The 72,089-nt window shown below is 42.6% G+C and overlaps 1 protein-coding gene across 2 annotated transcripts; it reads right to left on the bottom strand.

Annotated features, from left to right (window-relative positions):
- Window positions 1-36,967: 36,967 nt before the first annotated feature.
- LOC127341807 (MADS-box transcription factor 3) lies at window positions 36,968-44,923 on the bottom strand. Of its 2 annotated transcripts, none has more exons than XM_051367739.2 (10): window positions 44,786-44,923; window positions 44,167-44,450; window positions 39,478-39,559; window positions 38,534-38,595; window positions 38,217-38,319; window positions 37,979-38,020; window positions 37,823-37,864; window positions 37,519-37,697; window positions 37,336-37,394; window positions 36,968-37,243 (listed from the first exon to the last, which is right to left on the bottom strand). In XM_051367739.2, exons 1-9 carry the CDS (start codon window positions 44,804-44,806, stop codon window positions 37,376-37,378), a joined length of 834 nt encoding a protein of 277 aa, XP_051223699.1. In that variant the 5' UTR covers window positions 44,807-44,923; the 3' UTR covers window positions 36,968-37,243; window positions 37,336-37,375. The 2 variants fall into 2 exon arrangements, with proteins under 2 accessions (XP_051223699.1, XP_051223700.1); XM_051367740.2 differs by having other exon boundaries at window positions 38,217-38,316.
- Between the last annotated feature and the right edge of the window lie 27,166 nt (window positions 44,924-72,089).

Below are 72,089 nucleotides of genomic sequence, written 5' to 3'. Positions count from 1 at the left end.
CCTATGGATCTCCTTATTCTTCTTTATCTGAAACATAATGATAAGGGATGTCAGTAATAGATAACAAATTTTACACCGTGATCTAAATACACAACTGGTTGGCGTAGTACCTGAACCAAGCTGCTTCTGCGCATTGTGGATGCATGCAGCCTAAACCTACACCTTGGGTATGGGCATTTAATTGTGAACCTACCTGGCTCACTTTTAATAACCTCAAAATTATTCTTAGTGAGAATGTGATATGTAGTAATTGCATTACGGCAGTCCATCATCATTTGAAACACGGTGCCTTCTACAAGCTGGGGATTCTCCCTGTTCCACTCAATTGTTGGCAAGTCTTCACCTTCGCAATCGGCTAAAACGAGGCTGTCATCATTCTCATTCTTCTCTTCATCATCAGTGTCATCAAATCTGGCACCAAAAGCCATATCTTCCATGTATTGATCCTCCATTACCTGCTTACTGCATCGATCTACCAATTCAGGAAACATCAACTCATCCTCATCATCTTGAGGAGGCTGATCCTCAATGTCTGCATCGTCCTCCACATCGACCGTACGAACGATCTGGCTACCACTAGCACTGGGGACAGATGGTGCTGCTGTGGACCTACAAGGAGCGCCACGGCGCACACTATTAGCAGAGGCAGCAGCAGTAGAGAGACATGATGCCCGACCACCTGATGATGCCCCAGCACCAGATGATGCCTGGCCCCTGTCCACATGGATACGAATTTTACCGAACCGGCAAGAAGCATTCAAAGCAAAAAAGAAATCCCAGATCGTCTTCGGAAATTAGTGGAACAAATCTTCCCTCCGAGCTGTTGAAATATTCGAAATGAACTGCATCGAGAGAGATCCAGGTGTAGTTATCGTAGATGTTAGCTTTGAAATCCCTTAACGAGATGGTGGTTGCAACCACCGCAGGGAAGTAAAACCCAGTCTTACAGCGTTTAGAATCACGCGTAAAGCTAGAATCCAGCCTAACCACCAGCCGAAAAGCCAGCGCTGGATCCATCCTATTCGAAAAGCAACGCAGTTAGTTGAGCAACAACGATTGGCGCTCAAAAACTGCCTACTGTTAATTCACATGGGATAGGCAGACGATGCTTACCCAGATGGAATCCATGCGTTAGATCCCTCCGATTCCCAATCTTCTCCACGGCTGGCGGGAATAGTCTGCACACCAGACGGAATTACAAAGAGGACAGGGGTAGATCCAGATCTGGTGGAGGCGGAGCCCGGGGGTGGTGGTGGGGGCGGGGCCGGCTCGTCGGCGGGCGACGCCATAAGGTAGGTGGGCAGGATGGCGTGGTGGCGGAGGGGCGGTGTGTGAGCTCCTCCAGTCTCGGACGGAGGGGAAAGCTTTGGGTCAGCTCTTCCAGTCAATAGTCAACACATTTCGAAAGCAACGGCCAAGTCAAAACCACCGCGGCTCCCTAGCCGTCACCGGTAACGGAAGGCCTCTGAACAGACAGCAACCCTCCCGTCCGAGCCTCTGAAAGGGGTTTCAAACTAGAGGGAGGGGAAAACTGAGGAAAAGTTAAGAGGCTGGGGAAAACTGAGTACAACTAACGAACCAGGGGCACGAAACTAGAAATCCCTTTGTTTTATATTTGAGTCTTGGAAGTTGTTACTACTGTAGCAACCTCTCCTTATCTTAATTTTGTTGCATTGTTGTGCCAATTAAAGTCTTTGATAGTAAGGTTCATACTAGATTTGGATTACTGCGCAGAAACAGATTTCTTGCCGTCACGAATCTGGGTTGAATTCTCTGTAGGTAACTCAGAAAATTCTGCCAATTTACGTGAGTGATCCTCAGATATGTACGCAACTTTCATTCAATTTGAGCATTTTCATTTGAGAAAGTCTGGTGCCTCTTAGAAATTCGTCTTTACGGACTGTTCTGTTTTGACAGATTCTGCCTTTTATTTCACATTGCATGTTTTGCTATGCTTGATAGATTTCTTTGTTCCATTAACTTTCGGTAGCTTTGTGCAATGTCCAGAAGTGTTAAGAATGATTATGTCACCTCTGAACATGTGAATTTTGATTATGCACTAACCCTCTAATGAGTTGTTTTGAGTTTGGTGTGGAGGAAGTTTTCAAGGATCAAGAGAGGAGGATGATACAATATGATCAAGGAGAGTGAAAGCTCTAAGCTTGGGGATGCCCCGGTGGTTCATCCCTGCATATTTCAAGAAGACTCAAGCATCTAAGCTTGGGGATGCCCAAGGCATCCCCTTCTTCATCGACAACATTATCAGATTCCTCTAGTGAAACTATATTTTTATTTCGTCACATCTTATGTACTTTGCTTGGAGCGTCTGTTTGTTTTTGTTTTTTTTTTGTTTGAATAAAATGGATCCTAGCATTCATTGTGTGGGAGAGAGACACGCTCCGCTGTTGCATATGGACAAATATGTCCTTAGGCTTTACTCATAATGTTCATGGCAAAGGTCGAACTGCTTCGTTAATTGTTATATGGTTGGAAACGGTAAATGCTACATGTGGTAATTGGTAGAATGTCTTAAATAATTTGATACTTGGCAATTGTTATAGATCATGTTTAAGCTCTTGCATCATATACTTTGCACCTATTAGTGAAGAAATACATAGAGCTTGCTAAATTTGGTTTGCATGATTGGTCTCTCGAAAGTCTAGATATTTTCTAGTAAGGGTTTGAACAACAAGGATGACAGTGTAGAGTTTTATAATGCTTGCAGTATGTTTTTATGTGAGTCCTGCTGTACCGGTTCATGCTTGTGTTTGCTTTAAATAACCTTGCTAGCCTAAGCCTTGTATTGAGATGGATTACTTCTCGTGCATCCAAAATCCTTGAGCCAAAAACTATGCCATTTGTGTCCACCATACCTACCTACTACATGGTATTTCTCCGCCATTCCAAAATAAACTGCTTGAGTGCTACCTTTAAATTTCTATTCTTTGTCTTTGCAATATATAGCTCATGGAACAAATAGCCTAAAAACTATTGTGGTATTGAATATGTACTTATGCATCTTATCTCTTATTAAGTTGCTTGTTGTGCGATAACCATGTTCCTGGGAACGCCATCAACTACCTTTGTTGAATATTATGTGAGTTGCTATGCATGTTCGTCTTGTCTGAAGTAAGGGCGATTTACCATGAGTTGAATGGTTTGAGCATGCATATTGTTAGAGAAGAACATTGGGCCGCTAACTAATGCCATGATCCATGGTGGAAGTTTCAGTTTTGGACAACAATCCTCAATCTCTTATGAGAATATTAATTATTGTTGAATGCTTAAGCATTAAAGAGGAGTCCATTATCTGTTGTCTATGTTGTCCCGGTATGGATGTCTAAGTTGAGAATAATCAAAAGCGAGAAATCCAATGCGAGCTTTCTCCTTAGACCTTTGTACAGGCGGCATAGAGGTACCCCTTTGTGATTCTTGGTTAAAACATATGTATTGCGGTGATAATCCAGGTAATCCGAGCTAATTAGGACAAGGTGCGGGCACTATTGGTATACTATGCATGAGGCTTGCAACTTGTAGGATATAATTTACATAACACATATGCTTTATTACTACCGTTGACAAAATTGTTTCTTGTTTTCAAAATTAAAGCTCTAGCACAAATATAGCAATCGATGCTTCCCTCTGCGAAGGGCCTTTCTTCTACTTTTATATTGAGTCAGTTTACCTATTTCCTCCCACCTCAAGAAGCAAACACTTGTGTTAACTGTGCATTGATTCTTACATACTTGCATATTTGCATTCATCATATTACTTTATGTTGACAACTATCCATGAGATATACATGTTACAAGTTGAAAGCAACCGCTGAAACTTAATCTTCCTGTGTGTTGCTTCAACACCTTTACTATGAATTTATTGCTTTATGAGTTAACTCTTATGCAAGACTTATTGATGCTTGTCTTGAAAGTACTATTCATGAAAAGTCTTTGCTATATGATTCAGTTGTTTACTCATTGTGTTTACCATTGCTTTGGATCGCTGCATTCATTACATATGCTTACAATAGTATTGATCAAGATTATGATGGCATGTCACTTCAGAAATTATCTTTGTTATCGTTTACCTACTCGGGACGAGTAGGAACTAAGCTTGGGGATGCTGATACGTCTCCAATGTATCGATAATTTCTTATGTTCCATGCTACTTTATTGATGATACCTACATGTTTTATACATACTTTATGTCATATTTATGCATTTTCCGGCACTAACCTATTAACGAGATGCCGAAGAGCCTGTTGCTGTTTTCTGCTGTTTTTGGTTTCAGAAATCCTAGTAAGGAAATATTCTCGGAATTGGACGAAATTAACGCCCAGGATCTTATTTTTCCACGAAGCTTCCAGAAGTCCGGAGAGGAAACGAAGTGGGGCGACGAGGCGCCCACTTAACAGGGCGGCGCGGCCCAGGCCTTAGCCGCGCGGCCCTGGCGTGTGGGGCCCTCGTGGCGCCCCCTGACCTACCCTTCCGCCTACTTAAGCCTTCGTCGATAATAGTTCCAGTACCGAGAGCCACGATACGGAAAACCTTCCAGAGACGCCGCCGCCGCCAATCCCATCTCGGGGGATTCAGGAGATCACCTCCGGCACCCTGCCGGAGAGGGGAATCATCTCCCGGAGGACTCTACACCGCCATGGTCGCCTCCGGAGTGATGTGTGAGTAGTTCACCCCTGGACTATGGGTCCATAGCAGTAGCTAGATGGTCGTCTTCTCCTAATTGTGCTATCATTGTTGGATCTTGTGAGCTGCCTAACATGATCAAGATCATCTATCTGTAATACTATATGTTGCGTTTGTTGGGATCCGATGAATAGTGAATGCTATGTTATGTTGATTATCAATCTATCATCTATGTGTTGTTTATGATCTTGCATGCTCTCTGTTGCTAGTAGAGGCTCTGGCCAAGTTTTTGCTTGTAACTCCAAGAGGGAGTATTTATGCTCGATAGTGGGTTCATGCCTCCATTAAATGCAGGACGATGTGAGAAAGTTCTAAGGTTGTGGATGTGCTGTTGCCACTAGGGATAAAACATCAATGCTATGTCTAAGGATATATTTATTGATTACATTACGCACCATACTTAATGCAATTGTTTGTTGTTTGCAACTTAATACTGGAGGGGGTTCGGATGATAACCTGAAGGTGGACTTTTTAGGCATAGATGCATGCTGGATAGAGGTCTATGTACTTTGTCGTAATGCCCAATTAAATCTCACACTACTCATCATAACATGTATGTGCATGGTCATGCCCTCTCTATTTGTCAATTGCCCAACTGTAATTTGTTCACCCAACATGCTTATTCTTATGGGAGAGAGACCTCTAGTGAACTGTGGACCCCGGTCCATTCTTTTACATCGAATACAATCTACTGCAATACTCGTTCTACTGTTCTCTGCAAACATCATCATCCACACTATACATCTAATCCTTTGTTACAGCAAGCCGGTGAGATTGACAACCTCACTGTTACGTTGGAACAAAGTATTTTGGTTGTGTTGTGCAGGTTCCACGTTGGCGCCGGAATCTCTGGTGTTGCACCGCACTACACTCCTCCGCCATCAACCTTCAACGTGCTTCTTGGCTCCTACTGGTTCGATAAACCTTGGTTTCTTACTGAGGGAAAACTTGCCGCTGTACGCATCACACCTTCCTCTTGGGGTTTCCCAACGGGCACGTCGACTGCGTCCTAGCATCAATATGTAGCGGTGTTAACGGATCGGATTGGATTTTCTCATACCATATCTTTTACCATACATTTTTCTCGGATTCGAATTCCGATCAGAGCGGATGACCGGTTCCGGATTCAAATGTGGATATACCGGATTGCAGATTTAAATCACAAATGGGTTGGATTCAGACCGGTAACAAAAATAGTCGGATATTTTCTCTCATTAGTAGATATTTATAGTTCTTGCAATTCTTGGGAGGGATTCAAACTTTCATAAAAATCAAGCATTGGTAGAAAACTTAGAGCTAAACATCCTCATCAAAATGAATTTTGTAACTCAATAGCTACTAAACTTGTGAGATTGGCCTTAGATTTTGACCCAAAAAATAAGATTACCAGGTTAAAAACCTTCAGATTATCTTAGTTAAATCTCAGATAATCCATACCCGCATGCTATTTGCTATATCATATCCTGTACTGTTTCCGGTTCACACTTCCGAATCGAATATCCTTATCCGCCGGATTCTTTAAAATCGGATATGGATACCTTAAAACAGTTTCGGGGCTGATTTCGGCCCTAAAATTATCCTATCTCACATAGCAGTGGCGCACCAAACAGTGGTGCGCCACTGGTAAAGCCTGAAAAAGGTGGTGGACCAAGCAGAAATTTACAGTGGCGCATGTGTATCTTGGTGCACAAACCTAACAGGGTTAGTGGTGGTGTACCTCTTCCTGGTGCGTCACTTCTATATAGTAGTGGCGCACCATGGTGCGCCACTGGTAGTGATCTTATGGCTAGGTCTTTTTCTAGTAGTGATATGTCAAGTTTTCGTTTCCCTTTTTTCCTCTATTTTTATTTTTTTATTTTTTTATTATTTGGTTTTATGTAGTACATACAACAACACATGTAGTACATAAATGGTATGATGTACTCGTTTGTTTCAAATTAAGTGTCGCAACTTTTTTCCAATAATGGGCGAACCTAGACGCTAAAAACTGTCATATCTAGATCAACTCTGACCAAAACTACGACAATAAATTTAGAATGGAGGGAGTACAATGCACGAAATATGCAGAGCACACGAAATACAATTCACAAAGTACACTCCATGGAGTACGTGGAGTACATTTCAAGGAGTACAAGAAGCACACTCCACAAAGTGCATGGAGTACACCCCATAATGCATGGAGTACACACCAGGAATGACCCAACCGTCAGTATGCAAGGTGGGCGATGGACCTTGAGAAAGCACACGGCTTATTTAACCTTGTGCAAAGGGGTAAATTTTGATGATGATTTACGACACTTAATCATCTGCAACATTTGGTCCTTCGCAACCAAGTTTCCTTTCTCGAGGGTGTGCGTTTTGGATGACCGCAAATGGCCTTAGCTTTCTGGTCGTATGTGTTCAACTCGTTTTGCAAACGACGATTCTTGTTTCCTCGTATGTTGATTATAAACAATGCAAATGTTTTTACTCCGCCATTCTTCCGCTGCTTTCTCTTGTTTTGGGAACAACATCTGTTGAGCCATTTCTCCAAGCCATCATAATGGCACTTTATCTAAGAGTTTTCGATTCCGAGGAAGTTGGAGTTCACAATGAGCATCTAAGTTGTCAATCTTCGACAGAGTTGTTTGTGTTTGCGATAACTTCTTTCCGCTCAACCTCCCCCCTCGCAGCCACGATCCTCCTGCCAACTTCCCCTCCCTCCTCGTAGCAGCCCTTCCCTCCTCCCGGGCCACCCGCCCTCCCTCCTCGGGTCACCCGCGTGGCCGCGGCTTCAGAGGGCAACATCCCTAGCACACGACCTCCCTCCCGTGGCTCCATTGGCCACTGCCACCGCTGGCACCGACGGTGGTGGTGGCATCCGGTCGCCAAAGGAGGAGGGCTAGGAGGCGCATCGGGTGGATCCTCTCCGTGTGGAGGTGAAGCTCCTATGGGTTCATGGCGGTGGCACTCTCGGCGACAGACACATGCGATGGGTTGGAAATGGGATGCGGCGGCCTAGACCGTGGATGTGTGGCAACGTGGCGATCGCCGCCGACTGGCCGAGTAAACCCGATCTGGATAGTGCGTTGGCTCAATCTGGGCCACAGCTGATACACGTACCTCGTCGACCCTAGGGGTGATGGTTGGGTGTGTGGTGACGGTGGGCACCACGTTGCTCATAAGTCGCTGGTGTGCCTGTTGTTTCTTACTGCGGTGGAGGTTCTGAACCTCATTTGTTGTCGATGGGTGGCGGATGCCTATGTGGGGGCATGTTCGTCCGCATCTAAGAATAAAGGTTGCGGTCCTAGGATTCATCTAGCTTTAAGAAAAAGATCTAACAGATACTTGTACTCCTTGATCTGGTCGGAGTGTCGAGTTCTGGAAGGCTCCATCAACAAACTCCCTTGGGTGACTCATGCTTGGAGATTGCTGGATTGGATTGGATTGGATTGGATTGGATTCGACCGTGCATTCCCATGTTTTTTTCAGGCGGTTTGGTTTCAGGAGGCAGCGACGAGAACCTTTGCTATTTGTTGCCATGATGTGAAAAATATTTTTGGTTCCATGGTGAAGTCAGAGGAGCATAATGGCATGTAAGCCGATTTTTGAGGACTAGTGTTGGTGGTTCGAGGCTTTGCATCGATGGTGAACTTTCTTGGTGTTCAGGCTTCATAGCAGTGGCGTGCGTTCCTGCTGTTGTAATAAGGACTAGATCACTATAGCAAGATTTTTCTTTTTTGGCTTCTTCTTTTTCGGCTGTGTGCATCCATACTACCATTAGGTATGGTGTTGTTGCAGAGCTCGGGTGTAATTTATATCTTTGCGATATTAATATATCCCCTCTATCAAAAAAGTGTCGATCTTCCCCAAGAGTTTGTGAAGGTCGAAGATTGCCTCGATAAAGAGGCGATTGGGTTACCCCTCCTTAAAAAGGGTAGGTATAGGTAAAGGGGGACCATATATCAATCCATTGTATTCTTAGCATGACAAATTCAGCGATTTACACAAAAATAACCCTTTTCTGAAACTATAGCACAGACAGACCATCCGGGCAAACTATTTCACTCATCTAACCCTTTTTTGCAGGGGCGCCACACCTCACTGTGTGGCGCCCGAGTGGCCGGCGCCACTCACCCATCTGATGTGCCACCCTCGACGCTGAGGTGTGCTCGACGCTGACATGGCATGATGTGTGGCGCCGCGCACACCGGTGCCACACTTTGAATGTGTGGCACCCGTGGCAAGGGCGCCACACACCCTATTATGTGTGGCCGCGTGAGCCCGCCCCAGCCCGACCCAGCCATTCTCTTCTTTGTTTCTTCCTCCCTCAGCTCCAAGGCCGCCGGCTCTCTCTCTCCCCTCCTCAAATCCCTACTCAAATCTATTGAATTTCGTTAGATCTGCCCGTGGAGATTGTTCCCACTCCGTTCCTTGAGGTAATCTCCTCCGTTCCCCTTCTTTTCATCCATTGATTTTGTGTATTTGGTTGAATCTACATGTGAAACCCTAGATGTGGATTTGGTTGATTTGAGGGTGGATGTGGATTTGGCTACATGTTAGGGTTGTTGAAGTTGGAGAAATGATAGTGTGCTAGTTTGTATGGGTAGATTATGTTGATTATGGTAACTAATGAACACATGTATATATGTGTTGTTCACATTATGCTAGGGGGATGTATAGAATTGTCCATGTTCATCATGTGGACAAGGATGCTTTCTTGAAGGGAAACATAGAGCCGGACCCGGAAGAGGTTGACTTGGTGTTTGACCTTAGCCCTAGCTTTGCGGAGGTGGTAGCACAAGTGAGGGTTGAGTTTAATTGGAATGAGCCAAATGATGGTGTTGAGCTAGAGGGAAGACATAATGTGGGGTTTGGAATGCACACCCGTTGGAAGACAATGTGTATCAACTCGAGCAACGTTGGTCCGTTTAAAAGGAGATGGTGGCCGGGTCACAAGACAAGGCTTTGGATTCGTTTGCAACCAATACGGTTGATGCTCGTATTGAGCTTGACCTTAACCGGCGCTCCTCCCCCATTCAAGCTAGGACTCCACCACCCGTGAGCCAAGAAGAAGCCACTCAATCTCCCATTGTCCAATCTCCCACTGCCCAACAACCTCCGTTGGAGGAGGAGTATGACAAGCATGATTATGGTGATTATGGTTTCGAGATGAATGACAACAATGTCGGTGATTTGGATAAATATTGGACGCAAGAGGAGATGGACCACTCCATTCCTTATTCCCGATGCTATGCGTTGGACTCGGATGATGATGGACCCGATGAGGAACTCAATGAGGATGGCTGATGGCTAAGGAAGCCGAAAGAGCCGAGATGTTCAAGAAGGTAACCAGACGGGATATTCGGATACCATTGTTCTGTGATGTTTGTCTTGCGGATGGAGCCGTGGTTGATGGTGGAAAATTTTTACTTCTTGGAGCTAGGCCAATTTCCAAGAGAGATATGGATGGTAGGACGTATATGATCTCTAAAGGGCTCATGTTTGATATCTTATTGGAATTGAAGATATGGTTGAAGGAGTTCTCGATTAAGCATCATTGCCCTTACATCGTTGTGCACTCGGACTTGAAGACCCGGTACACGCTAAAATGTGCAGATAAAAGGTGTCCATGGGTTGTCCGTGCAAGACCTTTCAAAAAAGGGCCCGCTTGGCACATAACAAGTTGTGTAGCCACTCACATGTGCCGGGGGCCGAAGCTTGATGGCAAGGATGCGCAGCCGGACCACCGTCAACTCACATCCGTGTTCATTGCATACAAGCTCTCGGCGGACATATCATCACTTACAACCATGAGCATTAGGTCCGTGCAAGATACGGTGAAATTCCGGTTTGGCTACGACGTCAAGTATGGGAAGGCATGGAAGGCCAAACAAGCCGCATTCAAGATGTTGTACGGTGATTGGGAGGAAGCATAAAACCGAATCCCTAGGTTGTTGTTAGCGATGGCCGCTACTAACCCGGGCATGGTGCATGTGGTGGAGCCTTCTAGTACCAAAATGACATTGCGTGATGGTAAAAGAGTGAGGGTATTTCACCGTGCATTTTGGTGATTCGAGCAATGCACGAGGGCATTCGAACATTGTAGGCCGGTCATCACCGTCGATGGTACCTTCTTGACCGGGCAGTACAAGGGCACACTATTGGTGGCAATAGCTAATGATGCGAGCAACCGCTTAGTAACCATTGGCTTTTGCATTGGTAGAGGTTGACAACAATGATAATTGGCAATGGTTTTTCCAAATATTGAGGACGAGGGTCATACCACCCTCAAAGGAAGTGTGTGTCATCTCGGATCATCATCAAGGAATTCTCAATGCGGTGGAGCTTGACATTCCCGAGCATGCTCGCTTGCACCACCGATGGTGCATGAGGCATTTTTGTGCAAACTTCTACCGGGCATGCAAAAACAAAGAGGTGTCTGACCTTCTTCAAGATTGTTGCCTCGCTTACTCCGAGCGCCGCTTCGCAAACCTATACAACGGCTTGCTCAAGCACAAAGACCACACCCCGGGTGGTTTAGAGTTTCTTCAGAGGCACCTTATATTTAACTCAAAGTGGGCACGAGCTTATGATGAGGATGGGAGGAGATATGGCCAAATGACAAGCAACATGGTTGAGTGCTTCAACAATGTGCTGAAGGGTGTTCGTGCATTGCCCGTGACGGCAATCATTCAATACACATTCGAGAAGTTGAATGTCTATTTCCAGAACTACACCGAAGAAACGAAGAAGGAAATTGCTAGGGACTGTGAGTTCCCAACGAAGGTTGAAGAGTTCATGGAATTTCAGGCGAGGAAGGCGGACTCCCAAACGGCTACATGTTATGACAATGTTGACTAGGTTTACCAAGTGAATGAGCCGGGAGGCACCACACAAGGTGGTTTCCAACATGGAGGCCGGGCTTTCCGTGTGTCCCTAAAGACATGTGAATGCACATGTAGGAGGCCCTCTTTGCTTCATTTGGCTTGCTCCCACTTGCTAACAGCGGCACGCACTAGACGTGTCGACTACAATAACCCGCTCACCGTTCGGGAGGCTGAGTTCTCCATCGAAGCCACAAAGAGGACATGGGCTCCAAGGTTTTCTCCCTACTTGGACCAATCACAATGGCCGGAGTATCATGGAGTGCAAGTTTGGCCAGATCCGGAATGGAAGGTTGTGAAACGTGGAAGAAGAATGACAAAGAGGTATCACAGAGATATGGATAGATGGGGTCATTCGGGAAACAAGTTATTCCAAGAGGATCGTCCGCCAACTAATTGTGGATCATGCAATAGTAAGGGGCACAATAAAAGGAAATGTACACCCGGCAAAAAATCAAAGGGCAATGATGCTAGCACAAGCCAAGCATCAAGTAGCCAACAAGCTTCAAACCAGCCTCCAAGCCAACAAACCCCAAGCTAACAAACCCCAAGCCAACAAACTCCAAGCCAACAAGCTCCACGCCAACAAACCCCATGGCAACAAGGTCCAAGGAAACAAGCTCCTTCGCAACAAGGTCCAAGCCAAAATGCTCCAAGGAAACAAACTCCTTCGCAACAAGCTCCAAGGCAACAAGCTCTTTCGCAACAAGCTCCAAGGCAAAAAGCCCCACGACAACAAGCCCCAAGCCATCAATCACAATGGCGACAAACTCCAAGGCAACCAAGGATTCATGTAGGCCTTAGTATAGGTCGCCATGGTGGACGTCGGGGTACTAGTATGCTAGGATATCTAGCGGGGCCTTATCCGTATGTGTCTCCAATATATCAATTGTATTGTACTTTCTATTTTCCTATTCCGTGACTAATTTTAGTTTTTCAATTTGGTTTTTAGGTATGGCAACTCAACCCACCAAGGGGAAGGGGGCGTGGGAGGGCAATGAGAAGGACGAGCCCGTTTGGGAGGAGGCTGTGAGGACGGTGCGGAAGAGGGACAAGGACGAACTTGCGAGGAAGGAGAAGGAGGAGCACGAGAACAAGATGGCCAAGCGTGCCCGTATGCAAAGGGAGTATCAGGAATACATATGGCGCGAGAAGAAGAGGAATGAGAAGATCAAGGCCGAACGGGACCGTCAATGGAGAGAAAAATTCCAGAAGAACTGGCAACTTGCTCAAATAGCGAGGGAGAGGGCCAATAGGATGCACCTAGAGGAGGTGGCTAGGGAGGCTTAGCGCATCAAGGAGGAAAGAGCTCAAGCGGAATCGTCAAAGACGGAGGAGCGCCACCATTTGTTTGACTCGGTGGTTCAGTTGGCTCGTGACATAAGGGAGAAGGAAGAACTGGCTGAAGAATCTAAGAAGAAGAAGGCGAGGGGGGAGGGAGCCTTTGCCACGCAGTGATGTCCCATTGGCTATGTTCTTGTTGTCGAACATTTATGTTGTTGAACCATGATGTTGTGTGAACCTTGATCTTCTCGAACCTTCATGTCATTGAACCTTATTGTAATTGGAACCTTGATGTCGTCGAATCGTATGTGTTATTTGAACCACTATGTTGTGTCCTACATGTTCTGTGCAATGTTGTGTTCAAAACTGTTGGAATATGGTAGAATTTTTCATGGTTTAGCACAAGTCAATGTGTGGCGCCCATGGCATAGGCGCCACACTGCACTGTGTAGCGCCCATGACTTCGGCGCCACAGATGTCAACTTATATCAACTTACATGTCGAAAACATCCAGGGATTCCGGACGCTTAGTCCTTAGCCGTTTTGGCGAGCCACTTTGTGTGGCACGTACCCGTGACGTGGGCGCCACATAGTGAAGTGTGGCGCCCTTGGCGTCGGCGCCTGCTTGTGACGGTAAAGCACACGTCCGTTGGGAACCCCAAGATGAAGGTATGATGAGTACAGTAGCGAGTTTTCCCTCAGTAAGAAACCAAGGTTATCGAACCAGTAGGATATGAAGATCACGTGAAGGTTTTTGGTGAAGGAGTGTAGTGCGGCGCAACACCAGAGATTCCGGTGCCAACGTGGAACCTGGACAACACAATCAAACTACTTTGCGCCAACTTAACAGTGAGGTTGTCAATCTCACCGGTTTGCTGAAAACAAAAGAGAACAATGATTGCAGTAGGTTGTATTTCAGATGTAAAAGAATGGACCGGGGTCCACAGTTCACTAGTGGTGTCTCTCCAATAAGATAAATAACATGTTGGGTAAACAAATTACAGTTGGGCAATTGACAAATAGAGAGGGCATAACAATGCACATACATATCATGATGACTACTATGAGATTTACTTAGGGCAATACGACAAAGAACATAGACCGCCATCCAGCATGCATCTATGCCTAAAAAGTCCACCTTCGGGTTAGCATCCGCACCCCTTCCAGTATTAAGTTGCAAGCAACAGACAATTGCATTAAGTAATGTGCGTAATATAAACAATACAAATATCCTTAGACAAAGAATTGATGTTTTATCCCTAGTGGCAATAGCACATCCACAACCTTAGGGGTTGTTGTCACTCCCCCAGATTCATTGGAGACATGAACCCACTATCTAGCATAAATACCCCCTCTTGGAGTTATAAGTATCAACTTGGCTAGAGCCTCTACTAGCAACGGAGAGCATGCAAGATCATAAACAACACATATATGATAGATCAATAATCAACTTGACATAGTATTCCATATTCATCGGATCCCAACAAACACAACATGTAGCATTACAAATAGATGATCTTGATCATGATAGGCAACTCACAAGATCTAAACATGATGGCACAATAGGAGAAGACAACCATCTAGCTACTGCTATGGACCCGTAGTCCAAGGATGAACTACTCACGCATTAGTCCGGAGGCGGGCATGGTGATGTAGAGCCCTCCGGTGATGATTCCCCTCTCCGGCAGGGTGCCGGAGGAGATCTTCTGAACCCCCGAGTTAGGGTTAACGGCGGCGGTGTCTCTGTTCTGGTATTTTGGCTCTCGGTACTAGGGTTTTCGGGGACGAAGGAACAAATAGGCGAAGGGGCAGCGTCGGGGGAGCCAGGGGGCTCCCTCCCCACATCACGACGCGGCAGTGGGGCCCCCCGCGCCGCCCTATGGGGTGGGCCCCTTGCTGGCCTTCCTCGACTTCTCTTCGGTCTTCTGGAACACTCTGTGGAAAATAGGGCCGTGGGCTTTTGTTTCGTCCAATTCCGAGAATATTTGTAAAACAACTTTTCCGAAATCAAAAAAGCAGAAAACAGGAACTGGCACTGTGGCATCTTGTTAATAGTTAGTCCCAGAAAATGCATAAAAACATTATAAAGTGTGAATAAAACATGTAGGTATTGTCATAAAACTAGCATGGAACATAAGAAATTACAGATACGTTGGAGACGTATCAAGCATCCCCAAGCTTAGTTCCTACTCGCCCTCGAGTAGGTAAACGATAAAAAGAATAATTTCTGAAGTGACATGCTACCAACATAATCTTGATCAATACTATTGTAAAGCATATGAGATGAATGAACTGACTCAAAGCAATGGTCTATAGTTTGCTAACAAAAATATAATGACTAAACAACTGAATCATATAGCAAAAACTTTTCATGAATAGTACTTTCAAGACAAGCATAAAAAAGTCTTGCATAAGAGTTAACTCGTAAAGCAATAGATTCTTAATAAAAGGTTTTGAAGCAACACAAAGGAAGATTTAAGTCTTAGCAATTTCCTTCAACTTTCAACATGCATATCTCATGGATAATTGTCAACACAAAGTAATATAATAAGTGCAATAAGCAAGCATGTAAGAATCAATGTAGACAGTTGACATAAGTGTTTGCTTCTAAGATAGAAAGAAGTAGGTAAACTGACTCAACATAAAGTAAAAGAAAAGCCCTACGCAGAGGGAAGCATGGATTAAATCATGTGCTAGAGCTTTTTAGATTTTGAAATCATAAAGAGAGCATAAAAATAAAGTTTTGAGAGGTGTTTGTTGTTGTCAACGAATGGTAGTGGGCACTCTAACCCCCTTGTCAAATAGACTTTCAAAGAGCGGCTCCCATGAAGGACGTTATCTCTACCAGCAAGGTAGATCATCCCTCTTCTCTTTTGTTTACACATGTATTTTAGTTTTATTTATAGATGGCACTCCTCCCAACCTTTTTCTTTCACAAACCATGGTTAACCGAATCCTCGGGTGCCTTCCAACATTTCACATACCATGGAGGAGTGTCTATTGCAAAATTAAGTTGCTTACTGATAAATCAGGGCAAAACATGTGAAGAGAATTATTAATGAAAGTTAATTAATTGGGGCTGGGCACCCCGTTGCCAGCTCTTTTTGCAAAATTATTGGATAAGCGGATGTATATGCCACTAGTCCATTGGTGAAAGCCTACCCAACAAGATTGAAAGATAAAACACCACATACTTCCTCATGAGCTATAAAACATTGACACAAATAAGGAGTAATAAAGTTTTGAATTGTTTAAAGATAGCACATGAAGTATTTACTTGAAATGGCAGAAAAATACCACATAGTAGGTAGTTATGGTGGACACAAATGGCATAGGTTTTGGCTCAAGGTTTTGGATGCACGAGAAGCATTCCCTCTCAATACAAGGTTTTGGCTAGCAAGGTTGTTTGAAGCAAACACAAGTATAAACCGGTACAGCAAAACTTACATAAGAACATATTGCAAGCATTATAAGACTCTACACTGTCTTCCTTGTTTCTCAAACACTTTTACCAGAAAATATCTAGACCTTAGAGAGACCAATCATGCAAACCAAATTTTAACAAGCTCTACGGTAGTTCTCCACTAATAGGTTTAAACTACATGATGCAAGAGCTTAAACATGATCTACTTGAGAGCTCAAAACAATTGCCAAGTATCAAATTATTCAAGACAATATACCAACTACCACATCAAACATTTTCTGTTTCCAACCAAACAACAATAAGTGATGCGGCTTTCAGCTTTCTTCATGAACATTAAAGTAAAACGAAGAACACAAGTGTTCAAATGAAAAAGCGGAGCGTGTCTCTCTCCTACACAAGCATGTTAGGATCCGATTTATTCAGAAAACTAAAATAACAAACAAGAATAAAAGCAAATGGACGCTCCAAATAAAGCACATAAGATGTGATGGAATTAAAATATAGTTTACCTAGAGGTGACCTGATAAGTTGTTGATGAAGAAGGGGATGCCTTGGGCATCCCCAAGCTTAGACGCTTGAGTCTTTTTGAAATATGCAGGGATGAACCACGGGGGCATCCCCAAGCTTAGACTTTTCACTCTTCTTGATCATATTATATCATCCTCCTCTCTTGATCCTTGAAAACTTCCTTCATACCAAACTCAAAGCAATCTCATTAGAGGGTTAGTGCATAATCAAAAATTCACATGTTCAGCAAGGACACAATCATTTCCAACACTTCTGGACATTACCCAAGGTTACTGAAATTTATTGGAGCAAACAAATCCACTCAAACACAGTAAAAGAGGCAATGCAAAATAGAAGGCAGAATCTGTCAAAAACAGAACAGTCCGTAAAGACAAATTTTTTCGAGGCACTTAACATTCTCAGATGGAAAAGATCCAGTTGAATGAAAGTTGCGTACATATCTGAGGATTACTCATGATTTTTTTCAGGATTTTTAGATTTTTCTACAGAGAGAAAAAATCAAAACCGTGACAGCTAAAAATCTGTTTCTGCGCAGAAATCCAAATCTAGTATCAACTTTCTATCAAAGACTTTGCTTGGCACAACAATACAATAAAATAAAGAACAAAGGTATTTCTACAGTAGTAACAAGAACCTTGACTCAAATATGAAACAAAAATTACAGAAATAAATAATGAGTTGTCTCCCATAAGCGCTTTTTTAAACGCCTTTCAGCTAGGCGCAGAAAGTGAAAATCAAGTAACATCAAGAGAAGAAGCATCAACATCATAATTTGTTCTAATAATAGAATCAAAAGGCATCTTCATTCTCTTTCTAGGGAAGTGTTCCATACCTTTCTTAAGAGGGAACTGATATTTAATATTTCCTTCTTTCATATCAATAATAGCACCGACGGTTCGAAGAAAGGGTCTTCCCAAAACAATAGGATAAGATGCATTGCATTCAATATCCAAAACAACAAAATCAATGGGGACAAGGTTATTGTTAACCGTAATGTGAACATTGTCAATTCTCCCCAAAGGTTTCTTTATAAAATTATCAGCAAGATTAACATCCAAATAACAACATTCCAAAGGTGGCAAGTCAAGTATATCATAAAGTTTTTTAGGCATAACAAAAATACTTGCACCAAGATCACATAAAGCATTACAATCAAAATTATTGACCTCCATTTTAATGATGGGCTCCCAACCATCTTCCAACTTCCTAGGGATAGAAGCTTCAAGTTTCAATTCCTCTTCCCTAGCTTTAATGAGAGCATTTGTAATATGTTTTGTAAAGGCCAAGTTTATAGCACTAGCATTAGGACTTCTAGCAAGTTTTTGCAAGAACTTAATAACTTCAGAAATATGACAATTATCAAAATCAAAACCATTATGATCTAAAGCAATGGGACCATTGTCCCCAACACTTTAAAAAATTTCAGCACTTTTATCACAACTAGTTTCAGCAGTTTTAGGCAGTTTTGCACGCTTTGTAGTAGAAGTAGAAACATTGCCAACACCAATTATTTTACCATTGATAGTAGGATGTTTAGCAACATGTGAAGCATCAACATTACTAGTGGTGGTAATAGTCCAAACTCTAGGTATATTATTCTCTTTAGCAAGTTTTTCTTCTCTTTCCCACCTAGCATAAAATTCAGCCATCAATCTAATATTGTCATTAATTCGAACTTGGATAGCATTTGGTGTAGCAAATGACTTAGTATCTTTAACTTCATTAGGCATAAATTTCAGTTTTAAAAGATCAACATCAAGAGCAAGACTATCAACCTTAGAAGCAAGAACATCGATTTTAAGAAACTTTTCCTCAACAGATTTGTTAAAAGCAGTTTGTGTACTAATAAATTATTTAAGCATGACTTGAAGATCAGAGGGTACACTCCTACTATTGTTGTAAGAATTACCATAAGAATTACCATAACCACTACCACTATTAGAAGGATATGGCCTATAGTTGTTGTTACCAAAATTATTCCTATAAGCATTGTTGTTGAAATTATTATTTTTAATGAAGTTCACATCAACATGCTCTTCTTGAGCAACCAATGAAGCTAAAGGAACATTATTAGGATCAACATGAGATTTACCATTAACAAGCATAGACATAATAACATCAATCTTATCACTCAAGAAAGAGGTTTCTTCAACAGAATTTACCTTCTTACCTTGAGGAGTCCTTTCAGTGTGCCATTCAGAATAGTTGATCATCATATTATCAAGAAGCTTTGTTGCAGCACCCAAAGTGATGGACATAAAAGTACCTCCAGCAGCTGAATCCAATAGGTTCCTTGAAGAAAAATTTAATCCTGCATAAATGGTTTGGATGATCATCCAAGTAGTTAGTCCATGGGTGGGGCAATTCTTTACCAAAGATTTCATTCTCTCCCATGCTTGGGCAACATGTTCATTATCCAATTGCTTAAAATTCATAATGCTACTTCTCAAAGATATAATTTTAGCAGGAGGATAATATTTTCCAATGAAAGCATCTTTACATTTAGTCCATGAACTATCACTATTTTTAGGCAAAGATAGCAACCAATCTTTAGCTCTTCATCTCAAGGAGAGAGGAAACAATTACAGTTTTATAATATCCCCATTTATATCCTTTTACTTTTGCATTTTACAAAGTTCAACAGAATTATTAAGATGGGCAGCAGCATCATCAGTACTAACACCAGAAAATTACTCTCTCATAACAAGATTTAGTAAAGCAGGTTTAATTTCATAAAATTCTGCTGTAGAAGCAGGTGGAGCAATAGGAGTACATATGAAATCATTATTATTTGTGCTAGTGAAGTCACACAACTTAGTGTTCTCAGGAGTACTCATTTTAGCAATAATAAAAATAAATAAAGAAAAACCGAATTAAATAAAGTAAAACAATTAACTATTTTTTTTTGTGTTTTTGATATAAAGAAAGCAAACAAGACTAAAAATAAAATAAAGCAAGACAATAAACAAAGCAAAGAGATTGGGTGTGAGAGACTCCCCTTGCAGCGTGTCTTGATCTCCCCGGCAACGGCGCCAGAAAAGTAGCTGCTTGTGACGGTAAAGCACACGTCCGTTGGGAACCCCGAGAGGAAGGTATGATGAGTACAACAGCGAGTTTTCCCTCGATGAGAAACCATGGTTATCGAGCCAGTAGGAGATGAATATCACGTGAAGATTGTTGGTGAAGGAGTGTAGTGCGACGCAACACCAGGGATTCCGGTGCCAACGTGGAACCTGCACAACACAATCAAACTACTTTGTCCCAACTTAACAGTGAGGTTGTCAATCTCACCGGCTTGCTGAAAACAAAAGAGAACAATGATTGCAGTAGGTTATATTTCAGATGTAAAAGAATGGACCGGGGTCCACAATTCAGTAGTGGTGTCTCTCCAATAAGATAAATAACATGTTGGGTAAACAAATTACAGTTGGGCAATTGACAAATAGAGAGGGCATAACAATGCACATACATATCATGATGACTACTATGAGATTTACTTAGGGCATTACGACAAAGAACATAGATCGCCATCCAGCATGCATCTATGCCTAAAAAGTCCACCTTCGGGTTAGCATCCGCACCCCTTCCAGTATTAAGTTGCAAGCAACAGACAATTGCATTAAGTACTGTGCGTAATGTAAACAATACAAATATCCTTAGACAAAGCATTGATGTTTTATCCCTAGTGGCAACAACACATCCACAACCTTAGGGGTTGTTGTCACTCCCCCAGATTCAATGGAGACATGAACCCACTATCTAGCATAAATACCCCCTCTTGGAGTTACAAGTATCAACTTGGCCAGAGCCTCTACTAGCAACGGAGAGCATGCAAGATCATAAACAACACATATATGATAGATCAATAATCAACTTGACATAGTATTCCATATTCATCGGATCCCAACAAACACAACATGTAGCATTACAAATAGATGATCTTGATCATGATAGGCAGCTCACAAGATCTAAACATTATGGCACAATAGGAGAAGACAACCATCTAGCTACTGCTATGGACTCATAGTCCAAGGATGAACTACTCACGCATCAGTCCGGAGGCGGGCATGATGATGTAGAGCCCTCCGGTGATGATTCCCCTCTCCGGCAGGGTGCCGGAGGAGATCTTCTGAACCCCCGAGTTAGGGTTGACGACGGCGGCGTCTCTGTAACTATTCTGGTATTTTGGCTCTCGGTACTAGGGTTTTCGGGGACGAAGGAACAAATAGGCGAAGGGGCAGCGTCGGGGGAGCCAGGGGGCTCCCTCCCCACATCACGACGCGGCAGTGGGGCCCCCCGCGCCGCCCTATGGGGTGGGCCCCCTGCTGGCCTTCCTCGACTCCTCTTCGGTCTTCTGGAACACTCTGTGGAAAATAGGGCCGTGGGCTTTTGTTTCGTCCAATTCCGAGAATATTTGTAAAACAACTTTTCCGAAATCAAAAAAGCAGAAAACAGGAACTGGCACTGTGGCATCTTGTTAATAGGTTAGTCCCAGAAAATGCATAAAAACATTATAAAGTGTGAATAAAACATTTAGGTATTGTCATAAAACTAGCATGGAACATAAGAAATTACAGATACGTTGGAGACGTATCAAGCATCCCCAAGCTTAGTTCCTACTCGCCCTCGAGTAGGTAAACGATAAAAAGAATAATTTCTGAAGTGACATGCTACCAACATAATCTTGATCAATACTATTGTAAAGCATATGAGATGAATGAACTGACTCAAAGCAATGGTCTATAGTTTGCTAACAAAAATATAATGACTAAACAACTGAATCATATAGCAAAAACTTTTCATGAATAGTACTTTCAAGACAAGCATAAAAAAGTCTTGCATAAGAGTTAACTCGTAAAGCAATAGATTCTTAATAAAAGGTTTTGAAGCAACACAAAGGAAGATTTAAGTCTTAGCAATTTCCTTCAACTTTCAACATGCATATCTCATGGATAATTGTCAACACAAAGTAATATAATAAGTGCAATAAGCAAGCATGTAAGAATCAATGCAGACAGTTGACATAAGTGTTTGCTTCTAAGATAGAAAGAAGTAGGTAAACTGACTCAACATAAAGTAAAAGAAAAGCCCTACGCAGAGGGAAGCATGGATTAAATCATGTGCTAGAGCTTTTTAGATTTTGAAATCATAAAGAGAGCATAAAAATAAAGTTTTGAGAGGTGTTTGTTGTTGTCAACGAATGGTAGTGGGCACTCTAACCCCCTTGTCAAATAGACTTTCAAAGAGCGGCTCCCATGAAGGACGTTATCTCTACCAGCAAGGTAGATCATCCCTCTTCTCTTTTGTTTACACATGTATTTTAGTTTTATTTATAGATGGCACTCCTCCCAACCTTTTTCTTTCACAAACCATGGTTAACCGAATCCTCGGGTGCCTTCCAACATTTCACATACCATGGAGGAGTGTCTATTACAAAATTAAGTTGCTTACTGATAAATCAGGGCAAAACATGTGAAGAGAATTATTAATGAAAGTTAATTAATTGGGGCTGGGCACCCCGTTGCCAGCTCTTTTTGCAAAATTATTGGATAAGCGGATGTATATGCCACTAGTCCATTGGTGAAAGTCTGCCCAACAAGATTGAAAGATAAAACACCACATACTTCCTCATGAGCTATAAAACATTGACACAAATAAGGAGTAATAAAGTTTTGAATTGTTTAAAGGTAGCACATGAAGTATTTACTTGAAATGGCAGAAAAATACCACATAGTAGGTAGTTATGGTGGACACAAATGGCATAGGTTTTGGCTCAAGGTTTTGGATGCACGAGAAGCATTCCCTCTCAATACAAGGTTTTGGCTAGCAAGGTTGTTTGAAGCAAACACAAGTATAAACCGGTACAGCAAAACTTACATAAGAACATATTGCAAGCATTATAAGACTCTACACTGTCTTCCTTGTTGCTCAAACACTTTTACCAGAAAATATCTAGACCTTAGAGAGACCAATCATGCAAACCAAATTTTAACAAGCTCTACGGTAGTTCTCCACTAATAGGTTTAAACTACATGATGCAAGAGCTTAAACATGATCTACTTGAGAGCTCAAAACAATTGCCAAGTATCAAATTATTCAAGACAATATACCAACTACCACATGAAACATTTTCTGTTTCCAACCAAACAACAATAAGTGATGCGGCTTTCAGCTTTCTTCATGAACATTAAAGTAAAACGAAGAACACAAGTGTTCAAATGAAAAAGTGGAGCGTGTCTCTCTCCTACACAAGCATGTTAGGATCCGATTTATTCAGAAAACTAAAATAACAAACAAGAATAAAAGCAAATGGACGCTCCAAATAAAGCACATAAGATGTGATGGAATTAAAATATAGTTTACCTAGAGGTGACCTGATAAGTTGTTGATGAAGAAGGGGATGCCTTGGGCATCCCCAAGCTTAGACGCTTGAGTCTTTTTGAAATATGCAGGGATGAACCACGGGGGCATCCCCAAGCTTAGACTTTTCACTCTTCTTGATCATATTATATCATCCTCCTCTCTTGATCCTTGAAAACTTCCTTCATACCAAACTCAAAGCAATCTCATTAGAGGGTTAGTGCATAATCAAAAATTCACATGTTCAGCAAGGACACAATCATTTCCAACACTTCTGGACATTACCCAAGGTTACTGAAATTTATTGGAGCAAACAAATCCACTCAAACACAGTAAAAGAGGCAATGCAAAATAGAAGGCAGAATCTATCAAAAACAGAACAGTCCGTAAAGACGAATTTTTTCGAGGCACTTAACATTCTCAGATGGAAAAGATCCAGTTGAATGAAAGTTGCGTACATATCTGAGGATTACTCATGATTTTTTTCAGGATTTTTAGATTTTTCTACAGAGAGAAAAAATCAAAACCGTGACAGCTAAAAATCTGTTTCTGCGCAGAAATCCAAATCTAGTATCAACTTTCTATCAAAGACTTTGCTTGGCACAACAATACAATAAAATAAAGAACAAAGGTATTTCTACAGTAGTAACAAGAACCTTGACTCAAATATGAAACAAAAATTACAGAAATAAATAATGGGTTGTCTCCCATAAGCGCTTTTTTAAACGCCTTTCAGCTAGGCGCAGAAAGTGAAAATCAAGTAACATCAAGAGAAGAAGCATCAACATCATAATTTGTTCTAATAATAGAATCAAAAGGCATCTTCATTCTCTTTCTAGGGAAGTGTTCCATACCTTTCTTAAGAGGGAACTGATATTTAATATTTCCTTCTTTCATATCAATAATAGCACCGACGGTTCGAAGAAAGGGTCTTCCCAAAACAATAGGATAAGATGCATTGCATTCAATATCCAAAACAACAAAATCAATGGGGACAAGGTTATTGTTAACCGTAATGTGAACATTGTCAATTCTCCCCAAAGGTTTATTTATAAAATTATCAGCAAGATTAACATCCAAATAACAACATTCCAAAGGTGGCAAGTCAAGTATATCATAAAGTTTTTTAGGCATAACAAAAATACTTGCACCAAGATCACATAAAGCATTACAATCAAAATTATTGACCTCCATTTTAATGATGGGCTCCCAACCATCTTCCAACTTCCTAGGGATAGAAGCTTCAAGTTTCAATTCCTCTTCCCTAGCTTTAATGAGAGCATTTGTAATATGTTTTGTAAAGGCCAAGTTTATAGCACTAGCATTAGGACTTCTAGCAAGTTTTTGCAAGAACTTAATAACTTCAGAAATATGACAATTATCAAAATCAAAACCATTATGATCTAAAGCAATGGGACCATTGTCCCCAACACTTTAAAAAATTTCAGCACTTTTATCACAACTAGTTTCAGCAGTTTTAGGCAGTTTTGCACGCTTTGTAGTAGAAGTAGAAACATTGCCAACACCAATTATTTTACCATTGATAGTAGGATGTTTAGCAACATGTGAAGCATCAACATTACTAGTGGTGGTAATAGTCCAAACTCTAGGTATATTATTCTCTTTAGCAAGTTTTTCTTCTCTTTCCCACCTAGCATAAAATTCAGCCATCAATCTAATATTGTCATTAATTCGAACTTGGATAGCATTTGGTGTAGCAAATGACTTAGTATCTTTAACTTCATTAGGCATAAATTTCAGTTTTAAAAGATCAACATCAAGAGCAAGACTATCAACCTTAGAAGCAAGAACATCGATTTTAAGAAACTTTTCCTCAACAGATTTGTTAAAAGCAGTTTGTGTACTAATAAATTATTTAAGAATGACTTGAAGATCAGAGGGTACACTCCTACTATTGTTGTAAGAATTACCATAAGAATTACCATAACCACTACCACTATTAGAAGGATATGGCCTATAGTTGTTGTTACCAAAATTATTCCTATAAGCATTGTTGTTGAAATTATTATTTTTAATGAAGTTCACATCAACATGCTCTTCTTGAGCAACCAATGAAGCTAAAGGAACATTATTAGGATCAACATGAGATTTACCATTAACAAGCATAGACATAATAACATCAATCTTATCACTCAAGAAAGAGGTTTCTTCAACAGAATTTACCTTCTTACCTTGAGGAGTCCTTTCAGTGTGCCATTCAGAATAGTTGATCATCATATCATCAAGAAGCTTTGTTGCAGCACCCAAAGTGATGGACATAAAAGTACCTCCAGCAGCTGAATCCAATAGGTTCCTTGAAGAAAAATTTAATCCTGCATAAATGGTTTGGATGATCATCCAAGTAGTTAGTCCATGGGTGGGGCAATTCTTTACCAAAGATTTCATTCTCTCCCATGCTTGGGCAACATGTTCATTATCCAATTGCTTAAAATTCATAATGCTACTTCTCAAAGATATAATTTTAGCAGGAGGATAATATTTTCCAATGAAAGCATCTTTACATTTAGTCCATGAACTATCACTATTTTTAGGCAAAGATAGCAACCAATCTTTAGCTCTTCATCTCAAGGAGAAAGGAAACAATTACAGTTTTATAATATCCCCATTTATATCCTTTTACTTTTGCATTTTACAAAGTTCAACAGAATTATTAAGATGGGCAGCAGCATCATCAGTACTAACACCAGAAAATTACTCTCTCATAACAAGATTTAGTAAAGCAGGTTTAATTTCATAAAATTCTGCTGTAGAAGCAGGTGGAGCAATAGGAGTACATATGAAATCATTATTATTTGTGCTAGTGAAGTCACACAACTTAGTGTTCTCAGGAGTACTCATTTTAGCAATAATAAAAATAAATAAAGAAAAACCGAATTAAATAAAGTAAAACAATTAACTATTTTTTTTTGTGTTTTTGATATAAAGAAAGCAAACAAGACTGAAAATAAAATAAAGCAAGACAATAAACAAAGCAAAGAGATTGGGTGTGAGAGACTCCCCTTGCAGCGTGTCTTGATCTCCCCGGCAACGGCGCCAGAAAAGTAGCTGCTTGTGACGGTAAAGCACACGTCCGTTGGGAACCCCGAGAGGAAGGTATGATGAGTACAACAGCGAGTTTTCCCTCAGTAAGAAACCATGGTTATCGAGCCAGTAGGAGATGAATATCACGTGAAGATTGTTGGTGAAGGAGTGTAGTGCGACGCAACACCAGGGATTCCGGTGCCAACGTGGAACCTGCACAACACAATCAAATTACTTTGTCCCAACTTAACAGTGAGGTTGTCAATCTCACCGGCTTGCTGAAAACAAAAGAGAACAATGATTGCAGTAGGTTATATTTCAGATGTAAAAGAATGGACCGGGGTCCACAATTCAGTAGTGGTGTCTCTCCAATAAGATAAATAACATGTTGGGTAAACAAATTACAGTTGGGCAATTGACAAATAGAGAGGGCATAACAATGCACATACATATCATGATGACTACTATGAGATTTACTTAGGGCATTACGACAAAGAACATAGATCGCCATCCAGCATGCATCTATGCCTAAAAAGTCCACCTTCGGGTTAGCATCCGCACCCCTTCCAGTATTAAGTTGCAAGCAACAGACAATTGCATTAAGTACTGTGCGTAATGTAAACAATACAAATATCCTTAGAGAAAGCATTGATGTTTTATCCCTAGTGGCAACAACACATCCACAACCTTAGGGGTTGTTGTCACTCCCCCAGATTCAATGGAGACATGAACCCACTATCTAGCATAAATACCCCCTCTTGGAGTTACAAGTATCAACTTGGCCAGAGCCTCTACTAGCAACGGAGAGCATGCAAGATCATAAACAACACATATATGATAGATCAATAATCAACTTGACATAGTATTCCATATTCATCGGATCCCAACAAACACAACATGTAGCATTACAAATAGATGATCTTGATCATGATAGGCAGCTCACAAGATCTAAACATTATGGCACAATAGGAGAAGACAACCATCTAGCTACTGCTATGGACTCATAGTCCAAGGATGAACTACTCACGCATCAGTCCGGAGGCGGGCATGATGATGTAGAGCCCTCCGGTGATGATTCCCCTCTCCGGCAGGGTGCCGGAGGAGATCTTCTGAACCCCCGAGTTAGGGTTGACGACGGCGGCGTCTCTGTAACTGTTCTGGTATTTTGGCTCTCGGTACTAGGGTTTTCGGGGACGAAGGAACAAATAGGCGAAGGGGCAGCGTCGGGGGAGCCAGGGGGCTCCCTCCCCACATCACGACGCGGCAGTGGGGCCCCCCCGCGCCGCCCTATGGGGTGGGCCCCCTGCTGGCCTTCCTCGACTCCTCTTCGGTCTTCTGGAACACTCTGTGGAAAATAGGGCCGTGGGCTTTTGTTTCGTCCAATTCCGAGAATATTTGTAAAACAACTTTTCCGAAATCAAAAAGCGAAAACGAGGCGCTTTGTGGCATCTTGTTAATAGGTTAGTCCCAGAAAATGCATAAAAACATTATAAAGTGTGAATAAAACATGTAGGTATTGTCATAAAACTAACATGGAACATAAGAAATTATAGATACATTGGAGACGTATCAGCGCCACACAAACTGGGTCGCCAAAACGGCTAACTCCCTAGAGAATTGTCTTACAGTATGTTTTGTGCAAACATAACAGGATGTCTGATGCCCTTGCCACGGGTGCCACACATTCAAAGTGTGGCGCCGATGTGCGCGGCGCCACACATCGTGCCATGTCAGCGTCGAGCACACCTCAGCATCGAGGGCGCCATGTCAGATGGGTGAGTCGCGCCGGCCACTCGGGCGCCACAAAAAGGGTTAGATGAGTGAAATAGTTGGTCAGTATGTGCTATAGTTTCAGAAAAGGGTTATTTTTGTGTAAATCGCCGACAAATTCAATCTCTGTAAGAGGGGATCTTCTATCGATTGGAGTGCCTTGTTTTAGCACACGGTTTTTCAAAACCTTTGAAATTTGATACGTAAATATTTAAAAATTCCAACAAAAATACCAGGGTGTCGTCAATGATTTATTCTAACCATGTGTAAATTTTGAATACAAAATACCTTGTATTCTAACTTGGCAAAAAATGAAAAAAAAACTCAGATCTAGGAGCGTGAACAATGTCACTTTCGGATCTTCTAAAAAATGTCCTATTTTTCGTTTTTTTCTGAGCCTCAAATACAATATTTCACATTAAAAATTTGTATGCTCGTAGTGTACATAGTTGACTACGTCTAGGTATTTATTTGAATTTTTTGAAACCTTGAAATTAAGTTAAAACTGGGGGGGGGGGGGGGTGATTTCTTGTGAAGAAACATGTGACCATCAGTATTGAAACCAAGAAAAGATAGCGTGTGCTATCAGATTTAGAGTCAACCTTCTCTATATATACTTTTTAGTGTGGTATGGCGCTGATTTAGCATGCTCCATATTTGCTATAGTGACGCTAAAACGACGCTATAACGCTAATTTTTTCATTGATTGAAACATTGGGCTCACACAACTCATGCCAAGACTGTCAATTGGGTTGTCCAGGCCCACGAACTACCACAAACCTACAGAGTAGACTGACAGCGAGAGCCTTGTGCTACAGATTTAGAGAATACCTTGAAGAACGGATCACTGTTCTTGGCATGTAGTAAACGGAAATATTGGTGGGAGAAATTAAGGGGCTAGAGCACGGTATCATGTACGTGCGACGTCAAAAGTACTCCTACTACTGATCGAGTACAGTAGTAGCATACATGCATGGGTCATTAAGTAGCCCTTCGTTGATGACGGAGGCGACATGACCGTTAGGCGACAGGCGGGCGACGTGGGTGGCGATCTCGCCACCCAATCGCCGGCGACGGGGGCGCCGCTGCGGGGCCTGTCGGCTTCAGGAGCGCTGCGGTGTGGTCCGGCGACATCCAAGGTGTCGGAGGAGGGGCCGTCGGCCCTCTCTTCGGTAGTGCCTGCGGATGTGGCGGGCTGCTCATCGGAGAGATCCTTCGGGAGTCGTTTCTGGGCGTTGCAATCGGACGAAGAAGATGACGGGAGTGACGATGAGGAGCTTGTCGTGTCTGGAGATGAAGAATCGCCGGTCAGAGAAGGAGTTCGTCTGGCATCCTATCTTTGCCGTACTCCTTCGCCGTCGCAAAATGCAGACCTTTCTGAAGATCCAGCTGAGCTTAACCAGAGGCAAATGAAGAGGTTACGGCGGCGGGATGTTCAGCGTCTAGCGACCCGAGCGGCGAATTTCTTCTCTTCAAGCGCAGGTACGGATTTTTCATCCTCTCCGGTGCTGGTCAAGAAAGCTAGATCGTTGGATCACATAAAATTGCCGGTGCTCGAGCCGTCAGTCTTTGTGGACGATGACAATGGAGGTTGGACGATGGTTCATCGGCGGCGTTGGTCGCCGGCGTCCATGTCAGGGACCCAAGATCCGGGGTTGACGGAAATTTCAAAATCGTTGACTGTGGACCAGGCTCGGTTGCGGGCCGGGGCACAGGGACTCGGGCGCTGTTTGGGCCCAAAGTTTCGGCATGCAAGTCAACCTCGCGATCGTTTGGAAGGTGATCTCGTTCCCAGGGTAGCCAAGGTGGGTGATGCGCCGATTGGATTTGCCTTTCGCAAATTCCTTGGCTTAACCTGGAAGAAGATTTCGGCGGCGGCTCCAGTCATCCGTCGTCGTACTGTCGAGATCGCCATGAGTGGAGACGGAGGCAGGGGTGGGTTCAACCCCGGGCGAGGTGGTTTCAACGCGGGGCGCGGAGGTTTTGGAGGTGGTCGTGGAAACTACGGCGGCCGCGGTGAGTTCGGTGGTGGCCGCGGCGATTTTGGTGGTGGCCGTGGTGACCACGGTTTCGGCGGCGGGCGCGGCAACTATGCTGCCGGTCGTACTAACTATGGCGCTGGCCGTGGTGGCTACGGCAACAACCGAACTGATTATGGTCCGAGAGGGCGATTTGCTTAGGGTGCTGGTCGTGATTATGCTGGCTATGGCACTGGGCGTGGTCAACAGGGCCATGGTTTTGGTGTCGGCGGGGGAAACCGCAACTTTGTGCAGGGTGAATCAAGCGGCTCGGCTGGCTCGAGCTATGGTGGAAACAGAGAGTATTCGCGCTATGGAGGTAATCAGAGTCGGTGGAACAATGGGCGGGGCGGCGCCATGGCAAATCAGAGTAGGGGGCAGGTCTCAGATGGTGCTCCTCGTGGAGGCATCAACGCCGTTCTCTTGCAGCAGACTGTTGAGGCGGTTGTGGCGGCCGTGACAGCTGCTACAAAGCCCAAGGAGGTTGTGGCAGAACAACCTAATATGGCGGTGCTCTCTTCTGAACCGGCGGCTGGGGTTACTAATGATGTTGAGGATCCGGTTGCGGAACCTATTTCATCGGTGACACAACCATTGGGGGCGACACAGGGCGTTCCTCAAGCTTCTGGGCCTGCGGCTATTGACAAAGAGAGTGACAGTCAGGGTGCATCTAAGAAGAAAAAGGAGGAGAAAGCTGGTTGCTTTCGGTGCAAGAAGCCGGGGCATTATATTGATGACTGCCCTACTCCTTTCTGCGATATTTGTGAGTCTATTCATCATATCACATCTGCCTGTCATCTTTTAAATGCTCCTAAACCAACTGCTATCCTTCATGGTTATGCAAATGAGGGGCTTATGTTTTTTGAGCTTGCATGTTGGGTATTCAAGGCTAAGGCAGAAAATCCAAAACTGGCAAAGGTAACTGTTGAAGGTATTACTTTGACTATTCCAGAAATTATTGAACAGCTCAAGAAGATTGTTCCTTCGGAAAAGTTTAATTGGGAGGTTTTTCATTTCAAGGATAATATTTATAGAGTTAAACTTCCCAGTAAGTTAGAGGTCCAACGATTGAACAATTTTGGCACATACATTTGCACTGACAAGGAGGCTTGTCTGGCTTTTGACTCATGGTCCTCTGTGGAGGAGCCCTTACACATGCTTCCAGAGGTTTGGGTTCGTGTTTCGGGGTTGCCATCGGATGTTAGATCGGACTATTTAACCCTATGGGGAGTGGGAACTCTATTTGGAAAAACTCTAGACGTGGATATGGCTTATACTCGCAAGAATAAAGTGCTAAGAACCAAGATTGGGTGTCTTGATCATAGACTTATTCCTGCAGATAGTGACATGTTCATAAGGAAAGGTTTTTATAAGCTACATTTTGAAGTTGAGATTGAGGATGAGTCTCATGAGGTTACTATGGTGGAGGCAAATAATGGATCGGATGGAAATAATGGAGATAATCAAGGTGAAGAGAAGAATGGAGATGCACATGATATGGACATGGATGGTAGGGATAAGGGCATAGAAGGGGCATCTAAAGGTAATGATCAAGTTGGCTCAAATTCTAATAAAGGAGGAGATGTTATGCAAGAACAATGTGATTTTTTAGAGGATACCCAGTTTGGGTCTGTGGATGTTAAGTGTGTCTCTCCAGGTAACCAGAGTGTTGTAAAAAAATTGAGCTGTTCTGTCCCTATTTTATTACATACATCTAATTCCAACTATTTGGCACAAAATGACAAATTTTGCACGTTTTCCGATGTAGATATGCTGAACAGAGTTGCTACTCCGGGATTGGTGAGTACGGGGATCGGTGCTCTGAGCTGGCAGCCTGCTACTGGGCAGGATCTTCCTGCTGCTGCGCCTGGCACGCATGGTGCCTATGGTGGGCCGCCAGCTGGCCAACAGTTCGCTGCTGCTGCCTCCGCTGTCGCCTCGCCCCGGGACACGAGCGGCGCTGCTGATTCGCTGCAAGCTGCTGGCAAGCTGTTGGCCGGTTCGCTGCAGGCAGTGGCAAGTGGGCGCGCTACGACTGAGGCGGGATTGTCTGCGCCAAGAGGAAGCACTTCGCCGGTTGCGGTGAAGCACACCGCGCCGCAGAAGATCCAGGCGGTGGCGGTCAGCCAGTCAGAGCTGAGCGCGCCACGCGAGGGCAACCAGGTGCCAATGATTGGCACCATGCAAGATGGATTGGCTGTGCAGCATTCTGCTAGGGTCCTTGGTGTGCCTGATGGTGAGTTTTTGGCAAACAATTTAGATGATTTAAACTTCGGTGTTTCGCAGCGTTTTGATCTTGATTGTTCTTCTGATTCTGTACATGATACGAATATTTGTGACAATATAGGAGTGGGATCAGGTGGTTCGTTGGAACAGTCTAAGGGACGTAATACTGTCGACGTTTTGGCAATGGCTAAGGGTGATGGCGTATGTGCAGTCACGAAAGAAGCGATGGGGGTTGCCTCATCTTCAGTCCATGTTGGTAAGCCCTTAGATTCTGTTGTATCCTGTTCTGTGAAGGAGAAATCTAGTGTGAGTTTAGAGTTTATTGATACTTCTGTCGACAACTCGACAGTTCGACCCACTACGGAGGAGGTCATTGCTTTTGGTGGAATTCCGAAGCCTTCAATTGGGGTGAGGTCTAGTGCTAGGCTGGCTGGACAGCCTGATGGAGATATGATTCAAATGGATAAGGCTATGAGGATTGCACAGTCGAGGGATGCCTCGGGTGTAGGTAAGTCTCTATCTTCTAAACTTTCTATTGTCAATATGCCAGATGATGAGATTATGCATAAGGCGGAACGGTTGGGGATTTCTTTAGGACATTCTGAAGGAGAGGTAGTAAAATCGATTAGAGGAATTAAATTGTTAGAAGAGGAACGGATATTAACTATGCTACAAAAAAATATAGATGAATATATAAATAAGGAGGATGATCCATCAAATCTTGTTATGTCTAAAGTTTCTACCTTATGTAGTGACCTGGCGGAGGATGATTGCATCCCACTGGATTTAGATGATCATTTGGAACATCTAGATCCGGTGATTAAGGAAAAGAGGTCTACGGTCAGGAAAGTCTATGATACTACAAATATTCGTAAAAGTACAAGGAGAAGAATTAAGCGGCAATTTTCATGATGCAGAATATTAAAGGTATAAACTGGAATCCTGGGGGTTTTGGGGATACTGCTAAGCACCTGTTTGTAAAAGAGGAGATTAGGGAACACAAATTAGACTTTGTAGCTTTATTGGAGACTGGAAGGTCTAATTTCTCTATCCCTTTTTTAAATCAGTTGGCTGCGGGATATAGCTACTCCTGGTTCTGTCTACCACCACATGGTCGATCTGGGGGCATTTTAGTTGGTATTAATTCGGACACGCTAGAAGTGCTCAAAGTGAGTACTGGAGATTTTTGTGTTAAATTGCATATTAAGTGTAAAAGGGATGGTTTCGAATGGATTCTTGTGCCTGTCTATGGGGCTGCCCAAGATGCACATAAGGCTGAGTTTTTAGCGGAATTAGCGCGTATGTGAGACTGAAACATTACCTATGTTGGTAGGTGGTGATTTCAACATCATTCGAAAACGTGATGAAAAAAATAATGATAATTTTAACGCTCGTTGGCCTTTTGTTTTTAATGCCATTATTGAGCATTTGAACCTGCGTGAAATTGTTCTTTCGGGAAGACAGTTTACGTGGGCAAATCGTAGGGAGGTACCAACATATGAGAAATTGGATAGAGTGCTTGCCTCTATTTCTTGGGAACAAAAATTCCCCCTTGTCACTGTGCGGGCATTGACAAGAGCGGAATCTGACCATACTCCGATTCTTATTGACTCAGGGGTGAAAGCACACTTGGGTAATAAACCAAAGTTCTCCTTTGAGTTGCATTGGCTGCGACAAGAAGGATTCTTTGATATGATTGCAAAGGAGTGGAAGTCGGTATTAGTGGGTTTAAACCCAATGGATGTATGGTTGAATAAATTGAGGCATATCAGAAGATTCCTTAAAGGATGGGCAAAGAACCAAAGTGGGCAATATAAAAAAGAAAGGGATAGGTTAATATGTATTATCGATGGGTTAGATTTGAAGGCCGAAACAAACAGTTTATCGACGGTAGAGAGAGAATCGCTTAAAGATGCAAATGAGAAACTGAATAGATTGCGAAGAGAGGAAGAGGCTAAGTGGGCGCAGCGAGCTAAGGTTAAGCATATACAGGAAGGGGGGAGCAATACGAGATACTTTCATTTGATTGCAAATGGGAAGCACAGGAGAAAGAAAATTTTTCAATTAGAACAACAGGAGGGAACTATTGTTGGGGAAGATAATTTGAAAGTATACATTACGGAGTTTTATAAAAAACTTTTTGGGGCTCCAATATCTAATAACATCTCCTTGGTTGAGGAAGAGGTGCAGGATATTCCTCAGATATCGACTGTCGAGAACGCGATCTTGACAGCTTCTTTTTCTGAGGAGGAGGTTCACGATGCACTTTTTTAGATGGAGGGTAATAAAGCGCCAGGGCCTGATGGCTTCCCAGCTGAGTTTTATCAGAAATTTTGGGAAGTAATAAAAGATGATTTGATGGCGTTGTTCAATCAATTTAGTATTGGGGATTTGCCTCTTTACAAATTGAATTTCGGCGTCATAACTTTATTACCGAAGAAAGAGGATGCGGTGCAAATACAACAATATAGACCTATCTGTCTTTTGAATGTGTGTTTCAAAATCTTTACCAAAGCTGGTACAAATCGGATTACGGGAATTGCACCACGAGTTATAAGACCAACTCAATCCGCTTTTATGCCTGGCAGAAATATTTTAGAAGGGGTGGTCATTCTACATGAAACTATTCATGAGTTACATAATAAGAAATTAGATGGGGTTTTATTCAAGATTGATTTCGAAAAGGCATATGATAAAGTGAAATGGTCATTTCTACAACAGACTTTGAGGATGAAGGGGTTTGCCCCTGAATGGTGTAGGATGATCAATCAATATGTCCAAGGGGGTAGTGTAGGAGTTAAGGTAAATGATGACATTGGTCATTATTTCCAAACTAAAAAAGGGCTGAGACAAGGTGATCCTTTGTCACCTATTCTATTTAATATTGTGGTGGACATGCTTGCTATCTTAATTGAGAGAGCAGAAAATGACGGTCAAGTAGGTGGACTCATTCCTCACCTTGTTGAAGGGGGGATCTCTATCCTACAGTATGCGGATGATACTATCCTTTTCTTGGAACATGATTTACAAAAAGCAGTAAATATGAAACTGATTCTATGCCTTTTCGAAGAGCTATCCGGGCTTAAAATCAATTTTCACAAGAGCGAGATTTTTTGTTTTGGGAAGGCAAAGGAGGAAGTGGACCAGTATAAACAGATCTTTGGATGTGACGCTGGGTCTCTACCTTTTAAATATTTAGGTATTCCTATCCACTTTAGAAAGCTTAGAATATCTGATTGGTATCCAGTGGAGACCCGATTTGAGAGCAAATTGGGATGCTGGAAGGGCCGATTATTGTCCTATGGTGACAGACTAGTCCTTATCAATTCAGTGTTAACTAGCTTACCGATGTTCATGTTGTCTTTCCTAGAAATACCCGTTGGGGTAAGGAAAAGACTGGATTTTTATATGTCTCGTTTCTTCTGGCAATCTGAGGAAAACAAAAGAAAATATAGGCTCACCAAGTGGAATATCGTATGCAGACCTAAGGATCAAGGGGGTCTTGGTATCGAGGTTATTGAATTGAAAAATAGATGTTTATTGAGTAAGTGGCTTTATAAACTTCTTAGCGAGGATGGGGTATGGCAAGAACTACTGCACAACAAATACCTAAGACAAAAGACCTTATGTGAGGTACAAGCTAAACCTACAGACTCTCCCTTTTGGAAGGGATTGATGAGGGTTAAAGAGGATTTTTTTAGCAGAGGTTTTTTTAAGATCGGTAATGGTATTCATATCCGTTTTTGGGAAGATACATGGTTAGGAAATACACCATTAGCTCAACAATATCCATCCTTATATAGTATTGTGCATCATAAGAATATAACAGTAGCTCATGTGTTAGCCCAAACACCTATGAATATCAGTTTCAGAAGGTTGTTGTTGGGAAATAAATGGTCTCTATGGTTACAATTATGCAGGAAACTTATGAGGATTAATTTAACTGATGAGAAAGACCAATTTGTTTGGAAATTGACAACAAATGGTGTGTTTACCGTGAAATCTATGTATGAGGATCTCATGAATGACCATACCCCTTTCTTAAGAAAATACCTTTGGAAAGTTAAAGTTCCCCTAAAGATAAAAATATTTATGTGGTTCTTAAGCAATAAAGTTCTACTTACTAAGGATAATTTAGCCAAAAGAAGATGGAACGGTTGTACAAAATGTGTTTTTTGTGGCGAACAGGAGACTATTGAACATTTGTTCATCACTTGTCCTTTAGCTAAAATTCTTTGGCGTACGATCAATTTTACTTTTGCTCTCCCACCTCCATCCAATATTACCAATATGTTTGGTAATTGGTTGCATGGAGTTGATAGACAATCAAAGGCTTTCATCCGTATTGGGGTCTCTGCCTTATGTTGGTCTATCTGGAGGACAAGGAATGATATTATTTTTAACAAGAAAACTTCCTTTCACTTTTTGCAGGTTATCCATATGGTGTCACACTGGGTCCAGTTGTGAGGACAGCGGGATGCTATGGCTACTGGATGCACACGGCTCCAGATGGTCGCTCAGGATATCTTGTGCCTGGCTGGCTGGCGTCACAATAGACGGTTACAATGAAGTGTAGTCCGTTTTCTCTTGTTTTCTTTCGCTGGTTGATTCTTGTATCAATCCTAGGCGATGCCTGAATTGTTTTAACCTTGTATTGATACTCTATTAATAAAAGGCCGTGTGCATCATCATGATGCAGAAGCCGGGGTCATATTCCCCATTTCGAAAAAAAAAATTTGTACACACATCAAATCGCTGATAATTATTTCATACCCGGGGAAGATATATATAGATACAACACGATGGTGTGCATGCCAAAGTCGATATATTGTGGTGACCAACAAACTAGCACTAGCAGCACCTCGTGCTCATGAGAAAATGCAGATATATATTACAAGTACCACATGCACCTGATCAACAATGCTAGTGATTACTAATGTCATACAACCATACGTAGAGCTACAGAATAACAGCCACATGCATACGCGGGGCGACCGCTGCAGGCACATGGAGACCTTCAGGTTTCAGCTGCAAGGTGGAGGGGTGCAATACTGGATTAGTTAAGATTTGTGCTTAATTAGGTCAAGATGAGTGCTTGACTGCTTGGTATCAAATTTTACCTAGTCTGTGGACATAGTGTGTCTGGACTCTTGACCAAAACTAGTTGAAGGACTGCTGGCTGCAGAGTGGGAAGAAACACAGCAAGACTGAGTTAACACTGCACAATTGAGTAACTTACATTCTCTTCAGTCTGAAATTCTACATATCATAAGCATATGTAGATAATCAGGAGATCTGCTTACCCGAGCTGAAGGGCAGTTGGCTGCATCTGATGCGAGTAGTGCTGCTGCTGATGCTGCTGCTGCATCATGTTCTGCAGAAAGTTTCTGGAATCGTACGGGGCCATGTGATCGTATTCGCTACTCGTCGACGCGGAGCCCATCATGTTCATGGGCTGTTGCCCTCTCTCATTCTCAGTAACCTGCGGAAAATAATCCTCTCCCAGTCTCAGTGATCGTAACTAAAAAAATATAGATGATGGCAATATATGTTGCCAGAATGCCAGTCATGGTCGATGAACTAGCAAGCCATACGAAATTAATGTACCTTGCTCCTCAGGTAGATGTTGTCATTATGTAGCTCCATTTCCTACAATTTTTTTAAATATGCTTGCTGTAATTTCGTGTTGAGAAAATAAACAGAATCACTGTCGGTAGAGGAATGCACTGCTATAGCCTATAGTGATAATATTGCTATACTTACCCTCTTCTGCATATACTCAACTTCAGCATACATCAGCTCATTCTGCATGAATGCATTGTTCATTAGATGAGCCACTAACTGACGGAACAAATATAACAACAGTAGTAGACTTAGAAATACATGTAATCTTTAGTCTGTGAGCATTGCTGTAATAGTTCAAAGTTCAGAGACATAAAATTGTTTATTCAGTTACTATAGTGCTAAACACATTCTACCACAGATTCTAGTGGCACCCTACCTTTCTAGCTCTTATCTTGGCTATGCCTTTCTCCAGCCTGCCTTCTAGCTGCTTAAGATCCCTCGGGGTCATGGTGCTCACAGAATCTCTCACTAATGACCTACTGAATTTTTTAGACAAGTTAGATATAAAACAATTAATTTATTTGTGAGGTACACCGTCCATTAATAGATGCACGATGGTTCGCCTAAATTCGGATGTATCTATGCACTAAAGTGTGTCTAGATACATTCGAATTTAGATAAATTTTTGACATCAAAAGATGGACAGAGATAGTACTATCATATGGATCATGGTATGACTTGACAGATGTTTACCTGTTTGAGTTCTGCAAGCTACTGATCTGCTGACGCAGTTTGGAGGACTCCTGCTGGTAGTACTGCAAGTTTGCCATATGAATATGTGAGAGAGCATTCTTCAATTATCACCTATGTATTTTCCAATATAATAGATATTTTAAATGACAATTTGAAAATTAATAAGCTAGTCGACACCAAATATATTTACTGAAATCTCAGTTACAGGGATCTGAGTGTTTCATGTGTGCACTAAATTTTTCTTTTTCGTGTGTGTTAATATGTACCCAAAACATAAGCTTGAAATTTATCAGATTTTATTGTATGAATTTCTGTAGGTAAGATTTTCAAATTAAGCAGTGCACCCTGTAGTCTGCAGGTATACACTCAGAAAATTTCCGTTGCAGTCTAATTAAGCTAAAGAATAACTGGTGTCAATCAACGAATTCATTGATCACATGCAGACATAAGTTCAGATGATAACTCTCTTAATTCATCATTTATCTCAGTTTTAATTTGTATTTCATCTGGAGCCAGGAAAACATTGTTAGTGATGCTAGTTCAAACAGCTATAGCCTATTTCAGAAATTTATTCAGTTTGCTTAAGAAACATATAGCCATTCCTGTGTATATCTAGCATGAAATTATGATACCAATCCACTGGACAATATCATGCATGATCCACTGGACAAAACAGAGGATCCTTGTAGAGTTAGGTGACTGTTCCATTGCAATGCCCGTTGTGTAATATCCATGCATGACTCTCATCTCAGGATATCTTGTCACAAGATTTTGCTCAGAGAAATCAAGTTTCCATTTGCTGAACAGTAGCATGGAATGTAAGTACATGCATTTAATGATTGTATCCTCAACTACTACACACTTCTGAATTGACTCGGCTGATCACATATCCTGGCAGTCAATTCAAGCATTTGATGTAGAGTGAAAGAATGACATGATGTTACCTGGGCATTGACTTCTGCAACCGTGCCAGAATTGGAGGTGTCACTGTTGGCCTTTTTGTACCTTTCAATGGTGGCCTTCACACTGCAAATATTCACTATGGGGGATTAGCACATGCCCTCTGAAGCAAATTACAGAATTCAGCAGTAAAAACTGCAGCATTACCAGAAACTATTATACTATATTCTATATATATATAGTCATACTACCATTGAAAACTCATATGACATGGCGAAAAATAGCATTGTTTTTTCTGATAATTTATGCAGATTTACAATTATTTACAGAAATAAAATGGGTCTAACAGAAGGCCTCAAGCACCCAGCTAGTCAAACTAGTTTCCCAAGGTTATCTGACAGGAACAATTCACCTAGCTCCTTAAGGCATACGCAGGATGTGCTACAGTAGAAGTTGTACTCTGCACTAAGACCATACTGTGGCACATTGGTCCGAAGCTTGTGCTATCACAAGTTTCTACAGTGAACCGTGAACTAACCAAGTTTCAAGAGCTACATCCTGTCTAGATACAACAGTAGTTTCCCTTTCCGATGAGCTTTTGCCTGTCATCGCCCATACGATGTTACATGCACATACAAGAGAGTACTTAACTATGTGCAATTGTGCAGTGTGTGCAGCACACAAATTGTACTGATATTTGCATTGGATGATGTGGCATGATATAATGAAACCATTGGTGACTCAGTTACACACTCATAAGCTCTTTTTCGTCTATGAAAATGATTTGCAGCTTGAAATGTGATCATTTACTTATATTCAATCAAAATGTATCCACATGTTATATGTGCCCCAAGAACCCCTTAAAAAATATGAAGATCAGCAAAACCTACAGCTGATATTGTAAAAGAGGGTTTTGAAACAAAGTATAATGGCTACAAAAACTCAGGCCCATATATTACGATAAGCATAATAAAATGTATCAATTATTTAGAACTATTTAAGGATGAAGATGGCACTCTTAATTCTAGAGCAGTTTATTTCAAATTTTGTGGATATATTTTAGTATTGGTGACTTAATTAGTTATTAGTTGCCGACGCTCTGATGTTAACGTTACTGAATCAAAGAATGGACATGTTTCTCTTCCATACTTCACTTGCTGTTAACTAACAACGTTATCATCTTGACTCTCAGATGGATCGAAAACACCATATAGTTGGCTCACATTAATACTAGTGTTTCTACAAACAGAAAAATAAGGAACAAACCTACGTATTTGCTGCATACAGTATGACTGTAGTACTTTCAGAGACTCAAAAAAAAGTGCATTATTATGCTTGTTGAACAGAAGCTTTTGCTGGGTAAATCTCCAATGTTCTGGAGAAAAATGAGCCTACAAAGTTACGGGTATAACAAGAGATAGCTTATGTCGAATGTCCAAACAAACACAATCTCCACTACAATCAACCTCTCAGCACTTAACGCAATTAATGATTTTTTTTGAATTAAAAGCATATTGGTGCTCATCATATGTAAAGAAAAAGCTTACAGAAAATTAACTAATATACTTGCCAGGGTTGCATTATTCCACCAAAACATTTCCCAAATGGTGAATCAGACCAGTAATAAAACTAGCAAAAACTTTAAAAACCAGGGAAAATTATTTCCAAGCTAAAAAAAAATAGGTAGATGCAGTAAGCTACCTAGGTAGTGATCACTGCACACCAAACATATCCGATAAAGTTTCAATAAGATACTTTCCGAAATCTTTTGCTCATGCAACTGTAGACTTGACTGCTAGCTCATGTCTTGTCACCACATCTTTCTGAACTCTCTTGACCGCTACCTCAAGTTTCAATAAAATTATTAAGCTTGTTGAACAGAAGCTTTTGCTGGGTAAAATCTCAAATGTTCTCAATAAAAATGGGCCTCAAATTTATGGGAATAAGAACAAGAGATAGCTTATGTTGAACGTTCAGACAAACAACTATCAATCAACTTCTCGGCACTTGGTGTAATTAATGAAAAATTTGAAATTACAAGCATATGTACCTATCATATGTGAAGGAAATCTTGCACCAAATTACCTAATACTTGTAGGGGTTATACTATTCCAGCAAACTTAACCTACATGGTGAATCAGACCACTAATAACCAGCAGATTTTTTTAAAACATGGATATTATCATTTCCTGCTTAGAAACATAATAGATAGATGCAGTACGCTACCTAGTTAGTAATCACTGCACACCAATATGTCCCATAAAGTTTCCAAAAGATATTTTCAGAGATTTCTGCTCAAGCTACTGTAGACTTGACTGCTAGCTCATGTCTTGTCACCACATCTTTCTGAACTCTCTTGTATTCGGACACACAAAACAAAGCAAATCTCCGCATACAATAACCAACAGATCGACATCTATTAAGTCAGAAAAGAAATTGAGGACATCAGCATGTAAAATCACAAGGATGTAAAGTCACAAAGAAAGCCATCGCAGTAGGTAAGCTAGGTAGGTGCTACTGGTGAAATACTACAGTTCAGATGTTTCACTCACCAAAGAGATGAAACCTTAGCATCCTCGAGGATGCTATTGGCTGGCCATCTGGTGACAAGCCGGCACAGGATTTCAGATGATTGGGCAAGAAGCAGCAGGTTTGCTCGGTTTATCCAATGGACAAACAGGGGCAGGAACACAACACAAACTTTTACCCACTAGCTCCTTCCCAGGTCCTTAACCATTCTGACCAGGTCACCGGCTTTCCTCACTCCCAATGCACCGGGCAGGCCCAGCACAGTACTACCTCTGCCCATGACATTGGCTGGCTGGCCCCACAGCACCAAGTCTACAGGGTACACACATCAGCAAGAGGACATGTGATTTTTTTTATCGTGTTTATTTTTCATCCATTGTGACAGTTGCTGCATGGCCACGTGTCCCTCAATGGCAGAGAGGTCTTTCTTTACCATGTTCAGCAACACAAATGTATGGGCTTCCCGCCTTTTGGGGATAAACATTGACTCCATATGTGCCCATTGGCTATTATAATTACATTTTGGCTAACTAATTTAGCCTGTCAAAACGTTTTGTATTAGCGAACAGAGGTTGCAATACTCCACACAATACTAAGTTATCTTGAGAATTCTAAAGATGATTATATTTTTCCTATTTTGTATAATTTTTTCCCATGGTCTCTATTGCATACCTAGTTACTCCATTTTGTATCATTTTCCATTTTCTTGCACATTAGGGCAACATGAATTTGTTCAGCTAATTAATCTTGTTTCCTTACATACTTTATTTGTATGTAATACTGACTTGGTTGCATTGCTGTCCATTAATCGTCAGATTTTATGCATTAGCATTGGCAGTTTGCTTGCATCGCTGAAAAATAAAATTAGTGGTGTAATAAATTATTTTGTTAGAAAGGATATATTACACCCATAATCATATTTTAGCACATACTTAGGTTTTACAATAAAAAAGCTGTAATTTGGTGATCTAATTTAAGGTTTGTTATAAAAAAATTAAATGGCATCATTTCAGTTTTGGGTCATAAAATAAAGAATATCTACAATACTATTCTTTAATTTGGATTATTAAAGATCTGTCAACTGTAAGAAATTGTAGGAAAATAATAACCTTGATAGAAAGTATACAGTGCTACAATGATGGTGCCAGGCATCATCAACTTCTCCCGAGATAGATTGGAAGGAAAAGGCTCATGCTATGAAGCCCTAACCCTAGCAACTCATTGGCTGGAATTTGGGAAGAACAAGAGATGATGCAAAACAAACTACTAGAGTACTTTATTACCTCATCAGACACGCATACACTAACAGAGACACGTACATGGACACACATCATACATGTACTACTAGCATCCACGAGCAAAGAAACAAAAATCCTAGCTAGATCTGCTTCTCTGTACACACAAGCAAAGCTACAAAAGGGAAAGAGGAACAAGGGAGCCCATGGATGCCTTGTATTCTTTGTTGAAATATACAAGTTTGATTTGCATCATGAGGTGTGAGAGATCTACTGAAAAGCTCACCCTCCTCTCTACCTCTCTCTAGAGAGGGAGAGGACAGAGGACACACATAGAGCGAGTGAGTGGAGAAAGGAAAGGCCGAGAGGATCATAAATGGAGCAAAGAAAGGGCAGGACCACCAAGCTCACCCACACTCACAGGAAAGAGAAAGAGCCAGGGCAGGGCAGGGCATGTACACATACCACACAGAGCAAGCACTGTGCTAGATCTATCTAAACATCTAGCTCACCTCACACGGAGCAGAGAGGAAAGCAGCAAAGGAAACCACGGCAAGCATGCAAGCTAGCTGCATACATACACAAAAGAAACCGTTGCAATTTCTTTCCCCCCTCAGGAACACCAAAATAAACAAGACAGTTAATAACGGAAGGAAGTGGTAACAAAAGATGCAGCTCCCATTTGACCTTCCCAACTCTTTGCCCCAAGAAAGCTAGGAGCAAACTTGCTCCAATTTGGACATGGAAACTCAGAAGAAGGAAGAAAAGAACACTCAGCAATTCAGCATGTGTTGTGTATCTATGGCAGTAGTAGTAGGATCCAAGGTATGTGTGTGTGATATGCTATGCATAAGCATGCCCTTCCTGGTGCTAAAAATAATAAATATAAAAATACAAGTGTATCCTATATGAATAGAGAGAGAGAGGGAGAGAGAGTTGCAACGTGAGTTGTTCACAATTGGTGGTCACCTGTTGTTGGAGTACTCGTAGAGGCGACCTCGGCCGGAGAAGACGATGAGGGCGACCTCGGCCTCGCAGAGCACCGAGAGCTCGTATGCCTTCTTGAGGAGGCCGTTGCGACGCTTGCAGAAGGTGACCTGCCGGTTGGTGGTGTTCTCGATGCGCTTGATCTCGATCCTGCCCCTTCCCGCCATCCTCTCGCTTCCCGCCGCCGACGCCGAGCCCTCCGCAGCCGGAACTGCCAGCTGCTGATCATTCGCGCCGGAAGCTCCGGTCGCACAGCTCAAATCGGTCTGAACAGGCAAACACGAAATCCAAGTTAAACAAACGCAAGCTCGAAACGTATGGAACAAATCAAGAACGGGAAGGTGATCCGGCCATGCTATCATGGGGAAGGTTCTTTTCCTCGTTTATAACATGAAAAAGAAACAAACGGCGTGATCCGTGAAAATTTTCCCTTTTGTGGAGCTCTTCAAAGATCAGAGAGATCTTTAATTAGCCCTGTATTTTGCTTAAATTCTGGTCACGAGGCAAGCAAAATCGCAAACTTGCCATACCTGCATACTCGGACTTGTGCAAAGAAAAGGAAGCTAGTTTCCAAAAGCAAAGACAGGAAGCAACAAATTACCATCATGCTCAGCATGCTCATCTCTAGGTGCCTCTGTGAGCCTGTGACGAGCTAGCTAGCACACTTGAGGAAGAGATCCAGAGAGGGAAAGAGAGGGATGTGTGGGAGAGGCCAAGAGCAGGAGGAGGAAGAGGAGGTATTAAAGGGAGGTAGGGAAGGGAAGGGGGAGGAGATAGATATGCAGTTAGCAGGAGATGCTGTGGCCAATTCCTATGGCTGGCTCTTGGCGTTTGTATCTTCTGGCTTCACTTTGCGGCACTTTTTTTTGGTTTGCTAATTCTTTCCTTACCCCTTATCTCGTCTATCAGCTTGTCCTAGTGTAGTGTCAGATATGTGTCTCCATATCCACATTTACATCATCATGTCGCTCTGTAACTTGGGAGTCTTACCTTGTTTGTATTGGTACACTTGTTAGTATACACCGGAACCGTTAGGGGAACAACACTTGTTAGTAGTATATTTTTGCTTAATTCGTGCCTTATTGTGGCTTCACTTTGCTGACTGAAAGCACACTACCGGAAAAATGTACACCCACACTTAGCTAAGCGGGAATAGACCCACACTTAGCTTCATGCAAAATGTAGCTTGACGTACTTCTGGCTAGATCATTTCTATATATTAAAAAAATGGAGACAACACACTTGGAATTCGAGAGAACTCATAGATGTGATTTGTTCAATTATTCTGGAAAATATTAAAAATATTGTTCTGCAACTCTTAGTTTGTATTTTTATTCCAAATAACCATATGGTGATGAAATCCCACATCATTTAATTTGTTTACTGGTCAGAGTGAAGAAACTGTAGATAAGTCAATGTATGTGTCGTCCCATTTCAGTTAGTCACACAGGATGCAAATATGTACAATGGCAAAGATGTACACACTTGGCATTGGAGAGAACTCATAGATGTGATTTGTTCAATTATTCTTCAAAAAAAAAATTAAAAACATTGTTCTGCAAAATAACTTCTCTTAGTTTATATTTTTATCCCAACTAACCATATTACTTGTCCTATTTTGGTGATGAAATCCCACATCATTTAATTTGTTTATTACTGGTGAGCGTGAAGATTTAACTGTAGATAAGTCAATGGCAATTTTTTTAAATAATATGATTTTTTATTAATTTACAGGAATGTCACGAGTTTTGAATCTTTTCCAATTATCTGACTCTGTCGGTTTACTGTGCACCGATCGGCCTATAGGAGGCCGATTGGGTGTCGGCAGGGCAGTTTGGCCTCTGGAGCCAAAGTAATCAGCCAGCTAGCGACCGACTGGCCTACTAGCGTCCGACCGGCCAGCTAATAGTCGATGATTTGCATGCTTCCTTCCACGTTTGTTTCAGGGTTAGTTTAGGGTTCCATCCCACCTCTTCGGCAAATATTTTCCCGCACATATCTCCCGGCGCCTACGCTCTCCCGTTAAACATTTTCCCGCACGTATCTTCCGCCACCGCTCTCCCGCCATATTTTTGCTGCCACAACTCTCCCGTCATATTTTTCCTATGGCGAGCAGGGATCCAGGACCCGGACTCGGGATCGTACCGCGTCTCCTGTGTGGGTTCTGGTGGAGGAGTCTAGATACCGATATAGTTCTGTTGTGTGCTGTAATACTCCATGTATTCAGCATCCTGATCACAAGTCCTGGATGTTTATGTATGTGCCTGTATTTCTCGCCTGCAGCTAGGGATGGCAACGGGGACCGTTTACCCGAAACCCGACGGGGTTTTCCTCTATTAGGGGCCGGGTGTGGTATCTAATTTATCCCCATGGGGGTATTAACGGCAAGACATGCTCCCCGATGGGGAAAGCGGGGCGGGGGGCGTTCTAGCAGTCCCCATACCCGAACCCCGCGGAGCCCCGCATGTATCGGTAATATCCCACAAATTTAGCTTGTCCTGCTTAATTTCAGCTAAGCACGCATTTACGCCCGTCACTAATGCTTGCTTACCTTATGGTAATCACGTGATTCGGTGGTATCGTCGTGTGAACTATGTGAGTCAAACATAAGTACTCGTTATGTCTTATGTGTGTCAGTGTGTGGTTCTGTGACTCTGCAGTCTGCACGTATTAAGTTATTTTTGAGCTTGAATTTCTGAGATATTTTCATGATTTGTCTACTGTTTGTAATGGGGGTGGGGAACCCGTGGGTCTGCTATACCCGGTGGGTGATGGGGACGGGGAAAAATAGTCCCCAAGGTGGGGAATGGGGATGGGGATGGGGGAATTTCACAAACGCGGGGACGGGGAAGAAAAGGCAATCCCCGCGCGGGGGCAGACCCGTTGCCATTCAGCTGCAGCAAACGAACAACAGAGTCGTATTCGCCTTGGAATGAACCAAATCTCATTTCTAGCGCCCTCTTCTTAGCCCAAGTCTTTCCATACAAAATGGTGTACAAATGATGTTTCTTAAAATTTTTCTGTATAGCATTACTCACATGGCTTGACCTTCCACTATTTATGTGTACAACAACCGAGTTATGAGAGTAGACGACAGGTTGCAATGATCCTCGCGGATACTTGGAAGAACACAAATGTGCGGCACGAAGTCGCTCACACGCCATGTTGCGTTAAACTTAGGAACATACTCATGCACCCTTCCGGGCAATTGATGTCCAGGCATTCCATCGTCGGGTATTTTTCAGATGACACGCTTGTTAGGAGCTGTCTTTGAGTCAACATTGCTCACTTAATTATTGCATTCTGCATATAAATGGCTAAGTCAATGTACATGTGTCGTCCCATTTCAGTTTGTCACACAGGATGCAAAGATGTACAGTGGCTAAGAGCATCTCCAGCCGCGTCCCCTAAAGGGATTTGGGGCGCGCCGGACCAAAAAATCGTTCCAGCCGCGTCCTCCAAAGCCCATTTTTGTCCGGCGCACCCCGATACGATGTCCGGCGCCCCGAACCCGTCCCCGTCCCACAGGAGACGCTCCGGGCACGCCGGACACAACGAAAAGCGAGGCGAACTGACGCGGGCCCGACGCGTCAGCAGCTCGGAAGGCTAAAACCCCGCGCCTACCTTTGGTCAAGCGACGTTAATGGCGTCCCTATTTTCCCAGGCGACGCAGGGACGCGTCTCATCGTGCATGGCCGCGTGGCCGTCCGCGCCGGCGTTATTGCGTGCAACCACCCGCTGCCGCCGCTGTTTTAAGACGCCCTGCAGTTCTCACCGCTCACAAACCTTCTCGTCGCCGCCGCCTCCCCCCTCCCAGATCTTCTCCTCGCCGCTCCAAAAATGTCGAGCTCGTCCTCCCGCAAGATCGCCGCGGCGAACGGCTTCGGCCGCGGCAGCCTCACCGTGCCGGAGGCGTGGGCGATGTACCACGCCCGATATCCAGTCCCGCCGGACATGCGGCTGCCAAGTAGCGGCGGCTGGAAGATGGCCGTGAACGGCATGGACGTCCCGCCGCCGCCGAAGCCGGGCACGGACCAATGGAGGGACGCCATCAAGGCCCAGCGGGCTCAACTCACCGCCGAGGAGCAGTTGGATCCGACGTGGGCGGTCAACAACAACGACGCCTGGTGGACGACGTACTTCAAGGCGAAGTACGACATCGAGATGTACAACACCGATGGGCTCGTCGGCGGCCCCAACAGCTGGAACAAGGACGGCCGCGCCCTGTTCTGGGGCGTTCCGGGGCGCACCGTCGAGAACGTCATCCGCGGCATCCGCAACGGCGCTCCAGGGTTGGAGATGCCGTCGTCACGGCCGCCGTCTCCTCAATGGCAGCCTAGGAGGACGACGTACTCGTCCTCCTCGCACTCTTCTTCCTCAGGACCGGCGCGATCGACGCTGTCCTCGTCGTACCGGTCGGCGCCCTACACCGTCCCCAAACGGGAGGTGAAGGAGGAGCCGGCGACGCCCGTCAACACGAGGCGTGGCGGCAGCGGCAGCCGGCGGCAGCAAGGGAGGCGCGGCGGCGCCCTCCTCATCCCGAAGCCGGAGGTGAAGGAGGAGCCGGAGGAAGCATCGCAGGCGGCGCTGCTGGCGGAGTACGAGCGGAAGCAACGACGACCCCAAGGACTGCCCAGGGCTGCGGGCGGCGTTCTTGGCGTCCATGAACGACAAGGACGCCTGGAGGGGCGACCTCGACGCGGCGATCGCCATGTCCATCCGCGACTCCGGCAAGCCGCTGGTGGACCTCACCGACGACGGCGAGGCAGGACCAAGCGGCTTGGTGAAGGACGAGCCCGTCGACGAGCCCGTCAAGCAGGAGGTTGTCACCGACACATGTACAACTTCCACCAGTACTACGACGCCTCCAGCTGCCGCAAGTACTTCTAGATTAGGTTTAGTTTAAATTTAGTCAAATTTCGTTCGAATCTATGTAAGTTTGGACGAATCTAATCGAATATCGTTAAGTTCAAAATTTCCGAAATTTTGTTTTGGGGACGCGACTGGGGAGCGACGTCCTCCAAACGCGGAACGAACGAAACACGTCCACCGAACGCTCAATCCGACGCGGTTTGGGGAACGCTTTGGGGAGGCGGCCGGAGATGCTCTAAGTACTCCCCAGCAACCTCCTATTTATTCAGCGCTCCAATTCAGTTGCCCCTCGTGCATGGGGCCCTAGTACAGCTGGCTAGCCCAACATACTCCCAAAGGCTTAACACAATGTGATCGATGGATCACACATACACCACCAATGGCTTTGGGCGCTACGACGGCGCTGTGATGACGGCAAACCGAATGATGATCTACATAGGCCTCTACACACGTCCTCTTTATTTTTGATATTTATGTGTGTGCCCTACAAATATATATCGTGTGTGTGTGTGTGGAGAGTGATGTTTTGGCACATGGGACCGTATGCTTCCTTTATTTTGAAATGCATGTTAGACATATTTTAAAATGTTAAAAAATTTGAAACAAAAATTTCGTGCGTACATCTTCATGTGCTACGCGCTCACAAAGTCGTCTCATCAAAAATCGACTTGTCATGTGGCGTGTGTAAAAAAGGCAAAATTCAGTGCTAAAACAAAGACTTGTCACAAGATAACTTTTCTCTTTTCCACATAGACTACAAAAAATATCATTTTTCCATGAAATTTGACGAACACACATATATTATGGAGATGTACATGTAAATATTTTTATCAAAAAAATTGAACACTTGGAAATATATTTTTATGGTAAAGGGATCATACGCACCTGGGAGCCGAATTGAGTTTCTTGTGTGCCAGGGTTGCACAATTTGTTGGAGAACTTTGGTTTCTGAGGTCACGGAGACAATATTTTTCACATGTATGCGAAGTATCTAAGAAAAATATCAGACTTAGATAATGAAGCATGAACGCGTTTTGTTGGAGGAGTTGTAGAAATTTAAGCATGGCTTCTTTTAGTTCCATTGTCTGCCTACTTTTCTGTAGAGCTACCTTTCCTGGGTAGGCATAAGGAGAAAGGCCATGAGACAGTTAGAGAAGTGGCCAGGACTAGCTAGTATTTAGAAAAATCCAGGCTGTTTCTGCAAGAATTCTTCCCACATTCTCATGCCACTAGATCCTTGTTGCTTTATATGACACTAAAGCCATGTCTCCCAATCGTTCTGCACCTAGAATTGAGAGTTTTTATCTTATTTTGAAGTTTCTTTTTTTAAGTGGAAGCATGGCCCTGGCCTTGCATCAAAGTAATGCACACAACCTTTATTTATGAATTTTATTTATTTATTACATGGTTTTTAGGTATAGACTTTACAAATCACGGATCACTCAAAGTTTTAACATGGATCAACCGACCTGTGGAAGCGAGCAAACAAAAATGCTCTATACATCTTGTATTCTTATTTCGAAGCTACCGATTAGTTTACACAATTCTAAAAGTTAGCTCAAATCACATGAGAATAATATGTATACCTTAATCAAAATAGCCAGAGAGGAGCAAGAAATAAAACTAGAAAACAATTCGATTGGAACTAGATTAACTTACTTGCAAGTGTTGACTAGCTGTGTATTTTTGTTTGTTTGTTTGCTAGGACAAATCAGAAAAGGTTGTCCATCTACATTTGGCAGTGGACAGAAGGACGGAAAAGATCTGATTGAACCACGGTGACATGAAACCTGGACGTCCAATCGAGCATTGGAGATGAGGTGGTTGACTTGTGCACACTTGCTATTAATAACAGGTGCCTTGCAAGACAATTCTGGGGCTCACCTACAGGTTCCACATAACATATCCAAAGATCTTGGATTAACTTTTGGATGTGCTTAATTAGGCAGCATATGGAGCTTAACTTGCCAGATTGCTGCGACGTGATCCGTAACTGCATAGAAACTGACGGATCGTGCTGTCATCCTGGACCTAGTTTACTGGGGGATCACCGTACAGAAGTCCGGTTTACCGTTTGTAAGGTTATCCAAATTTGTCAAACTTTTGGTCGACTATCCTCTGCGCCTAATGCCGCCGAGGTGACAAATAAAAGCTGTGAGGAAGTATTACGAATGGGCAAAGTGCAGACATGACATTTTTTCTCGTGGCACTTCGAATCTACCACATGGCCATTTATCTCGGCACAATGCCAATTCGTCTCGGTGGATTAATAACAACATAAAATTTGGTGCCGCGTATAGGTAAAGTGTGGCATAATATTATTACTCCCGTATTTGGTGCACCTTTTGGATCACAAAGTTAATCACAACCAATGATTATAAATCTCCAATCTATTGGACCCATATCACAATTTTCATCTAACTGAGATTTAAAACCCCATTTTATTTCACAATCTTTACAATTACGACACATCTTCCTTCTTTATATCCTAATTAGAATATAAGGACACACATATTTTTCGACAAAGACCATATATTAATACCGCGAAGATACTAATTACACACAGCCTCTGAATCACCGTTGCTAGTCCCCGGATCTCGGCTTCCATGACATTCTTCGCCAGCTGACTTCACCATGGAACGAGAAAGCGTGCCCCATGATGGTAACATACATTAGAGCTTCGCACCGCTCCCTCTGAAACCAAGTGGTCCGAGAAAATATGCGTGCACACAACCGAATTTCACCCGATCCAGCAATTTTCAGGCATGAATCGCCCAACGGAGTTCGCCGGCGGAGCCTTCCGGAACACGACACTCCAGCCAGATCGTTGGGACATGCATCTAACAGATCATCATCTTGGTGCGAGTTAAAATCCTAGGAGCGCCACCTTTTTTCAAGCCGAGCTAGTAGCCCCCACGCCACCCACCGACACCCTGTTGCATCTACCGCTCGAAACCTCACCGGCCAAGCCAGTCAAGGAAGAAAATGGTAGAACAGGGCGATCTTCCGCCAGATCCGACCGAACCACGCAGCGAGGAGGAGCCCCCGCCTCCAGTCAACGCGCAGCCATGAAAGACCTCCGTCAGCACCCACATTCCACATGCATCGCCCCGTTGACGACCCTCCTTACACGTAGGAGACCGTTGGAGCTCGCCAGCCCTCATCCCCCATCTAAGAAAGGCCAGACACACATATAACTCTCTAGCCGAATTATTGTGCTTATATTATCATCTAACTTAACCCGATTTAGAAAAAATCAACTAGATTTTCATGGAGGGCTTGAACACCTCTTTCTTCTACATAGCTTCTTCTATGATGAACATTTGTTGGCCATCCTCCACGCCGAACATCGCACTAGTACAAATAGATATTAAGGACACCCCACTATGGCAACGCCAGCGAGACATGTCGCGGTTAAAGGAAATTATGCATGGCCATAAGGGGGTGCGTGGAACTTGCCGCTATCGAGCCGTCCACATTGGAAACACATTTTTATAATACATATTTTGTCGTCGCGGTGAACAAACAGATGTGATGGTGGGCTTAAGTAGGGGCCAACGTTCCACGGGGGATATGTAGGAGGGGAGATGGAAGAACACACACAACACACAAGGTTTACCCAGGTTCAGGCCCTCGTGATGAGGTAAAACCCCTACTCATGCTTGTCTGCGATATGTAGAGAAGAATATGAGAGCTACAATGGCGCTCCTCGAGCTGTATGTCGGGAGGTAGAAGATGAAGTCCTCTCGCTAAGGGGAAGAATGAGAGAAACTAGAGAGTGTGGAATCATCCCGTGCAAGGGAATCCTGCCTCTCCTTATATAGGGAGGAGGCAGGTTACAAGGGGAAACCCTAGCATGGGCTGAAGGAGCATCTCGTGAGGATATCCTCTTACGTTTGCCTTTGGCCAGTAGCTTTGATCATCCCCTGTGAGGTACCTTCTGACTTTGCCCTCTGGCATTGACCACTGTGCCCCCCTTGGAGTGGAGCGCTAGCCTCCGTCATGAAGAGATCCTCCGTATCACTTCCTTGTCCGTAGTGGCATGACCAGATCTTGGACTCTGGGGATAAACATATGACTGTTAAACCTATACCGAACCCGTATTCCAGTTCCGCATAGAGTAAGCTGGTAACTCCATTCTGGCATGGCTATGCCGGTATTCCGGATTACTCAACCCGGATGACCTTTAATCCGGTCAACCTCATATTAAGAGATAAGCAAAATCATCTGGCTTACCCGTGTAAGCCTGTAATTAGGCACATGATTTAGCCATGCTCTTGACCCACCAGGGGTCATCCCCCGACATTAGTCCCCGAAGCTTGTGTGGTCTAGCGGTGCCAGCTGATGGGCCATAACAGGTTCCCTGCCAAACCAATGCTCTTGTACCGAGTAAATCATCCTGGTTCCAATTTAATCCGGTAGCCTCTCTGCCGAAAAACTACTTATCCGGTATACTTTTATGCTAGAGCCACCATACTGAACTTGTTCCTCATCCGGAGTTTCCTCCGGCTTACCCTACGCCACTTAGCTTTCAATTTGACGAGGAATATCTCGTAACTCACAGTTGTCAGTGACAGCAGTCAATGTTTCTGACGCAAGACCGGTCGTGTCATCGCAGTTCATCAAGTGCTAATCCCTTCGGTAACTGCGCGCATAACGCAGACAATTGAGATCTGTGTGGCCCTCCGTGTGGCATCACTGCGTCCACCCCACGATACATGTGTGGTTAGTGGGATTGTGGGAACGATAAATCCGCGCCCCACGATCTCCCCCAGGTTATAAATACCCCTGATGACCCACAAGTATAGGGGACCGCAACAGTCTTCGCGGGAAGTAAAACCCAATTTATTGATTCGACACAAGGGGAGACAAAGAATACTTGAAAGCCTTAACAGCGGAGTTGTCAATTCAGCTGCACTTGGAAATAGACTTGCTCGCAAGAGTTTATCAGTAGTAACAGTTTTATAGCAGTAGCAGTAGTGATATAACAGCAGCAGAGTAACAAAGACAGCAGTAGTGATTATAGTAAACAGCAGGATTAAAATACTGTAGGCACAGGGATGGATGAATGGGCGTTGCATGGATGAGAGAAACTCATGTAACAATCAAAGCAGGGCATTTGCAGATAATAATAAAACGGTATCCAAGTACTAATCAATCAATAAGCATGTGTTCCATATTTAGTCGTACGTGCTCGCAATGAGAAACTTGCACAACATCTTTTGTCCTACCAGCCGGTGGCAGCCGGGCCTCTAGGGAATCTACTGGAAATTAAGGCACTCCTTTTAATAGAGCACCGGAGCAAAGCATTAACACTCCGTGAACACATGTGATCCTCATATCACCGCCTTCCCCTTCGGTTGTCCCAATTTCTGTCACTTTATGGCCTCGGGTTCCGGACAACAATACGTGTATACAACTTGCAGGTAAGATCATAAAGCAATGAATATCATCATGAATTGATAACATGTTCAGATCTGAGATCATGGCACTCAGGCCCTAGTGACAAGCATTAAGCATAACAAGTTGCAACAATATCATAAAAGTACCAATTACGGACACTAGGCACTATGCCCTAACAATCTTATTCTATTACATGACCAATCTCATCCAATCCCTACCATCCCCTTCAGCCTACAGCGGGGGAATTACTCACACATGGATGGGGGAAACATGGCTGGTCGATGGAGAGGCGTCGGTGGTGATGATGGCGATGATCTCCTCCAATTCCCCGTCCCGGCGGAGTGCCAGAACGGAGTTTCTAGTCCCGAGATGGAGTTTCGCGACGGTGGCGGCGTACTGGATGTCTTCTGGCGTTTTCTTCTAACCCCCCCGTGCGTTTTTAGGTCGAAGCCGTTAAGTAGTCCAAAGGAGGGCGTCGGGGGCCAGCCGAGGCGGCCACACAGTAGGGCGGCGCCTGGGCCGCGCCGGCCTAGTGTGTGGGGGCCTCGGGCCTCCACCTGGCTTGCCCTTCTGGCTCCGTAATTCTTCTGGAAAAATAAGACCTTTGGCATAAATTCCAAGGATTTTCCTGAAAGTTGGATTTCTGCGCAAAAACGAGACACCAGAACAGTTCACGTTAGTTGCATCCAAAATACACAAATTAGAGGCAAAACAATAGCAAAAGTGTTCGGGAAAGTAGATACGTTTTGGACGTATCAACTCCCCCCAAGCTTAGCTTATTGCTTGTCCTCAAGCAATTTAGTTAACAACTGAGTGCGATAGAAGAACTTTCATGAACACATTTGTTCATATGATGTAAATATTCTCATGATATGGCAAGTACTTAAGAAATTCATAATAAGATACATGCAAATAAAATCATCTAATAGCTATGTCAATCATGGAAAAGGTACCAACAAATTAATAATGAGTATCATGAATCATGTCTATCAGCAGGATTGCAATGTTCATAGAAGGATATGATAAAGTGGTATCTCGCTTGCCCGTGTTTGTACAGCAAAACATAAATGCTTGGGCACCTTTGAAGTTCATGGGAAGACTGGAAGTAGAGGTTATCAAAGATAAAAGCATCAAAGTTATACCACAATTAATCACATTTTGGGACAAGCATATTATACTAAGAATGACAGTTGTGCTCTCAAGAAAGTGCTCAAAGAAAGGATGGAGACTCAATGTAAAAGTAAAAGATTGACCCTTCGCAGAGGGAAGCAGGGATTAACATGTGCTAGAGCTTTTCATTTGTAAAACATGAGTAAAATGGTTTTGAGAGGTGTTTGTTGTTGTCAACAAATGATAGTGGGTACTCTAACTACCTCGTCAACCAGACTTTCAAGAGCGGCTCCCATGAAGGACGTTATCTCTACCAGCAAGGTAGATCATCCCTCTTCTCTTTTGTTTACACATATATTTTAGTTTCATTATGGATGACACTCCCCCCAACCTTTGCTTACACAAGCCATGGCTAACCGAATCCTCGGGTGCCTTCCATCAATCACATACCATGGAGGAGTGTCTATTTGCAATTTAAGTTGCTTACTGATAAATCAGGGCAACACATGTGAAGAGAATTATTAATGAAAGTTGATTAATTGGGGCTGGGAACCTGATACGTCTCCGACGTATCGATAATTTCTTATGTTCCATGCCACATTATTGATGATATCTACATGTTTTATGCATACTTTATGTCATATTTATGCATTTTCCGGCACTAACCTATTAACGAGATGCCGAAGAGCCAGTTGCTATTTTCTGCTGTTTTTGGTTTCAGAAATCCTAGTAAGGAAATATTCTCGGAATTGGACGAAATCAACGCCCAGGGGCCTATTTTTCCACGAAGCTTCCAGAAGACCGAAGAGGATAAGAAGTGGGGCCACGAGGCGGCCACACAACAGGGCGGCGCGACCCAGGTGCTGGCCGCGCGGCCCTAGCATGTGGGCCCCTCGTGATGCCCCCTGACCTGCCCTTCCGCCTACTTAAAGCCTCCGTCGCGAAACCCCCAGTACCGAGAGCCACGATACGGAAAACCTTACTGAGACGCCGACGCCGCCAATCCCATCTCGGGGGATTCAGGAGATCGCCTCCGGCACCCTGCCGGAGAGGGGAATCATCTCCCGGAGGACTCTTCACCGCCATGATCGCCTCCGGAGTGATGAGTGAGTAGTTCACCCCTGGACTATGGGTCCATAGAAGTAGCTAGATGGTTGTCTTCTCCTTATGTGCTTCATTGTCGGATCTTGTGAGCTGCCTAACATGATCAAGATCATCTATCTGTAATGCTATATGTTGTGTTTGTCGGTATCCGATGGATAGAGAATATTATGTTATGTTGATTATCAATCTATTACCTATGTGTTGTTTATGATCTTGCATGCTCTCCGTTATTAGTAGAGGCTCTGGCCAAGTTTTTACTCTTAACTCCAAGAGGGAGTATTTATGCTCGATAGTGGGTTCATGCCTCCATTAAATCTGGGACAGTGATAGAAAGTTCTAAGGTTGTGGATGTGCTGTTGCCACTAGGGATAAAACATTGATGCTATGTCCGAGGATGTAGTTATTGATTACATTACGCACCATACTTAATGCAATTGTCTGTTGTTTGCAACTTAATACTGGAAGGGGTTCGGATGATAACCTGAAGGTGGACTTTTTAGGCATAGATGCATGCTGGATAGCGGTCTATGTACTTTGTCGTAATGCCCAATTAAATCTCACTATATTCATCATATCATGTATGTGCATGGTCATGCCCTCTCTATTTGTCAATTGCCCGACTGTAATTTGTTCACCCAACATGCTATTTATCTTATGGGAGAGACACCTCTAGTGAACTGTGGACCCCGGTCCTATTCTTTTACATTGAATACAATCTGCTGCAATACTTGTTCTTACTGTTCTTCGCAAACAATCATCATCCACACTATACATCTAATCCTTTGTTACAGCAAGCCGGTGAGATTGACAACCTCACTGTTTCGTTGGGGCAAAGTACTTTGGTTGTGTTGTGCAGGTTCCACGTTGGCGCTGGAATCCCTGGTGTTGCGTCGCACTACATTCCGCCACCAACATCCTTCAACGTGCTTCTTGGCTCCTCCTGGTTCGATAAACCTTGGTTTCTTTCTGAGGGAAAACTTGCTACTGTCTGCATCACACCTTCCTCTTGGGGTTCCCAACGGACGTGTGTTAATTGCACGCATCAAGCTCTTTTTCTGGCGCCGTTGCCGGGGAGATCAAGACACGCTGCAAGGGGAGTCTCCACAATCCAATCTCTTTACTTTGTTTTATTCTTGCTTCATTTTATTTACTTTCTTGTTTGCTGCATTATATCAAAACACAAAAAAAAATTAGTTGCTAGTTTTACTTTATTTACTGTCTTGTTCTCTATATCAAAAACACAAAAAAAAAATTAGTTACTTGCATTTACTTTATTTACTTTTTGTTTATTTCATCATGTTTCCTCCTAAGTACACTCTAAAAGACATACCGGTAGGACGTGGGTCTATAATTGGGAGAGATAATATAGAAGATTTTTTCACTCATGTTAGTACCACTGAAGATTTTGAAGATAGACACTTGGTAGAACTTGCTCCTACTTATGAAATAGCTGCTGCTTCTTTAGTTCGCATGTTGGAAACTAAATTTGTTAATATTAATCCTATAATCCAACACATGTTTCTGACACTTGGTGATATGGAAGAAGGGGAAAAGAAAGATTTTGTTTTAGAAACCCTTCTTAAAGAATTTGGTGGTGTAGCAAGAGAGGCTAGAAAGGTCTTTATCAAATACAATATGCTTGGCTCTTATACCAATTTTGTTAGTATCCTTGAAAAGATGGATATGGAGAGAGTAAGGTACACTAATAATATTAATGATGGTGGGGAGATTAAGACAACAATACCTTGTAAGCTCCTGGGAATGAATGATGCTCTAGAAAATAACTATGGTTGGCTTGTTCCTGAAAATTTGTTTGACGATGATAGCAAACCTAAGAATAATGAAAAGGGAGCCTCTGAAACTCACATAGATAAGATAAAATGCATAGTTGAGAAAACTCCCAACACCTATGTTGATGCTTCATCTCTCGATAATACTTGATACACACTTTCTGCGCCCAGCTGAAAGGCGTTAAAGAAAAGCGCTTATGGGAGACAACCCATATTTTTACTACAGTATTTTGTTTTATATTTGAGTCTTGGAAGTTGTTTACTACTGTAGAAACCTCTCCTTATCTTATTTTATTGCATTGTTGTGCCAAGTAAAGTCTTTGATAGTAAAGTCAATACTAGATTTGGATTACTGCGCAGAAACAGATTTCTTTGCTGTCACGAATCTGGGCCTAATTCTCTGTACGTAACTCAGAAAATTATGCCAATTTACTTGAGTGATCCTCAGATATGTACGCAATTTTCATTCAATTTGGGCATTTTCATCTGAGCAAGTCTGGTGCCACTTTAAAATTCGTCTTTACGAACTGTTCTGTTTTGACAGATTCTGCCTTTTATTTCGCATTGCCTCTTTTGCTATGTTGGATGAATTTCTTTGTTCCATTAATGTCCAGTAGCTTTGTGCAATGTCCAGAAGTATTAAGAATGATTATGTCACCTCTGAACATGTAAATTTTTATTGTGCACTAACCCTCTAATGAGTTGTTTCGAGTTTGGTGTGGAGGAAGTTTTCAAGGATCAAGAGAGGGAGATGATACAATATGATCAAAGAGAGTGAAAGCTCTAAGCTTGGGGATGCCCCGGTGGTTCACCCCTGCATATTTTAAGAAGACTCAAGCGTCTAAGCTTGGGGATGCCCAAGGCATCCCCTTCTTCATCGACAACATTATCAGGTTCCTCCCCTGAAACTATATTTTTATTCCATCACATCTTATGTGCTTTGCTTGGAGCGTCTGTTTGCTTTACTTTTTGTTTTGTTTGAATAAAATGGATCCTAGCATTCATTGTGTGGGAGAGAGACACGCTCCGCTGTTGCATATGGACAATATGTCCTTAGGATTTACTCATAGTATTCATGGCGAAGGTTCAATCTTCTTCATTCATTGTTATATGGTTGGAATCGGGAAATGCTACATGTAGTAATTCTAAAATGTCTTGAATAATTTGATACTTGGCAATTTTTGTGCTCATGTTTAAGCTCTTGCATCATATACTTTGCACCTATTAATGAAGAAATACATAGAGCTTGCTAAAATTTGGTTTGCATAATTGGTCTCTCTAAAGTCTAGATATTTTCTAGTTGAGGAGTTTTGAACAACAAGGAAGACGGTGTAGAGTCTTATAATGTTTACAATATGTCTTTTATGTAAGTTTTGCTGCACCGGTTCATCCTTGTGTTTGTTTCAAATAACTTTGCTAGCCTAAACCTTGTATCGAGAGGGAATACTTCTCATGCATCCAAAATCCTTGAGCCAACCACTATGCCATTTGTGTCCACCATACCTACCTACCACATTGTATTTCTCCGCCATTCCAAAGTAAATTGCTTGAGTGCTACCTTTAAAATTTCCATTCTTTACCTTTGCAATATATAGCTCATGGGACAAATAGCTTAAAAACTATTGTGGTATTGAATATGTACTTATGCACTTTATCTCTTATTAAGTTGTTTGTTGTGCGATAACCATGTTCCTGGGGACGCCATCAACTACTCTTTGTTGAATATCATGTGAGTTGCTATGCATGTCCGTCTTGTCTGAAGTAAGGGAGATTTACCACTCATTTAATGGTTAGAGCATGCATAATGTTAGAGAAGAACATTGGGCCGCTAACTAAAGCCATGAATCATGGTGGAAGTTTCAGTTTTGGACATACATCCTCAATCTCATATGAGAACATTAATTGTTGCTACATGCTTATGCATTAAAGAGGAGTCCATTATCTGTTGTCTATGTTGTCCCGGTATGGATGTCTAAGTTGAGAATAATCAAAAGCGAGAAATCCAAATGCGAGCTTTCTCCTTAGACCTTTGTACAGGCGGCATAGAGGTACCCCTTTGTGACACTTGGTTAAAACATGTGTATTGCGATGATAATCCCGGTAATCCAAGCTAATTAGGACAAGGTGTGGGCACTATTAGTACACTATGCATGAGGCTTGCAACTTGTAAGATATAATTTACATAACACATATGCTTTATTACTACCGTTGACAAAATTGTTTCTTGTTTTCAAAACCAAAGCTCTAGCACAAATATAGCAATCAATGCTTCCCTCTGCGAAGGGCCTTTCTTTTACTTTTATGTTGAGTCAGTTCACCTATCTCTTTCCACCTCAAGAAGCAAACACTTGTGTGAACTGTGCATTGATTCCTACATACTTGCATATTGCACTTGTTATATTACTTTACATTGACAATATCCATGAGATATACATGTTATAAGTTGAAAGCAACCGCTGAAACTCAGTCTTCCTTTGTGTTGCTTCAATACCTTTACTTTGATTTATTGCTTTATGATTTAACTCTTATGCAAGTCTTATTGATGCTTGTCTTGAAAGTACTATTCATGAAAAGTCTTTGCTTTGTGATTCATTTGTTTACTCATGTCATTACCATTGTTTTGATCGCTGCATTCATTACATATGCTTACAATAGTATGATCAAGGTTATGATGGCATGTCACTCCAGAAATTATCTTTGTTATCGTTTACCTGCTCGGGACGAGCAGGAACTAAGCTTGGGGATGCTGATACGTCTCCGACGTATCGATAATTTCTTATGTTCCATGCCACATTATTGATGATATCTACATGTTTTATGCATACTTTATGTCATATTTATGCATTTTCCGGCACTAACCTATTAACGAGATGCCGAAGAGCCGATTCTTTGTTTTCTGCTGTTTTTGGTTTCAGAAATCCTAGTAAGGAAATATTCTCGGAATTGGACGAAATCAACGCCCAGGGGCCTATTTTTCCACGAAGCTTCCAGAAGACCGAAGAGGATAAGAAGTGGGGCCACGAGGCGGCCACACAACAGGGCGGCGCGGCCCAGGTGCTGGCCGCGCGGCCCTAACGTGTGGGCCCCTCGTGACGCCCCCTGACCTGCCCTTCCGCCTACTTAAAGCCTCCGTCGCGAAACCCCCAGTACCGAGAGCCACGATACGGAAAACCTTACTGAGACGCCGCCGCCACCAATCCCATCTCGGGGGATTCAGGAGATCGCCTCCGGCACCCTGCCGGAGAGGGGAATCATCTCCCGGAAGACTCGTCACCGCCATGATCGCCTCCGGAGTGATGAGTGAGTAGTTCACCCCTGGACTATGGGTCCATAGCAGTAGCTAGATGGTTGTCTTCTCCTTATGTGCTTCATTGTCGGATCTTGTGAGCTGCCTAACATGATCAAGATCATCTATCTGTAATGCTATATGTTGTGTTTGTCGGGATCCGATGGATAGAGAATATTATGTTATGTTGATTATCAATCTATTACCTATGTGTTGTTTATGATCTTGCATGCTCTCCGTTATTAGTAGAGGCTCTGGCCAAGTTTTTACTCTTAACTCCAAGAGGGAGTATTTATGCTCGATAGTGGGTTCATGCCTCCATTAAATCTGGGACAGTGACAGAAAGTTCTAAGGTTGTGGATGTGCTGTTGCCACTAGAGATAAAACATTGATGCTATGTCCGAGGATGTAGTTATTGATTACATTACTCACCATACTTAATGCAATTGTCTGTTGTTTGCAACTTAATACTGGAAGGGGTTCGGATGATAACCTGAAGGTGGACTTTTTAGGCATAGATGCATGCTGGATAGCGGTCTATGTACTTTGTCGTAATGCCCAATTAAATCTCACTATATTCATCATATCATGTATGTGCATGGTCATGCCCTCTCTATTTGTCAATTGCCCGACTGTAATTTTTTCACCCAACATGCTATTTATCTTATGGGAGAGACACCTCTAGTGAACTGTGGACCCCGGTCCTATTCTTTTACATTGAATACAATCTGCTGCAATACTTGTTCTTACTGTTCTTCGCAAACAATCATCATCCACACTATACATCTAATCCTTTGTTACAGCAAGCCGGTGAGATTGACAACCTCAATGTTTCGTTGGGGCAAAGTACTTTGGTTGTGTTGTGCAGGTTCCACGTTGGCGCCGGAATCCCTGGTGTTGCGCCGCACTACATCCCGCCACCAACAACCTTCAACGTGCTTCTTGGCTCCTCCTGGTTCGATAAACCTTGGTTTCTTTCTGAGGGAAAACTTGCTACTGTCTGCATCACACCTTCCTCTTGGGGTTCCCAACGGACGTGTGTTAATTGCACGCATCAGAACCCCGTTGCCAGCTCTTTTTGCAAAATTATTGGATAAGCGGATGTGCCACTAGTCCATTATGAAAGTCTGTCAGGAGTAAATGACAAGATTGAAAGATAAACACCACATATTTCCTCATGAGCTATAAAACATTAACACAAATTGAGAAGCATTTTGAAGGTTTTAAAGGTAGCACATGAGAATTTTTTGGAATGGTTTGAAATGCCATGCATAGGTATTTATGGTGGACACTTAGGAATAACTTGGTTTTCAGTGGTTTGGAAGCACGAGCAGCGTTCCCGCTCAGTACAAGTGAAGGCTAGCAATAGACTGGGAAGCGACAATCAAGAGAGCAGTAACTGTCATAATCATGCTTGCGACAAAATAAATTAACGGAGGCATAAAAGTGATACAAGAACTCTGAAGTGAAGTAAATCATCGAGGCTTAATTGACTTTTGTTCAGTCATATGCATGCGTGAGCATGTGCCAAGTTGATTCAAGTGAATTATTCAGAGAAGGATACCACAATGTCATATCTATCTATGAATAAAACAATGCAAGCAAATATTTATGACATGCTACTCATATTAATAAATTGGAACTAATCATGAGAGATCATGAACTACTAGACTTTCTTAAGTGACATATACCTCACATGAACCAACTAAGCATGCTCACATGGATGAGTATATGTACAAAAATGAAAACAAATAGAGTTCATACCAGACTCTCACCACAATCGGATTGTCGTAGATCGTCATTATTACCTTTTCACTTGTGTAGCTTGAATAATATGGAATGAAAACCACGCTCCAGCCACCGAAGACCATTGAACTCATAATGAACTTTACAAAACCAAAGAAGAACAGCAAATATTTTTGGTGTTTTCGAATTAGAAACAAGAACAAAAGGAAACAAGCAAACAAAGTAAAATCTTTTTGGGTTTTCTTATAGCAAACCAACGATAGCAAACAAAGCAAAATAAAGGCAAGAAACCAAAGTAAACAAATGGTAAAGAGAAACAACAGAAATATTTTTGGTCTTTTTGTGTTTTAGGAAAGAAACAAAGCAAAAATAAGAAGATGAAAACTAAAAGAAACACAGAAAAGCAAGATGGCAGAAATCTGCCAAAACTTGATAGCAGTACAGTAATCGATTTTTAAGAAATTCTTCCGCTGCTCAGCTCGAAAAGTGTTCAACTAATGAAAGTTAGATAACAACCTGGGGAACATACAAAAAAATTGGCAGCTCAAAATGACGTTCTGGCTGCGCACAGGAATTTTTTTAGTAACAGCCCAGAATCTGTTTTTTAGACAGCACTTCCCCAAATATCATCTCCCTCTCATTAGAAACCACTTTAAAAAGCTAAACAAGTATATACATGTATCCAGCAATCATAATATGCAAAGGATGAGTGATGCCAGTATACCTCCCCCCAAGCTTAGGCTTTTGGCCTAAGTGGAGATCAATCCCATGGTGCCCATGAAGTAGCACCTCCGTAATACGACGAAGATGGATCATATTCCGGGTATGTGCTGGAAGAAGCACCCGGATACGTGATGGCGTAGTCGTAGGAGGGCTCGGCTTCCTCGGATTCATGCTGCTGGTGGAAGCCTTGTATCTTTATTTTCTCATCCATCTCCTCCTTAGAGCGCGACCATGGTTTCCTGTCAACACTGAACAAATCTGGTTGTGGCAATGGAACTTCCCTCTCTTCCCCGTCAGCAAACAACATTCTATAGACAATATTATCTAAACTAGAGTCAGATGTAACAAATTGATGACTCTTCATAGCAGCAATATCAAGCCTTATAGGAGTTATTTTCACATCAGTAGGGTCAAGAGGAAGCTCTAGATGTGCTAAAATGCGCGATGCAATAATTCCTCCATAAATAGGCCCCTTGTTACACAAGCGGCGAGCAATAAGAGCACCAAGATGATAAGGTGTCTCTCCAGTGAGTGCAGCAATTAAGAAAGCAAGATGGTAACTAGAAATATTGCTAGTGTTCTCCCTACCAAGAATGCTAGTAGCAAGGTAATAAGCAAAATACTTAATGGCGGGGAGTTGAATGTTTCTTATCTTGCCACACTGAATGGTGCGGCAGTCATCATTGGTGATCTCTCGATAGAGCTCAAGCAAAACCCTGGGATTGTCCTCAATCCTCTTCGCTGTACCTACAGGGGCGATATCCAATGCAGTACAAAAATCCTTCAACTTCATAGTAATAGGATTACCATAGATCCTGAATGCAACTGTCGGGTGATAGTGCTTGTTGTTGAACTTGAAGCTCTCCACAAAGATTTTAGTGAGCATGTGGTATTGCTCCCTCTCATCTCCCATGTAGGTGGTTAAGCCCGCCTTACCGACAAGGGTCAAGAAATCATCCAGCAACCCTGCATTACTCAAAAAGTCATAACATGGGAAAGATGAAGCGTTAGGGACTCCATTGTCCTCTTCGGGCTCGAAGCTTGGCGCGATGACATCCTCATTATAGGATCGCCTGAATCGGGTGGCTGCCCTTGAGGGCCTCCTCGAGCTTGTCATCTCCCCTTCAAACATTTCTCCAAAGTTATAGTTGTCCATCTCCCTTTTCTGAAATTTTTCAACAAACAATATAAAATTTGATTTGGTGACATATAATTGAGGGAAACTACCATATGAACTTGCTAGAGTACTAATCATGCATCAAAACTAGTTTTTACCACTTAGAACCAGCATGCAAGCTCACTAAACATGTTACCTACAGCAGCAAAATATTCAAGATATACTCAACCAAACAAAATTCTACTTGGGTAATCGGAGGAGTCACCTACCGGAGAGCAAATGTGCCAAATTTCAGACAGAAATCTAGGCTGAGCAAAGAGATCGAGAAATCTTGAGCTCTTGAGCAGAAACGCGAGTGAGAGAAATCTGGTGCGAATTTTTTCGGGAGAGAGAAGAGAGTGGGAGGAAGAGATGAAGTGGTGGGGCAAGGAGGGGCCCACACACCAGGGTGGCGCGCCCCCCCTCCAGGCCGCGCCGGCCTGTGGGGTGCCACCCTGGGGTGCCCCACTGGTCATCCCCAGGTGTTCCCAGGTGCCTCTTCGAAAAATAAGACCAATGGTATAATTTTTGTGAATTTTTGAAAACTTTGAAAAATGCACATTTATGGGTGTTAAATTTATTATTACTGGGCAGAAAAAGATTTTGAAATCTCTAATTAACTAAAGAACTTTGCAAAACAAAAGTGCTACAACAAGTAGATCAAGTGGAGGAAGAAAGAGATGTTGTTTAGTTCCTCTATGCATATAAAATGAATTTGTTAACAAGGTTGATCAAGTCTTGCCACCAAATAAATTTTACATAGCATAAGAAGAAATAAACCTCAAATCAATTATGTTACCTTGTATTGTATTGATATGGATCCAATCACAAGAGTTTGATATTCTTCTTTAGGCTCATATATAGGACAATCAATAGTTCCCAATTTGATAGTTCTCACATTAGAAATTGTATTAACTCCACATGCTTTCTCAATCCTCTTGGGAAAATAAATGGTATGCTCCTTGTCATCAACATTGAAAGTAACTTTTCCTTTATTGCAATCAATAATAGCCCCTGCGGTGTTAAGAAAAGGTCTCCCAAGAATAATAGACATATTATCATCTTCAGGCATTTCCAACACAACAAAATCAGTTAATATCAAGCAGTTATTAGTAACTTGAACAGGAACATCCTCACATATACCAACAGGAATAGCGGTAGATTTATCAGCCATTTGCAAAGATATATCAGTCGGTATCAACTTATCTAAATAAAGTCTCTTATAAAGAGAAAAAGGCATAACACTAACACCCGCTCCCAAATCACATAGAGCAATTCTAACATAATTATTCTTAATAGAACAAGGAATAGTCGGTATACCTGGGTCGCCCAGCTTCTTTGGAACTTTGCCATTGAAAGAGTAATTAGCAAGCATAGTGGAAATCTCCTCATTAGGAATTTTCCTTTTGTTAGTGACAATATCTTTCATATACTTTGAATAAGGATGCAATTTAATAGCATCAGTCAAAGGGATTTGCAGGAATAAAGGTTTCATCCAATCACAAAATTTATTATAGTGTTGTTCTTCCTTTGATTTTAGTTTCTTAGCAGGAAAAGGCATTTGCTTTTGAACCCAAGGTTCCCTTTCATTACCATGTTTCTTAGCAATAAAATCTTCTTTAGTATACTTTTTATTTTTAGCATGCTTTTCAGGTTCATCTTCAACTTCTTCTTTATCAGAAGCATCATTCTTATCGTTATCTTTATCATGTTCATTACCACTTTCAGTTTCAGCATCAGAAATAGAAATACTATTAGGATCATTAATAGGTTCAGAGGATTCTACAACAGTTTTATGTTTCTTTTTCTTTTTCTTAGATGGAGCACTAGTTTCAGTTCGTTGAGAATCTTGTTCAACTCTTTTGGGGTGCCCTTCAGGATATAGAGGATCCTGGGTTGAAACACCGCCTCTAGTTGTTACTTCATAAGCATGTCTTTCTTTAGAATTGTTTTTTAACAAGTCATTTTGTACTTTAGTAAGTTGATCAATTTGAGTTTGCACCATATGAAAATGTTTACAAAGCATCTTAACATCATTGGAGGTTCTCTCCACAATACCATGCAATTCACTAATAGCTTGAGAATTTTCCATTAAATGATTCTCTATTCTCATATTAAAATTTTCTTGCTTAACAATATAATTATCAAACTCATCTAAGCATTGAGCAGGAGGTTTTGAATACGGAATATCTTCCCTAGTAAAGCGTTCAAGAGAGTGTACCTCAATCATGGATGAAGGGGGAGTGATCTTACATAAATCTTCGATGGGAGGTAAATTCTTCACATCTTCGGATTTAATACCCTTCTCTTTAAGAGATTTCTTGGCTTCCCTCATATCTTCATCATTTAATTTAATTAAACCCCTCTTCTTCAATATTGGTGTCGGGGTTGGTTCAGGTGTAGACCAATCATCATGATTCCGGCCTATTCTCACCAATAATTCTTCAGCGTCGTCTGGAGTTCTTTTCCTGAAAACACAACCAGCACAACTATCCAGGTATGCCCTAGACTCAATGGTTAGTCCACTCTAAAATATATCAAGTAAATCATGCTTTTCCAAATTATGTTCAGGCCGAGCTCTAATAAGAGAGCAAAATCTAGCCCAAGCCTCAGGCAATTTCTCTCCATCTTCCTGGTCAAAATTATAAATTCTCTGCAAAGCAATATGTTGAGCACTAGCAGGAAAGTATTTCCGAAAGAAAACATCAAGAAACTCTTTTGGACTATTAATAGAATCAGGTGGCAAACTATTATACCAAGTTTTAGCATCATCCTTTAATGAGAAAGGGGAAAATTTTAGCAACAAAATAAGTACGCTTCTTAACATCATCAGAAAACAAGCTACTCAGAGTAGATAGCTCAATCATGTGTTCTACAACACTTTCTTTTTCAGTACCACAAAAAGGTGTTTTCTCCACAATAGATATATGAGACAAATCAAGAGAAAAATCATAATCCTTATCCTTATTGTTTATAGGAGATGTGGCAAATTTAGGATCAGGAGACAGTTTATATCTAACAGTATGTTGTGCAAGCAACTTTTTAATTTTTCTTGCATCAGTAGTAGCATTGCATTTATCAATAAAATCATCATCAAGTTCCACATAATCTTCATCAGGATCATCACTAGAGTATTCAACAGACTCAGGTGAATTAACAGGTGTAGCAGCATTTTCATTAGGAGTTTCAGTATTTTCAATTTGTCTAGACCTAGCAATTGTAGCATCTAGAAAAGATCCTAATGAACCATCATTATCAAGCACAGCAGAAGCATCATCAAAATTATGAGAGGAATTTTCAGATCTAGCAGAAGTACCAGCATGTGAAGCATGTGGTGGTGAAACAAGTTTATCTATCACAGACTGTGAATCAAGAGCAGCAGCGGTACTCAGAGTTGTACCTTTTCTTGTAGTGGATGGTAATATGGCGACTTTAGTATCGCGAGGTTTACCCATGATGGAGAATTTGCAACGAACAATATCAATCCAAGTGAACTTACAAATAAAGCTATGCTCCACGGCAACGGCGCTAGAAAATAGTCTTGATGACCCACAAGTATAGGGGATCGCAACAGTCTTCGCGGGAAGTAAAACCCAATTTATTGATTCGACACAAGGGGAGACAAAGAATACTTGAAAGCCTTAACAGCGGAGTTGTCAATTCAGCTGCACCTGGAAATAAACTTGCTCGCAAGAGTTTATCAGTAGTAACAGTTTTATAGCAGTAGCAGTAGTGAAATAACAGCAGCAGAGTAACAAAGACAGCAGTAGTGATTATAGTAAACAGCAGGATTAAAATACTGTAGGCACAGGGATGGATGAACGGGCGTTGCATGGATGAGAGAAACTCATGTAACAATCAAAGCAGGGCATTTGCAGATAATAATAAAACGGTATCCAAGTACTAATCAATCAATAGGCATGTGTTCCATATTTAGTCGTACGTGCTCGCAATGAGAAACTTGCACAACATCTTTTATCCTACCAGCCGGTGGCAGCCAGGCCTCTAGGGAATCTACTGGAAATTAAGGCACTCCTTTTAATAGAGCACCGGAGCAAAGCATTAACACTCCGTGAACACATGTGATCCTCATATCACCGCCTTCCCCTTCGGTTGTCCCAATTTCTGTCACTTTGGGGCCTCGGGTTCCGGACAACAATACGTGTATACAACTTGCAGGTAAGATCATAAAGCAATGAATATCATCATGAATTGATAACATGTTCAGATCTGAGATCATGGCACTCGGGCCCTAGTGACAAGCATTAAGCATAACAAGTTGCAACAATATCATAAAAGTACCAATTACGGACACTAGGCACTATGCCCTAACAATCTTATTCTATTACATGACCAATCTCATCCAATCCCTACCATCCCCTTCAGCCTACAGCGGGGGCATTACTCACACATGGATGGGGGAAACATGGCTGGTCGATGGAGAGGCGTCGGTGGTGATGATGGCGATGATCTCCTCCAATTCCCCGTCCCGGCGGAGTGCCAGAACGGAGTTTCTGGTGCCGAGATGGAGTTTCGCGACGGTGGCGGCGTACTGGATGTCTTCTGGCGATTTCTTCTAACCCCCCCATGCGTTTTTAGGTCGAAGCCGTTAAGTAGTCCAAAGGAGGGCGTCGGGGGCCAGCCGAGGCGGCCACACAGTAGGTCGGCGCGCCCCCCTCCTGGGCCGCGCCGGCCTAGTGTGTGGGGGCCTCGGGCCTCCACCTGGCTTGCCCTTCTGGCTCCGTAATTCTTCTGGAAAAATAAGACCTTTGGCATAAATTCCGAGGATTTTCCTGAAAGTTGGATTTCTGCACAAAAACGAGACACCAGAACAGTTCTGCTGAAAACAGCGTTAGTCCGTGTTAGTTGCATCCAAAATACACAAATTAGAGGCAAAACAATAGCAAAAGTGTTCGGGAAAGTAGATACGTTTTGGAAGTATCCACTACAAGAAAAGTTGCCATGGCCGACGAAGTTGAAGTCGCGCTGTGGTTGCTGGTGTACCATGGCCGACGATTTTGGGTCCCTCCGTGGTGCATGTCAAAATTTTTTTTTTCTCGTTTTTGAGGCCACCTAGCCCGACGAAAGCGGCCAAAACGTCGCGTATGGTGGCCCGGGACGTGGTGCATCTCGAAATCTCGGGTTCGCCGGCCGAGTCAACGCAAATCCGCACCGCCGAGGGATGTAGGGCCCAGATGGCAGCCTCTCTGGCATTGTTTTTTTTCTAGATCGTGCCATCTCGTTCAACGTTCTCCGATCGAGCTATTACGATGCAGGATCATGGGTCCCGCATGTCATCCTCTATGAACCAAAATTCTTTCTATTCTTGGATTTTTTTTGACCCCCTGATTTCTGGCTACTTCCTTTTCTTTTGATCCCTTGCCGCCTTGGAAACGTTGAGACCGCTGCTGCTAAATGGGACCCGCATGTCATCCTCTATGTGCAATCAACTTTCTTTTCTTGGAGTTTTTTTGGCACCTCATATTTGGTCACTTGCCTTTTTTTTCGATCCCCTGCCGCCTCTCAAACGGTGATACCGCTGCTGCTAAATGGGACCCGCATGTCATCCTCTATGTACTATAAAACTTTCTTTTCTTGGATTTTTTTTGGCACCTCATATTTGGTCACTTGCCTTTTTCTTTCGATCCCTTGCCGCCTCTCAAACGGTGATACCGCTGCTGCTAAATGGGACCCGCATGTCATCCTCTATGTACTATAAAACTTTCTTTTCTTGGATTTTTTTGGCACCTCATATTTGGTCACTTGCCTTTTTCTTTCGATCCCCTGCCGCCTCTCAAACGGTGATACCGCTGCTGCTAAATGGGACCCGCATGTCATCCTCTATGGACTATAAAACTTTCTTTTCTTGAATTATTTTTGGCTCCTGATATTTGGTCACTTGCCTTTTTCTTTCGATCCCCTGCCGCCTCTCAAACAGTGAGACCACTACAGCTAAATGGGACCCGCATGTCATCCTCTATGAGCAATCAACTTTCTTTTCTTGGAGTTTTTTTGGCACCTCATATTTGGTCACTTGCCTTTTTCTTTCGATCTCATGCCACGTTTGAAACGTTGAGGATCCTGCTGGCTCATGGGACCCGCATGTCATCCTCTATGTGCTATAAAAGTTTCCTTTGTTGGATTTTTTTTTTCACCCTCTGATTTTTGGCTTGCCTTTTTCTTTTGATCCCCTGCCCCCTTTGAAACGTTGAGTAAGCTGTTGGCTCAAGGGACCCGCATGTCATCCTCTATGTCCATCAACTTTCTTTTCTTGGATTTTTTTCACCCCCTAATTACTAGCTACTTTCTTTTTCTTTTGATCTCAAGCCGCATTACAAACATTGAGACCGCTGCTGCAAAATGGGACCCACATGTCATCCTCTATGTACAATAAATCTTGGATTATTTTTGGCTCCTGATATTTGGTCACTTGCCTTTTTCTTTCGATCTCATGCCACCTTTGAAACGTTGAGTAAGCTGCTGGCTCATGGGTCCCGCATGTCATCCTCTACGAACAATAAAAGTTTCCTTTCTTGGAGTTATTTTTGACCCCTAATTTCTGGCTATTTGCCTTTTTCTTTTGATCCCCTGCCCCCTTTGAAACGATGAGGACGCTGTTGGCAGGTCGGTTCCACATGTCATCCTCTATGAACAATAAAAGTTTCCTTTGGTGGATTTATTTTTGACCCCTAATTAATTTCTGGCTATTTCCTTT

The sequence above is a fragment of the Lolium perenne genome, chromosome 3, assembly GCF_019359855.2.
Source record: "Lolium perenne isolate Kyuss_39 chromosome 3, Kyuss_2.0, whole genome shotgun sequence".
In the NCBI taxonomy this organism is placed as follows: Eukaryota; Viridiplantae; Streptophyta; class Magnoliopsida; order Poales; family Poaceae; genus Lolium; species Lolium perenne.
Note: the sequence above shows the minus strand (reverse complement) of the source record. Positions and strands in the feature narration are given on the sequence as shown.

Excerpts from the sequence above, each read along its gene's own strand:
- LOC127341807 (XM_051367739.2), bottom strand. The coding sequence starts at position 44,806 with ATGAGCATGCTGAGCATGATG. Across the intron at positions 38,596-39,477 it reads TTGCAGAAGTCAATGCCCAG|TACTACCAGCAGGAGTCCTC; the intron begins GTAACATCATGT and ends GCAAACTTGCAG. Across the intron at positions 38,320-38,533 it reads AGCTTGCAGAACTCAAACAG|TAGGTCATTAGTGAGAGATT; the intron begins GTAAACATCTGT and ends TAAAAAATTCAG.